This window comes from Podarcis liolepis (assembly GCF_965112155.1).
Source record: "Podarcis liolepis genome assembly, chromosome: 9".
In the NCBI taxonomy this organism is placed as follows: domain Eukaryota; kingdom Metazoa; phylum Chordata; class Lepidosauria; order Squamata; family Lacertidae; genus Podarcis; species Podarcis liolepis.
The window spans coordinates 8,896,683-8,968,771 of NC_139564.1; the positions used below are offsets into that span (position 1 = coordinate 8,896,683).

The window sequence follows — 72,089 nt, forward strand, 5'->3', positions numbered from 1 at the left end:
GCTTACAACATGACAAGATTTACATAATTACAAAAGTTATTAATAATAATCCCAGCCACTCTGGGCAGCTTCCGACAAAGTATTAAAATACAGTGGTCTGTTGCACATTAAAAGCTTCCGTGAACAGGGCTGCCTTCAGATGTCTTCTCAAAATCTGGTAGTTGTTCTTTTCTTTGACATCTGGTGGGAGGGCGTTCCACAGGGTGGGTGCCACCACCGAGAAGGCCCTCTGCCTGGTTCCCTGTAACTAGGCTTCTCTCAGTGAGGGAACCGCCAGAAGGCCCTCAGAGGTGGACCTCAGTGTCCGGGCAGAACGATGGGGATGGAGACACTCCTTCAGGTATGCTGGACCGAGGCCAGTATAACAAGAAACAATAAATAAACCACATCAAAAAAAAAAAAATACACATCAAATGGAGAACAATTTTCACATAAATCAAAATCTAAAACTAAGAATACAGCATTAATATCACAGTTTAAAATGGCATAGGTAAAAAATAGCAGCAATTTAAACAAAAAGCAAAAACAAAATAGAGCCCTCTCTGCCCAGCAGCAGCAGCGGCGGGAGCAGTCCTTTATAGAGCCCATCAGGCCCCGCCCTAGGCCAGCTGGTGAGTGGCAGGACTGGGGCCCTCAGGCGCTGAGCAGGGGAGAGAATGGTGGCATAAGGAGAGAAGGGGGAAGGGGGTGCCACTCTCACTTTTTTCTCTGGCCACACCTCCGCTGGCTGCAGTCCACTCAGCCCCCAAAGGCAGCACCCCACATATTATCCCCAACTGAATGCTTATGGATGATTCACCACTTCCAATTTGGGGCTTATCTTAGGACTGCTGATATCTGCCACTTATATGTGTGTGGTTCCATTTTGGCTATGTTTTTGAACAGGCCTGTAAAGATTTGATTTTGAAGTAGAAGAGATTTTATTTAACAGGTATCCACCATCTGTACTTTCTGGAAACAAATGAAGACACGCTTTTCCCAACAAGTTATTCCAGCTGGTATCTGACATGGATGCCTCCCTTTATTTCATCAATCTGCTGTTACTTTCTGTGCTTTTTTTTTAAAAAAAGTATTTTATTGGGTTTTGTATAATATAAATGGTGCAATAAGGAGTAACCATAACAGCGAAGGAAATACAGGTCTCTCGTGATCTGTTCCATAAACTAAGACAGAAAGAATGAAAATAAAACAAAGAGATATATTGTGTTTAAACAGAGTTTTATCTGTTTTTACTATATTGTGCACATTGCCTTGAGACACAAATGTGGAAGGCAAAATAATAATAATAATAATAATAATAATAATAATAATAATAATAATATGCACTTTTGCATTGCAAAACCTGGTAAAGTGGGTAATCTGACTGGGAGTTCTGCTCTAAGCTGCAAGCAAATTCAGGAATGTCAACTTGCCTAATGACAAAAACGGTCTGTGCACTTGAATTTTCAAATATGGTCAGATGGGGAGCTCTCCGACTGGCCACTGTTTTTGTAATGATCATTTAAGTCTTCACTGAGATGGATTAGATAAGCCTTCACTATACTGACAAATCAGCCCCAGGGGATAGTGATTATGGGGCAATATCCCACTTCACAAGGTGGGCCTTTTCTAGCCCTTTTGAGGACACATCCTGATGTAGTGGAGAATAAATAGATGTATAACTTAAATGAAATGACAGGAGCGCCCATGAAAACATGCTATGAAGCTTAAGATGAAAGCAGCGATATAGGACTAACATCTGTAGCAAAGCAGCCGAACCTGGCTATATATGGAAAAATCTAATTTCCTGGCCCCTTTGGTCTGGCAGAAAAACAACCATCCGGGTTAGATATCGAAAAGTGCAACTTTGGAAGCTTCTTTCTTTTTTTGGTACATGTAAATGTCAGGAAATATCAAGCTGCAAATTGAAATGAAAGCATTTCTCTCTCTTTCTCATCACATGTCTTATCAGTAATGAACAATATTCCCTTTGTTATCTGTTTAATTACACTCACAGGCATCTGCAGGATATTATGGAGAAGGTGGTGGTGGGGAGATGAGCACCACTGGTTGAGGGAGGGGTAGTAATAATGGTTCTTTACAAATTATGATGAATAAAACAGAAGATGAATATTTACAGATAGTGCATCAGCGTATTGGACTGCTCTCCAACAGCCATTTTTTTTACCCGTGTTCAGTGCTCCATCTCACATGAAATTAAATTGCAAACTTGGGAAGGCAAACTCTTTTGCATAAGAATCAATCTGGTTTAGGTTGTCAGGGTGTCATACAAGCACCCATAAGCCTTAGCTTGCTTGGCTATTGGAACTGTTGCTTCAGCCTCCCATAGATTAAATGCTATAGCTCAGTGGCTTTGCATGCATGCATCCCCCTCCCCCCCCAAAAAAACCCCAACCCCACATTCAATCATCTCCAAGTACAGCATCTTCAAGTACAGCTCAGAAATACTTCTGCACGAAATCCTGGAGAGACGCTGCCAGTCTGTGTTGACAATACCACGCTCAATGGACCAATTGGCCAATTGGCCTGACTCAGTATAAGGCAGCTTCCTTTGCTCCCAGGACTGCAGAATGATGCATGTTTTTACAATGTTGTTTCATGTAGAGATAGATGGAGCCTGAAATTGGTATGACCAATTTAGTGGAAAAAAACCACTAAGTTTGGGTCCCTGCTGATGGCTCACTGAAAGCAAGCTAAAGGAACGATATCATTCCTGGGAGTATTTAGGAAAGGGTTAAGAAAACAAATTAAATGATAATGCCCTTTATGGCAGGCTTTATCCACTTGGAAGGAATACCCAAAATTTGCATCCAATTCTGGCCGGGGTTTTTTAGACTGTTCTGTTTTATTCTGTTCTTTTAAAATATAATTTAAAGGTTCGCTGTGTAGATCCTTTACCTGCAAATTTAACCACTCGTGAAAAAGTGGGGGAAAGTTATAGTCATTTTTAGATTCTCCCCATTGTAGTCAATGAGGAGGGGCACAGAGTTTAGAATTTAAGAGATTGGAGTTGGATGCAAATTGGAGTGACAAACCAAACTGGAGTGATTGGAACTGGACCCAGATTGGAGTGGGCAGTTTCCAAATGCTACATACAGTATACAAGGTGAATCTTGTGGTCTGTGCACACCGCTAACACTTAATGGAATGAAATGGTCTTGATAGGCTGCATCAAGGCTTTCAGGACCCTGGACAGATCCCTGTAGCAGGTGGTTAACTGGAACTCATTATATCCTCAGCAGCATGCAGAAGAAGCCAGATGAAAGTGAGCTTGTCTGGCCTTTCTGCAAACTCTCCTAAGAGACTGTTCTTGTCACTGGGGTTGCCCTCTTAGGAATAAAAGGATGAATTAAAGTATTGGGTTGGTACACCTGCCAGTCACTGAAGCCGTTCCTTTGTATTTTACACTGAACCTTGCAATCCCCAAACTTGGATAAATAAATGGATTAATGGTGGGAGCAGGGAGCAAACAGTTTGCAATCCCTTTACCCCCTTCCTTATGTTATTGATCAGTGGAAGCTTAACCTACAAGTACAGCAGAAGCCATTCCTAATGGGCTTATTTTGCAGAGGCTCGATGGTTCCAATATAAGCCTCAGCCATTCACATTTCGAGAACTTCCGCTAAGCCTGTGATGAGATGCATGGGGCTGCCGTGCAAAAAGAGTATCCCTGTGCTGAACTTCTCGACATTCTGTAATCAAGACATTTTATTGCTTCAGGTAAAAGACAGGCTGGTGCTTTCTCTCCTTTCCACATAGCCAACTGGAAGTGGGGCTGTCTATTGCATTTGTTCCAGGAATGGCAATTGATGCAGAATGCTCCAGCACAATGACTGACAGGAATGAGATTGTGGGTGCGTCCCATGGTGGGGAATATTGTGTTAGTTTTCCTGGTTATGTGTGGCAGCACCTGCACTTTGGAACTCCCTGACTCTTGATATCAAGGAAGTGCCTTCACTGTACTATTTTTGGTGCCTGCAAAAAGCATTCTTTATAATAAAAATAATAATTTATTATTTGTACCCCGCCCATCTGGCTGGGTTTCCCCAGCCACTCTGGGCAGCTTCCAATGAAGATTAAAAATACATTAAAATGTCACACATTAAAAACTTCCCTAAACAGGGCTGCCTTCAGATGTCTTCTAAATGTCAAGTAGTTGTTGTGCTCTTTGACATCTGGCGGGAGGGCGTTCCACAGGACAGGTGCCACCACCGAGAAGGCCCTCTGCCTGGTTCCCTGTAGCTTTGCTTTTTGCAGTGAGGGAACTGCCAGAAGGCCCTCGGAACTGGACCTCAGTGTCTGGGCTGAACAGTGGGGGTGGAGACGCTCCTTCAGGTATGTTTTAAAGACAAGTCTACCCATATACTTAGAAAGTTGAAATAATTTTAATCTGTTTCAGTGTTTTAACTTGTATATTTTAAAATATGGTTGTAATTTTGTCTCAATTTTATTGTTTTATCTTTTTGTAAACCGCTTGGAGGGCTTTTTGGAAAATAAAGCAGTGTGGTTTTATGTTTTGATTTTATTCTGTAAACTGCCCTGAGACCTCCAGGTATAGGGCAGTATATATAAAAAATGAAATATAAATAAAATAAGTAAATTATAATGCTAGTGCTTCTTCCATGTTTTCTAGCATTCCTTTCACACTGTAGTACCTGTTGCATTGTGGGACTGTGACTTTTTGACCAATATACCAGCATGTCATGCTAAATTCCATTAACACCAGATGTCGTTGGACAATGTCGCACAATGTCCACCACCCTTACCACACATGCATGCTTCTCTTCCATCATGGTAACAGCAAGAAACAACTGTACTCTGTTATACCACCCCAAATTTCGTCATTTTACTCCCACAATTTTCCAGCTTACCAGGGCTGAAAATAAGCGCTAAATATTAGTTTCCTGGAATTTGTTTTTCTTCACGTGAAAGCTCAGATATAATGCAGAAATTAAGAGTTATGAAAATGTTGAGGAAATTGAATAAACTGCTGTGTGAATGCAACACATACGCATTCCAACATCAAAATAAAAAAATTCCTTCCAGTAGCACCTTAAAGACCAACTAAGTTAGTTCTTGGTATGAGCTTTCGTGTGCATGCACACTTCTTCAGATACAGATACACTTCTTCAGAAGTGTGCATGCACACGAAAGCTCATACCAAGAACTAACTTAGTTGGTCTTTAAGGTGCTACTGGAAGGAATTTTTTTTATTTTGACTATGGCAGACCAACACGGCTACCTATCTGTAACAGCATTCCAACATATAATGGTTCCCTCACTGGGTTTGTAGAGATCACTTGAATGCCATCGCAGTGAATGCTTACAGAGAAAAGGATCAGGATTCTGTGTGTTCCAGCGAAAGATGAGACTGATATTCTTATTTCATGCTCCTCCCCAGTCAGGGCTGTGAGAGAAGTTCTTCACAAAGTATTTGCTTCCACTGGTGTGTGTGTGTGTTTAATCTGATAATATTGGGATAGCACAGAGGCGAATAAATTGAAGAGGCATTAGCTTCTGTAAAGGTAATAAAACCTTGTCTTCTGAAACCATCTCCTGCCATTAATAAGTTCTCAGGTGTTCATTCGGAGGAGATTACTTTCTTAAGGTCATCTAGAAACTGTGTGCGGGTAACCTGAAAGCAAAACTTGTCTGATTTTATCCTGCTACAGCCGAGCATTTCGTAGCCAATATTTGAATACAGGCCACAGTCTGTAGTTTCTGTCAGTTTCTAATGCTGCATGCTTCACTTAAGGAGGACGAAGCAACGTACGGCCCACTAAGCTAGGTGTGGATTCACCGGCCACACAGGATGGTTTATGAAGGCTCAGTACATCTCCCTGTTATACTGCTATTGTTGCTTAAGGTTTGCATTCGGTAGATTTGTATAGCACTTTCAAGTGAGGCAAGTCATCCCCCATGTGCAATGCTTTTAGTGTGTGACAGTTCTCACCACTTTGATTAACCATCTTCTCCTCTCTCTTTTTGTTTGCTGCCCATGACAACCGTTTTGTGCTGGCAGCCACACCACTTCAGTCGAGAAATGTGTACTGGCACCTCACTTTTTACCAAAAAGAAAAAAACACTGCCCACCTCACAGAAGGGAGAAGGGGACTGAAGCTGAGACACTGGTTTTGTTTAGACCAGTCACGGCCAAACTTGGCCCTCCAGATGTTTTGGAGCTACAACTCCCATCATCTCTAGCTAACAGGGATGATGGGAATTGTAGTCCCAAAACATCTGGAGGGCCAAGTTTGGCCATGCCTGGTTTAGACCAATTAGTCAGTTCAGGACAGAGGTGAGATTTGAACCAGAGGCATCCTGATTCCCAGCTCTGTCTCATTAGCCACCATGCTATACTCTCCCTCTCCCTCTCTCAATGTGTGTGTGTGTGTGTGTGCAGTTGCTGACTTGTTTGCATCCTCTTTCAAGAGTGCATGTACCTGTCTGGGTGTGCAAATGTGTCTGTATGTCTGCCTGCCTGCCTGCCTTTAAATCCCCTCCCACCTGCCTGCCTTCTTACTTACAACTGATTCAGGGGGGCTTCTGGAGGAAGGACATTGGTGGACTGAAGGTATTTCTTTGGCGATAGCAGCTGTTGGAAAACTAGCCCCCTCGGGAGAGGCTGGCCTCTCTCCCTGCTCCCGGAGCTGGCTGACATCCCGGACAGTCCAGGAAGATCTTGATAGGCGACATCTCCCAGCGTGGAAGATGCACACCCCCTTTGCCCCTTGCATACCAGCAGGGGAAAGAAGAAGAAGAAGAAGAAGAGTTTGGATTTGATATCCCGCCTTTCACTCCCTTTAAGGAGTCTCAAAGCGGCTAACAATCTCCTTTCCCTTCCTCCCCCACAACAAACACTCTGTGAGGTGAGTGGGGCTGAGAGACTTCAGAGAAGTGTGACTAGCCCAAGGTCACCCAGCAGCTGCATGTGGAGGAGCGGAGACACGAACCCGGTCCCCCAGATTACAAGACTACCGCTCTTAACCACTACACCACACTGGCTCTCAAAGAAGATAGTCAGAAAGTCTTTTTACATCTTGTTTATTTCTGACTGTACAACTCTACAAGAAACATGTCCGATCAGTTCAAACTTCTCCAAGCAAGTGACTCAGACTTCCTTTACATACGCAACAGGAAGGTCTCATATTACACACAGAACAAAGCCTTGTGAATCCCGTGAACTGCCTGGAAGATTCTTTCCCAGGACTAGCCACATCATGTGATGTAAACACTGGTGAGCTGCCAGTTTGCAACTGCATTGTACTCATATCGTAACAGCAGCATGGCTCCTAGTTGCTGAAGAACAAAGAATTGAGGAAGAATTCTTTCCAAAGACGTTAATGTTTATATTACAGCAGTACATATGCAAATCGCTGACTTAGGACACTTCAGGCAATATGTGTGGTTAATTCTAAATACTGCTACAACTGTGGCAGATGCTCTAACTGTCAAAGCTTTAGACATTGATTCAACACTGCCACACCCCCTTGCTATCATATATATAGGAATCAGGTGGGCTAATCTTAGGGCACTAACCATTTCTGCAGTCTCTTACTACACCCAGTAGGAGCAACCCACTGTTGCCTTCTGTTTGGACTCCTCCTGGACCTAGGTGATGGAGGAGAAATCTCTGTAACCTGAGAGGTGGCCAGGACTGGTGAAACATCCCCTTCTGGGTGAACAGAGCTACACCCAGTAACTGACAGTGCTGGGCTAGGCAGTACAACAAGCATGGTGGAAGTGCCAAAGAGAGGCTCTGACAACCCTGGAGATGGAGGGAGTGATGGAGATGGCTCTCCTCACAGGGGTGAAGGGAGCTCCCACCCCCAATGCCAGGATCTTCAGTAGCAGAATTCTCCACTCCTGACAGAGGCCCCCACATCCCACTGGAGCCCTCCCCTGGGTCCTCAGCCAATCCTCCATCTGCATTGTGCTGAACTCAGCCAACCCATGACATCAGCAAAATCTCCCAAATTGCAAAATATTGTTGTTGTTGTTTTTAAGGAAGTGTGGTCTATACATATTAAAATAATAAATAAATAATATTTTTTAAATTTAATCTTAAGGGGGGGGAATGTTTTCCATAATTGCATTCCAGCATCTACATCCAGCAAGTAGCATTGCAACTTCATTGGCTGACAAGTGCTTTGCCAAGTGACTGTTCTGCCTCCACCAACTGCAGATTGAAAGCCTGGCTGCTTGTTCACCCCTTGCCTCCAGATGGGAACTGAAAAGAGCATTGCCGGATTGCGGCTGCCAGCACAAGGCACTCCAACTTAGAAATACATTTTTTATGTTCAAAGCAAATATGGCACCCTTCCATCCCTCCCTGTAATGCCTGATGCACCATCTATCGGGGACCAATTTGTTGCTCCGTAGGCAAGACAATGAAGATGTAGAGCAGCATCAGAGAATGGCAATTCTGTGAGCCAACCACTGCATTCTAGGGATATAAACTCTTGGCATGCTGGGAATATTGCACCCCACACCCCACATGATACCCTGTTTACACAGATTGACATGTGGGTTGAGAATGTTAAATATCCTGGATCTCACAGTACTCCTGGAAGAAGGAAGCAGGGCAGGGGGAGTGACAAGGTGGGGAGATTGTTCCTTAGAATTCACTGGCAGTTAGAAAGACCTGAATGCAGTTCTTCTGTATCACAGATTCTGTAATGTATTTTCTTCCTGCTTGCTTCAGCCACACGCTCTGCTGAGGAGAGTGTGGAGGTAGGAAGCCATCTCCCACCCCTCATTCCCAAACACATTTTTTAAAGTATGTAATTCCACTATGAATCACTTGCCATAAAATATCTCCAAGCAATTCCGTGGTAAAGCCATCTATAAACAACTATTAGAAACAGTTCCATATATAAATACAATCCAAAATGATTCCAAACATAAATACAATTCCATATGCAAAAACCATCTCAGATCCAAGACAGATGCTTCCTTCGATAAAGATCTCCACTTAAACAGCTTGTTGGAAAAGGAAGGTCTTCAACAAACACTGAATAAACAGTGTGGACAGAGCCTGTCTGATATGCAGTGAGAGGGCGTTTCACATGGCTATACGATAAAGATGGTAGACCCACCACTGTGGAGATGGAGTTCCACAATTTAGGGCTACCATAGAGAAAGCCCTCTCCCAGGCCATGATTCACTTCACTTCTGAGGGTGGTAGAACTACCAAGATTACCTGCCCTCCCAGTCATAGGATCATAGACTCTTAAGAGTTGAAAGAGACCTCGAGGGCCCTCTAGCCCAACTCCCTGCAATGCAGGAATCTCAGCTATAGTATCCCTGACAGATGGCCATCCTAGCTCTGCTTAAAAACCTCCAGTGAAGGAGAGTCCACTACCTCCTGAGGGAGACTGTTCCACTGTTAACCAGCTCTTATGGTCAGAAGGTTTTTTCTGAAGTTTTGTCAGAATCGACTTTTTTGTAACTTGAAGCCATTGGTTTGTGCCCTAACCTCCAGAGCAGGAGAAAATAAGCTTGCTCCATGTGACAGCCCTTCAGATATATGAAGGTGGCTATCGTATCTCCTCTCTGTCTCCTCTTTTCCTGGCTAAACATACCCAGCTCCTTCAACTGCTCCATATAAGGCTTCCATTTCCATATGGCCAACCAGAAGGCTACAGGAGCTCAATGAGTAGTACATCAGCACAACAGCCCTCTCCCAACTTGTCATTCCCAGGAGCTGGTATTCAGACAGTGGAGGCAGAACATAGCCACCATGATTAGTAGCCATTGATAGCCTTGTCCTCCTAGAATCTGCCTAGTCACCCAAGTCTTACTTGGATCCTGATTGTGGGGTTTCCCACAGGCATCAGTTTGGCTACTGTGATAACAAGATGCTGGACTAGCTGGGCCATTTACCTGATCCAACAGGTTCTTCTTATACTGTTCTGTGATGTTGAAGTTGGACACCAGGCAGGGTAGGACAAGGTTCAGGCTGCATACAATGCTCTGGGAAACACACAGCTCAGAAGTTGCTCCAGGAGTGAACCAGCTGAAATTGAGCCCTTTTATAGAAGTAGCACCAGGTGCAGCCTAATTATTAACAGATGCTGCTCTATTTACAGGGGTCCAGCCTTCTCTAGGAGCAGAGGATGTTCAGGGCTGCCTAGGCAGTCCTCGGAGTCAGAGGATGGCTTTGCTACATTCTTGGGCTGGAGGAGCACTAGCCACACAGGTTTATCTGGTAGCAGCACCTCTGGGAATTTCATGCCCTCCCCCTTCAATTTTGCAGTGCTCACCTCCTTCACCTGATGAACAAAAATCTGACTCTTGTTCCCAGATACAGGGAGGGATTCAAGTGCTTGCTGGAAATTTAGTTGTACACAATGAAAAATTAATTGAAGAGCTCTGTCACCCTAGCAACAAACTCAGTTTTTTAAAAATAAAGAAATAGATGGTTTTTTATAGTTATGAATTTGATGAGAAAAGGGTACTGAAAAGCGTTGATGAATGAGAAGGCTTGTATGCACCCGGCAAGCAAATCAGGATAAATAATAATGGTTGTATAACTGCCCCATAAACACATCAGAATGAATGCTCAATAAAGGCCAGGCATCATACGTTTTGTGCAAGTGAGTCAGGATGAATGCTTGGAGAACAGGTCATCTGGAGGAACTCTCAGAGAAGAACCAAGCAGATGTCCAACAGTGAAGCAGAAGATGGACCAGCCTCTGATCCCTAACGTCAAATTAATTTCACCCACATCATGCAAATAGTTTGATGAAGGCATTGAAATGTTAGCCAGCTTCTTGCACCTTCCAACCCCAGTCTTTATGGCATATTAATTTCTTTTCACCAGCATGGGTTGCCAAGGAAAGCTGGACCAACAATATCGCCCTAAGTATTGTATAGACATCTGTAGGTTGGGTTAGGAACGTGTGAATGATGCTCTAGGAATAGCACTGATATTGTATGGAATTGTCACTAAACTCCACATGCAATTGAAACTTACCTTGCAGTTCATACGGATGTGCTAAATTAAACAGTACAGCCCACCACAGAGATTTCACGATGGTATTTCAAAATGGCTCGCCTGAGTTGTTGCCTTTTATGTTTGAGCAAAGCCTTGTAATTATTATTAATTTGGAGACGTTTGATCTGCAGCTCCATATTTGATCTAATTAAGGGAAAGCTTTTACAGCCTTTAATTTTAAATTTGTAAATGGCATGAAAACACGATTTAGCTGCCCTCATGGGTATGATGATAAATTATAAAATCAAAAGACTTTATCATGAAAATGATAAGAATGATAATTGTAATAATCTAATTGATGAAGATGAGCAAGGCATTTATCCAGCAGCAAAGCTTATTGAATATCTATTCCATCATTTTTTAAAAATTTCTTTTGCAAAGTTCACAATAAGATAAAGACAATTTCTGTATAAGAATAAGAATAAATAGCATTGATCATTGATATACTGCTTATCTTAATAAAGCAAATATTCTAAATGTTTGAACACTGAGTGCAGAGAGAAGAATGCCACGGTGCATCTGCAGCAGCACAACTGGACGCCTTCATCTGCTCCAGCTGCAACAAAACATGTCTCTCCATGTCTTTATAGCCACAGAAGGGTGCTGCAACCATCCAACAGCTGGACCTCACTTCCAAAAGCTCTCTACTCCATTGTCTCCTGAGACAGACAGATGCCAATAATCTCCTGACATTCGTCACTTCAGAACTTTGCAAAAAGGGAGCATCTTTTTCATATTCAGGTATCTGATATGTTTTGTGATATGCCAACTTTACTGTGGCACATGTTTTCTCAAACTATTCATAAGAACATAAGAAGAACTTTCTGGGATCAAGCCCATCAAGTCCAGAACCGGTTCTCACAATGCCAGGCCAGATGCCTATGGGGACGTGTAAACAGGACCACAGCACAAAAACACTCTCTCCTCCTGTGGCTTCTACACAGCTGGAATTCAGAAGTGTTATTGACTCCAACCTAGAGGGTTATGGTGTCTGCTGGAGCAAGAGCACCATTCCCTTTCCAACCCCTAGCAAGACCCATTATTGAACTTGTTCATACATTTGCTATTATTTCTAGACCTATACCTAATGCTACATGTTTGTGGTAGAATGCAAGCAATATTTTTGGTGCTAAATATAATATATAACCAGTGGTGGCTGGGGGCCACCAAGACTGGTGGGACAGGAGGCAGAGAATCCACGCAGTAGGCGGAGTGGGAGCCAATAACACAGAGAGCTGGTTTGGTCCACACCCTCTTTTCTGCAGAGGTCTACAAGGACAACTGTAATGGCCTGGGAGTCTGATTCAGAAGCTGAACCTGAGGAGTCCCAGCCTGCACACGAGTCCCCGCCTCCAGGGCCGGCTGAGTTGGGGCAGGGGCTTGAATCTGAAGGGCCTGCACCTGTGCCGGATCCTCAGGAGCAGACACCAGATGTATCCACTCTGGCTCCGGAGGTGATTGAGGACCCATTGTCTACAGGTGCGCCTCTCCCAGCCCTGTCAGGGGAAGGTGAAGCTGCTCCTGGGTCCAGTAACCCTCCAGCCTCTCCTGAGCTGCAGAGGCTCAGGGCAGAGAGGCGGAGGGAACTGGTTTCTCCCAGGAGGAGTGCTCGCCTTAAGGCCAGGAGAGGCGGGTCACCTGTGGGCCAGGACCGCCCCTGGCCTCAGAGGAGATAAAGGCCAGTCAGCCCAGTCCCAGGTTGCGGGAGCAACATCGTTGGAAACCTGTTTCTGCCAGCACCCAAACCTGTTCTTCCGGAGTTCCCGACCAAGCCCGGCTTCTCACTTCGGACCCCGCTTCGCCCTTTGTGGACAGTCTCCAGACCCTTGACCCAGAACCAGACTCTGACCACGCCTCACGGTAACCTCCCCCCAGGACCAGCACAACAACACTGAGACTAAGGAGGAAACTGATGGGAAGAGCTACCCCTGGAACACTTATAAGGAAGGAGAAAGGAAGAGGGGCTGAGTGAGTTCAGTGGGGCAGTGCCCCATTCACCTTAGTGGATCAGCCTGCAATGCATTTACGATTTTATTTTATTTTTTTGCTAAGGTGGGGTGTTGCTTCCTCCACATCTAACTTTTTGCATGTAACCCAAAACATTAGTCATTCCTTTTCAGTGAAAAGTGTTTTCTCTTGAAACTCTACCTTGTATAATTATCTGACTTAGTAAGCGCAGAGAAAGCCATGGGTGGTGGGGATGGAAGATTCACAATTTATTCTACCATTCCTCCTTTCCCTGGTTTTGTAGAGTTCTTTGCCTTGATCCAGAATTACACTCCAGGCTAAAAAGCCAGCCAGATTCTGCTCATTAGCACCATTCATCTCTTTAGGTGGCAGGCATGGGGAGAGAAAGGCTAGGCTAGGACCCCTCCCGATTCCATTATCAAGGATTGGTGCTATTGAGGAAACTCTCTCTGGGGCTGTGAATTGAAGGCTCTTGTCCCCAGAAAGGCCCAAATCAACCTAAATAAAGATATAAATTTGTGTACCAAATCACTTATTCCACCCTTCGTTTCTCCAGCCATGTTGTAAAGGGGGGTTTCAACATGAACAATATATCCCTACTGTGCAATTTGTTATTATTACTTTTATTCAATACCTGCCCTTCACCAGCAGGTCCCAGGGCAATTTACAATATCAAAAGCCATTTAAAACAACTTACAATCACGAAGATAGAGTGGTTCCTAAAAAATAAACATCTCACGTGTCAAAGGCCAGGGTAAAAAGGTGGATCTTCCACATTCACTATACCCAAAAAGGTATAGTGAAGTTGCGAAATGTAACCCTGAGAGGAGGGGTTACAACTTATGAGCTGCCACAGAGAACCAGCTATCCTCTAGATTAGAATATCTAGTTGGCCACTGTGATAACAAGTTGCTGGATTTAATGGGCCTTTGGTCTTGTTCAGCACCAAGGAGAGCTCCGAGTGAGCAACTTGCTCCAACTAGGGGTGGATGAGAACTGAAGCCTTTTAAAGCCTCTGCATTCAGCCTATGTCTCCTATGCCCCACATCCTACTGGAGAACTGAAACATCTTAAAAAGCCAACCCTCTGGCCTGAAGACAGCACTTCTACTGCCCTCCATGGCTTCCTACCCAGTACACTCTTTCCCCTGTTGAACTGGCAAGGAACTGAGGGAGGCATTCAGTTCCTAAGGCCCAGAGGAAGGCACCCAGAAGCATCTTGGCTCCAGTTCCAATGCCCTGGTGTTGTGAGATCTGGTTCAGTGGAATCCTGCCTGCCAGTCTCATCTTCACTAGTTCTGTGATCATCCTCATCAGGATCAGAGCCAGGAACCCAGTTTGGCTTCTCAGCTGGTGGCATTGCACTGTCCAGTTATGGGCATTGCTGTACTCTAGGATCATGACATCAGTGATTGTCTTTGCAAATTTGCAAATCTGCAAACATTAGTCTCTAATACCCCCTTTGGGGTACAGCACTTGAGAGGATAGGTGCTCAATGCAGAGACGAGCTTTTTCACCAGCTCTGTGGAACACCCTCTCTTCTGAAATATGAGAGTTTACATCAGTATTGGGATACCGCTGACTCCTGAACATGCACATGTTTAGGTAAGCATTCCCCTGTATTTGAACTTCTGATTTTCTTGTTCTGTTTGTTTTTAACAATTGTAATTGTCATGCTTTTTAGCTGGCTTTGTATTGAATACTTCACTTAAGAATGTTTTGATGTCCTAATCAGATTGTTAATTGTGTGTTTAACTTATGTCCACATTTTTTAATTGATTTTTTAATACCTTTAACCTACTTGGAAGCCAGCTTGGTGTATAAGCGGTATATAAATTAAATAGCAATACAAGTGAAGAGTTTATTATCCTGCCTGGCAGTTACAAAATATGCTCATCCAGATTCACAGCAAGCTGCTCTGAAGTCTCAAGACATGAATCTTGCAGGAGACTATCTGAAGAAATCTCTGCAAACAAGGAGCCTAGGGATGAAGGTTGAAATGAAACTAATTAAGAAAAAGCAGAGAGTGATTTCAGTTAAAGGATTCCTTCAGGGCTGGGTGTAGAACTGGCTAGCAGTGGACACAGACAATTGGTCTACAGCAGCTTTTTGTGTAAGAAAGCATCACTCAAGAGCATTGGCTTGTTCTGTTCTTTTGTCTGCATTCACCATAATTTATATGGCTGTCAAGGCAAGGAAAAACAGGAAAATAGGAAGCTGCTTTCTATCAAGACAGACCACTGGTCACTCTCAGCTCAGTACTGCCTGCACCAACAGGACGTGGTTTTCCCATATTTGAGGCTGGGGATTGAGCATGGGACCTTTTACCTGCAATAAAGGTCCTCTTCTGCTGAGCTATGGCCTTTCCCCAGAGGAAGAGGCTCTACACTGGGGGATCTTTGCCTCTTCATATCATATAATCACAGAATTGTAGAGTTGGGATCCCAAGGGTCATCAAGTCCAACCCCTTGCAATGCAGAAATCTCAGCTAAAACATCCATGACACATGGCCATCCAACCTTTGCTTAAGAACCTCCATGGAAGGAGACCGCAACACCGTTGTCAAACAGCTCTTACTGTCAGAATGTTCATCCTGATGTTTAGTCAGAATCTCATTTTTTGTCACTTGAAGTCATCGGTTTGAGTCCTACCCTCTAGAGCAGGAGAAAACAAGCTTGTTCCCTCTTCCATGTGACAGCCTTTGAGATATTTGAAGATGGCTATCATATCTCCCCTGGGCAAAGGGCTGGGTAACAGGATGCAACCACAGCTCCACATAGCATCCTCTTGCGAGGTCTCCAGCTCATTGTGAGAGGTATCAGTATCTTCAATATGTGGATGACACACAGGTCTACACCCTCCATACCATCTGAACCACAAGTAGCCAGTGCTGAACTTGTGTCTGGAGGCTGTAATGGGTTGGATGAGGGCCAATAAACTGAATCCAAACAAGTTGGAGGCACTATTGATGGGTGGTAATATGCTCTGCATAGGGTTGTCCTTGATGGCCCTGCAACAGCAGCAATTGTAGTGTAGGATGCAGCAGCCAGAGGGCTGCTTGAGGCACCTGCCATTTAAGACCTACACTGAGATTTTGTGTTGGCTGCCCCTATATTACAGGGCTCAATTAAAACATATTAATGTTAGGTATAAAGCCCTGGATTACTTTGGACCCACCCAAGTACTTGATGGAACTCCCCCCCCCCAATAACAGGTCCTGTGATGAGCTTGGTGGTGGCATTTCATTGTCCCACCAGTGACGGTAGCTCACTATGTAATGATACAAGATAGGACCTTCTTTGTAGGCCACTTGATTCAACTTTGTCTTCATCCAATGAGCCAATCACTTCTCCTTCTCTTTCAGCTTCCTAGTCACAGACAAGTAAGCTTCATAGATGTTCCCCTACAGTTGTATCTGCAATGATCAGGCAGATGTGATGTGGATGATGCTTAGGGGACAAACTGAGCTCCACTTCAAAAAATGTCACACGGTTGGTCGAGGAAGTGTTTCCTTGCTTCCGTGTTCCTGTGATAGACAGAGAGAGAGAGAGAGAGAGAGAGAGAGAGAGAGAGAGAGAGAGATTTGTCTACATAATCGTAGATCATCTGTGATTCTTGGCATGCGGGTTGGAGTCTCTTCCATGATAATGACTAGAGGAAAATCTGTTGGAAGATTTAATAAGTGCACTCACTTCTATAACAGCTTTTATATACGCTCAAGCTGCTCTGTCCCGACATAGAAATGCAGGGCTCGTTCGACAGTCTTTGTGCATCTCTTTTAATGACTTCATTAATCAAATCAGGTAGGGGGAAGGAGGGGCTGGGTGGGTGTTTTCTTTCAAGTCCTTTTCAATAGCTGTGGGATAAGAAGAGAATATCGGTTTAGCTGATCCTTGTAGGAGGTTATTGTGCTGTAGACACAAAGTCGATCAATCAAGCATGAATATTTTCTCTCTCCTCTTTCCCCTCTTATAGTTTTCATAAAATCTTTTTTGTTTAAAGGACTGTATAACACAGTTAACTCCCCCCCCCCTCGTTAACTGTTTGAACATCCTAAGCTGGTGTATTGATCCATCTTGACCAATGTCATCTACACTTGTGGATAGTGCTTCTCTGGGGTCTCTTCCATCACCCGCTGCCTCTTTTAAGAGAAGGTGCTAGGGATCGAACCTCAAATGTAGTGCTTGGGAAGCAAATGCCTTGGCAATGAACTATGGGCCCTCTCCATCTTTTTTAAAAATGTAGGGTTTTAGGGGGGGTTGCAGATGAGGTATGTTGCCAGAGTGTGCAGTTCTGTGCAGATTAGTCAAACAGTGGCAACTGAAATCTATCCTGGTGAAGAGAGCCTACAAAAGGGTCTGTGCATGGAGCAGAATAATGAAAGGAAATGCTTAGGGAGCACAAGAGCTAAAGGTGTTCACCCTCAAAAAATCAGTAGTAAAGCTTGCTTCTGATCAGGAAGCACACCTGACCCCTGCTAATTGCTACCCCCTGTAATTTAGAAAAATTCCTTGCAATTCTAGATTATTTCTGGACCACCACCACCCTTTACTATTGAGCATAATCTAGAATCCAGCCATTTTGTGAAGAAAAAGATGCACTCCAAGTTGTCCATGTGTCCTGCTTTACAGAGGACTGTGTTTCATTTGAAGGGCACAGTCCTGTTTGGAGGGCTGTCCAATCGAAACCAAGATTAAAGAGGTTGGGGGGCCTTGGAAGTTGCTCATCAGCACTCAACTCCTGGACAGCAGACTGAGCAGCCACACAGGTCACTGTGCTCCACAACAATTATTTTTGTCTGTCTGTCTGTCTATCTATCTGTCTATCTATCATCTATCTATCTATCTATCTATCTATCTATCTATCTATCTATCATCTATCATCACCTATCTATCCATCTGTCATCTATCTATCTATCTATCTATCTAGATAGATAGATAGATAGAGCCAGTGTGGTGTAGTGGTTAAGAGTGGTGGACTCCTAATCTGGGGAACTGGGTTCGCGTCTCCGCTCCTCCACATACAGCTGCTGGGTAACCTTGGGCTAGTCACACTTCTTTGAAGTCTCTCAGCCCCACTCACCTCACAGAGTGTTTGTTGTGGGGGAGGAAGGGAAAGGAGAATGTTAGCCGCTTTGAAACTCCTTCAGGTAGTAATAAAGTGGGCTATCAAATCCAAACTCTTCTTCATCTATCATCTATCTGTCTGTCTGTCTGTCTGTCTGTCTTTCTATCATCTATATATCTATCTATCATCTATCTATCTATCTATCTGTCATCTATCTATCTACAGTGGTGCCTCGCAAGACGAAATTAATCCGTTCTGCGAGTCTCTTCGTCTTGCGGTTTTTTCGTTTTGCGAAGCACGGCTATTAGCGGCTTAGCGGCTTAGCGGCTATTAGCGGCTTAGCAGCTATTAACGGCTTAGCGGCTTAGCGGCTATTAACAGCTTAGCGGCTTAGCGGCTTTAAGAAAAAAAACTCGCAAGAACTCGCAAGATGTTTCGTCTTGCGAAGCAAGCCCATAGGGAAATTCGTCTTGCGGAACGACTCAAAAAACGGAAAACTCTTTCGTCTAGCGAGTTTTTCGTCTTGCGAGGCATTCGTCTTGCAGGGCACCACTGTATCTATCATCTATCATCTATCATCTATCATCTATCATCTATCATCTATCATCTATCATCTATCATCTATCATCTATCATCTATCATCTATCCTCTATCCTCTATCCTCTATCCTCTATCCTCTATCATCTATCATCTATCATCTATCATCTATCATCTATCTATCGACCATCTAAATCAACATGTGCAATGATTTGGAAATCTGTACCCTCTTCCTTTGGTGTTGGCATTCCCTCTCACTGATTTGGCAAAGTGTAAATGACCACCCTAATGCCCTCCCATCTTTCATGGGGTGGCCTAGCCAACATAAAGGCCAAGCATGGATAAGGATTGATGGCATCATCAGCCCATATTGGCATGCCAAGCTTCATAGCAGGGCATCAGTACAAGGAAGGGATTTTCAGGCTTGCTTCTATCCATAAAGTCACCTTATACAGTGGTACCTCAGTTTTCAAACGTAATCTATTCCGGAAGACTGTTCAAGTTCTGAAACATTCAAAAACTGAAACTCAGTAGCCGACAGCTAGGCTTTAGGGTTTTGCACTCAGTGGAAGTTGTGTTTCCTGTTCGACTTCTGAGGCGCGTTCTGTGTTTACAGTGTTTGAGTTCTGAAATGTTCAGAAAGGAGGCATTCGAAAACCAAGGTACCACTTTATCTGTATATTTTTATGGGGGGGGATGTTATACGTCTCTGAGTTACTGTCTCCTCTACACTTGGATATGTATTTCAGGTTCCAAGCCACTCTATAAAATGAAGATCTGCCTTCCTCATTCACTATAATGTGTAATTAAGAAATAAATAAATCTGTAAACCCCACCCCTCCATTTTGGCCAAAGTGCATGAAATTTATCAGCACAGAAGCCCTTCCAGAGTGGATTAAGCATGCCATGTTTTAATTTTTATAAGGGAAGGCTTTTGGTGGGGGAAGTAAAGAGATTTCATGTTCCTCCGTAATCCTTTATGGAAAGGGAATGTGAGTTTCATCTCTTTCTTACCTTAAAATAATTAAGAGGTGGCCAAGTGGTGTGAATTCTCATTTGTACATTTAAAAAAGAAAATGTTGCAGCTTCACACTGGGAGTGTTTGTGTGTTCCATATTCTTGCAGGCATTCCAGTATGTCTTTACAGGTCTCTGCCAGGCCTTACAACATCCTGAAATGCTCCCTGTGGGGTTCTAAAGAATTATAGAATCATAGTTGGAAGGTACCCCAAGGGTCATCTAGTCCAACGTCCTGCAACGCAGGAATCACAACTAAAGAATCCCTGACAGATAGCCACCTGATCTCTGTTTTAAAAGCTCCCATGATGAAGAGTCCACCACTTTCCAAGCTAGACCTTTCCAATGTCAAACAGCTCTTACTGCCAGGAACTTCTTCCTAATGTTTAGTCAGAATCTCCTTTCTGGAAATTTGAATCCATTGGTTCAGGTCCTACCCTCTGAAGCAGCAGAAAACAAGCTTGCTCCATCATCCATGTGACAGCCCTGGGTTGGGCTGTTCTTTGTTGTTAAAGCAGAGCAACACCAGATTTTTTCATTTGGGGGTTTTTAAACTTAACTTAAGCTCTTAACTTTTTTTCCAAAGAAACTCCTCCGCTGCTGTGCTATAATGAAAACAATCCAGAGCTCTTCAGTTTTCTACAGCGACAACTCTTGCAAGTATATATACAGGGAGATAGAGAAGGAGAAAGAGAGAGGTGCCAGGACGATGTTTTCTAGTCTAGCCTCCTCCCTGATGTATGAGTGTCACAGCCGAACGATGCTAACAGCACTGAGTAGGTGTAGACAAACAGAAAAGTGTTCAGACGTCTTTTGCGTGGGATTCACTGACAATTAGCCAAGGTTAACAGCAGAACGTTTATTTGTCTGAGGAACAATTCAATCACATGCACACAAAACTGAAATCTGAGGCAAATATCATGAGCACTTGTCATCTCCTGACCTCATTCCCATCCTGCTAATTTCCTCTGCCTTCCACCTTCTTCCAACTAGATTATAGCATAACTTTGTGGTGTGTGGGGTTTGTGTGTGTGTGTTCAAGTTTCCATAGAGGAATGTTCAGGCATACAGTCCTTGCAGAATAAAAAATTCCTTCCAGTAGCACCTTAAAGACCAACTAAGTTAGTTCTTGGTATACCAAGAACTAACTTAGTTGGTCTTTAAGGTGCTACTGGAAGGAATTTTTTATTTTGACTATGGCAGACCAACACGGCTACCTATCTACTACTGAGTCCTTGCAGAAGTGGCACTGTGGAGGAACAGTTTTGCTGTGGGTTGTAGCCAACGAGAATGTTAGAGAACAAGAGAGAGCTCTGGTCAAATAAGGAAGCAGCAAGGAGATCTGTCACACCAGATAATAAAGTATGTTGGCACCAATAGGCTAGAACAGGGATAACCTATTCCCTCTAATGTGGTTCCCTCTAGATGTTTTGTCTCATCTGCCCCACACACATGGCCAGGGGTGATGGGAGTTGTAGTCTGACAACACCTTGAGAGCATCTCGTTGGGTATCTTGAGCTACAACATGCTAATCTCCACAAAATTTCCATTTCCAATCACAAGAATATAAGAAGAGATATTGCTTCTGCTACTACACCTCTCAGAACAAGCAACAGGAAAACAATCCATGTTAGCATTCAAAGTGCAGACTTAACCTAGGGATCAAGGGATGCTCTTAATTGGTACATCTTAATTGGTGCAGCTGGTATAGTTTTCTGAGCTGAAGTAAACTGAGTGTACAGGAATATGCTTCTGACATTCGCAAATGATCAGAGGCCGGAGTTCAGAGTCCTTGCATTTTTTTAAGCTGTTTGTCACCTCTGAAGACACAAAGGGCATTTACTTTCATCTTAAGCGCTTGCTTTCCAAAAAGGTTCCTCTAACATCTCCCTATCTCCCCACTCTGTATGTAATTCCTTCCTCAGAGGGCATCATTCAATAAAAAAGGTAGTGGAGATGGGCATTCTGCTTTGGTTCAAGTCTTATGCTATAATTTCTTGTGAGCATTAACATTTCTGGCAATCTCACAGGTTCTAAATATTAAATGATGATAATGATGGTGATGCATTATCTATAAAGTAACAACCATCTATGAAGCTCCATCTAGTATTTGCTGTACTGTGGTACCTCAGGTTACATACACTTCAGGTTGCATACGCTTCAGGTTACAGACTCCGCTAACCCAGAAATAGTGCTTCAGGTTAAGAACTTTGCTTCAAGAGGAGAACAGAAATCGTGTGGTGGTGGCACAGCGGCAGCAGGAGGCCCCATTAGCTATGAAGGAATGGGTTTCCCAAAACCCAAAACTGAATGTGCAGGCAGTTTAAAACTGCACCAAAATCCCTCTTTTCCCTTAGCTAAAATCCATTAACTTGAGCTCTGAGTCAATGTATAAACAAAACCTCAGCTGTGCTCAAAGCTCTCTCCCTTATCAGTCAGTGATGGCAATGAGTGACCTTGCCAAGTTCCAGTAGAGCAGGGATGATGCGTCTGTACCTTATCTTATGTCCTGACCACGAAGACCACAGACCCAGTCCGGGAACAATGCCAAAAGTGTGTTCTCGGAGATGATGACCTCTTCTTCCAAGATAAGAGTAGGAAGAGGAAGATCCTTTTATGGTCAGAAGTACAGGAAGGAATTCCCTTTTGTGGTTAAGAATACCAGAGCAAGAACATATGTAATGTCAACCTGCATACATAGGCTGACGTGGTTGGATTTATATGGGAAGGAGGGAGAGGGTGCCTGGAGGATATATATACTGCATGAAACTTGTCATTTCTTTGGACTTGCTGTGGACTTGATCACGCAAGTGCCTTCTGCTATCCGGATAGCAGAATAAACTCTTTCTTTGAATCAACCTCGGTGTCATTTGACTTCCTTCCTCCTGTCCCGGAGCAATGCAGACCCAATCAGTGAACTCCAATAAGGCTACAGCTAAAGTGGTGCTTCAGGTGAAGAATAGTTTCAGGTTAAGAACAGACCTCCGGTACGAATTAAGTACTTAACCTGAGGTACCACTGTACTGTGATAAGCTATTAAGCCTGACATCCTATACATGTAAAAGCTCCTTCAGTGGAGGTTTTTAAGAAGAAGTTGCATGGCCATGGATGCCTTGGTTGAGATTCCTGAATTACAGGGGGTTGAACTCAGAGTCCCTCAGGGCCATTCAACCTCGGCTTAAAAACCTCCAAGAAAGGAGAGTCCACATCTTTCTGAGGGAGACCGTTCCACTGTCAAATAGCTCTTACTGTCAGAATGTTCATCCTGATGTTTAGTCAGAATCTCCTTTCTTGTCACTTGAAGCCATCAGTTTGAGTCCTACCCACAAAAGCAGGAAAAAAAAACAAGCTTGCTCCATCTTCCATGTGGCAGCCCTTGAGATATTTGAAGATGGTTATCATATCTCCCCTGGGTATAGGGCTGGGTAACAGGATGCAACCAGAACTCCACCTAGTATCCTCTTGCGAGGTCTCCAGCTCATTGTGAGAGGTATCCATATCTTCAATATGTGGATGACACACAGGACTACACCCTCCATACCATCTGAATCACAAGTAGCCATTTCAGCGCTGAACTTGTGTCTGGAGGCTGTAATGGGTTGGATGTGGGCCAATAAACTGAATCCAAAGAGGTTGGAGGCATTATTGATGGGTAGTAATGTGCTCTGCATAGGGTTGTTCTTGATGCCCTGCTACAGTAGCAATTGTACTGTAGGATGCAGCAGCCAAAGGGCTGCTTGAGGCACCTGTCATTTAAGACCTACACTGAGATTTTGTGCTGGCTGCCTCTATATTACAGGACTCAATTAAAACATATTGATGTTAGGTATAAAGCCTTGAATGACTTTGGACCCACCCAAGTGCTTGTTGGAACTCCTCTCCCCACCCCATACCAGGGTCTATGATGAGCTTGGGGATGGCTTTCATTGTTCCACCAGTGATGGCAGCTCACCGTGTAATGATGTAGGATAGGATCTTCTTTGTAGGCGACTTGCTTCAGTTTTGTCTTCATCCAGTGAACCAATCACTTCTTCTCTTTCAGCTTCCTAGTCACCGACAAATAGGCTTCATAGATGTTCCCCTACAGTTGTATCTGCAATAATCAGGCAGATGTGATGTACATGATATTTAGGGGACAATAACAACCTAGAGGACCACACACAGATGTGGCTGACCAGGGGGCATGGGGCTGCTATATTGTGATACCAGCAGGTGGGTCGCTGTTTAGTTCCAAGATGGGTGATACTGCAGGGAGCTGAGCACAATGCAAACACAAGAGCACCGGAATTTCTCTGCTGATTTGTTTGCATCAAGCCAACCTCTCTATCACCTCTTGAAGTGGAAAAGCTGCAAAACCCTTTATTTCTGAGTCCAGCTTCAGGTATCCGACTGGTCATGTTATGCGGGTACTTGATTATCGTCTTCCAAAGCAAAGACTCTATTCTGAACTTTAAAATGGAAAGCGTAATGCTAGTGGTCAACAAAAGAGGCTTAAAGACTCCCTCAAAGCAAATCTTAAAAACTGTAGTATAAACACAAACAACTGGCTTGAGAGTGCTCCAATTGGAGAACAGCCTTTACCAAAGGTGTCATGGGCTTTGAAGACCCTTGAACTCAGGACCAAAGGGAGAAACATGTTAAGAGGAAGGCACACTTGGCAAACCCTCACTGTGATCAACTCCCACCTGGAAACCTATGTCTCAACTGTGAAAGAACGTGTGGATCCAGAATTGGCCTCCACAGTCACTTACAGACTCACTGTTAAGATCGTGTTCATGGAAGACAATCTTACTTGGCTATGACGGATCACCAAAGAAGAAGAAGTAGGAGCCTTAATGCTGACTGGCAGAGTGAAAAACAATTCCAGATAAGTTGCAAGGAGGGTCCAGCACTTAACACAAAGAACTTGGGTTCAATAAGTGTTTTCAATGACTGGAGTGGCAGAAGGTTGAGAACAAACAGCTAATAACAGGTTTTACTGTTGTTATTCTGTCTCTCACAGCTACAATAAACCTACCATTAAAATTATGTACTGGTCACTTCTTCGTCAGAGGGCAAACGGGCAAATTTAGAAGGGGATCAAATACTTTTTTCCCTCACAGTATATATATATATATATATATATGTGTGTGTGTGTGTGTGTGTATACATACATATATATTTTGGTGTCCTCGGGTGTCTTCCCGTGTAAAAGTTGGGGTGTCTAGGCGACGTTTCGACGAGGTCTCACTCGTCATCTTCAGGCTGGTGCTTTCGGCTTCTTGTTACTGGAACAGAGCGGGATCTCAGTGTTTGAGTTCCTATAAATACTGTAGAGGGGTGTGGTGTATTGCCTCAAAAGTTCTGGGCAGAGGGGAAGTTCCCAGGCTAGTGTTCTTTTCTTCTTTTGTTCCTTAATTACTTGAGGGATATCTTGAGTGATTTCTTGAGTGATATTCTGAGTACCACTTAGGTGGGTCATTAGGTGTGGATTAGTTGCTAAAGCCTTCGTGTCTTGACCTCTTGAATTTGTGGAGAGTTTTTCTGGGAAGATGGCTGTACTGCACTTAGTTGTGCTTTGGCTTGGCTTCGTGTATAGGGGCGAGCTGTGGTTTTGTGCCCTGTGCCAGCCAGATCTGTGTAGGGATTGCAGGGGGGTGCAGCATCCGGAGTTGCCACTATGGTTTGGTTACTGGATGGTGTCTGTAATTTATCTGTGGAGAGGGTCTGGGTTTGGGTCTGGTGTGGTTGATTGGTGGTGGCGTTCTGTGTGCCTCTGGATCTGGTGTCGGTTTTTGTGGGGAGGGCTAATTTCCAGATGTCTGGCAGGCGGGACGTGTCGTCACGCTTGTTCATGTTGTGAGGGTGTTTCTCTATCTCGATGGCTTCCATGATTATTCTCTTGTGGTGATGTTCCATGTTAAAGAGCAATTTGGAATCTGCAAAATTAATTTCGTGTCCTGTTTCTTTCATGTGTTGGAAAAGAGAGGAAGATTTTTCTTCTTTTTTGACGAAACACCCCCCAAAAAAGAAACACCCCCCAAAAACCAAGACACGGAAGAAAACAATGGCATGGCCCTCCTTCCTTATATCAAGGGCACTACAGATAAAATTAGCAAAATCCTCCATAAACACAATATCAAAACAGCCTTTTGCACCAACCAAAAAATAGCCAATATCCTCAGAAACCCCAAAGATAAAATCCAGTTGGAAAACCAAGGGGTCTATGAAATACCCTGCAAAGTCTGCCCAGCCACGTACATTGGACAAACAAACAGACGAATAAATGCACGTATCGCAGAACACAAGAATGCCGTCAAAAAAGAAGAAAAATCTTCCTCTCTTTTCCAACACATGAAAGAAACAGGACACGAAATTAATTTTGCAGATTCCAAATTGCTCTTTAACATGGAACATCACCACAAGAGAATAATCATGGAAGCCATCGAGATAGAGAAACACCCTCACAACATGAACAAGCGTGACGACACGTCCCGCCTGCCAGACATCTGGAAATTAGCCCTCCCCACAAAAACCGACACCAGATCCAGAGGCACACAGAACGCCACCACCAATCAACCACACCAGACCCAAACCCAGACCCTCTCCACAGATAAATTACAGACACCATCCAGTAACCAAACCATAGTGGCAACTCCGGATGCTGCACCCCCCTGCAATCCCTACACAGATCTGGCTGGCACAGGGCACAAAACCACAGCTCGCCCCTATACACGAAGCCAAGCCAAAGCACAACTAAGTGCAGTACAGCCATCTTCCCAGAAAAACTCTCCACAAATTCAAGAGGTCAAGACACGAAGGCTTTAGCAACTAATCCACACCTAATGACCCACCTAAGTGGTACTCAGAATATCACTCAAGAAATCACTCAAGATATCCCTCAAGTAATTAAGGAACAAAAGAAGAAAAGAACACTAGCCTGGGAACTTCCCCTCTGCCCAGAACTTTTGAGGCAATACACCACACCCCTCTACAGTATTTATAGGAACTCAAACACTGAGATCCCGCTCTGTTCCAGTAACAAGAAGCCGAAAGCACCAGCCTGAAGATGACGAGTGAGACCTCGTCGAAACGTCGCCTAGACACCCCAACTTTTACACGGGAAGACACCCGAGGACACCAAAACCTGCATTCCTGTACCCGTGAAAATCTACGAAAACAAATACATATATATATATATATATATATATATATATATATATATATGTGTGTGTGTGTGTGTGTGTGTGTGTGTGTGTGTGTGTGTGTGTGTGTATAGCTAAAATATATAATATATAGGTAATATATTGCCTATATAGGGATTGTGCTATCTCACAGACTCTTTTGGACTCTATCCAGTAATACATTGCTGAATAAAGTCTAACTAATTGGAAATCTGGTTTGAACCTCCATATTGAACCCACAAAGGGAATTTTCTCCCTCACTCACCCTTTTTCTTCCTGGCAAACATCAGCACCCCACCTGTCAGCAAGCCAGTGTAGCAACTTTGCCCCACTCATCAAGTTGCTTTGGGCCATGGGTTCCCCACCTCTGCAGCACATGATGGGCAAAACGGCAATGAGAGGGGCACAAATGCATGCTTCTCCGGCACAAACCTGCAGCCCCGGCCCGGAAAGTCTACGAACCAGGCCAGAGGAAGAGAACAAAAGAGTTAATGAATCATTTCTGTTGCCTGACTTTGCTGTAATGTGTGGACGTCTTAATGACAAGATGGCTGTACAAAGAACATAATCCCTTCCCACTGAAGCTCTCGAAAGAATGCTGCATACTCAGAGAAGAACAAAAGCCACAGAGGTTGAGGCACCGAGGCGTGAGGTTATCGTTGCCATGCTTGTAACTTTGTGCTGTCAGGAGCTCCTTTGTGTTCCTCTGTCGTGTGTCTTTGGGGAGCAAGGATATATTAAGTTGTGCAGCAGACTTGTGGCACGTGCTGCTACAAGTGTAATAATAATCGTAATTGCTAGATGATCTGGCAGATGGTTCTTCACACAAGCTTCCAGAATCTCTTTTTCATCTTAATGGGCAATGGTTACCTTTATGCATACCTTTATTTATTAACATGTGAAAAGAGAGAAAAAACAAAGGAGGGGGTCAGTGCAATGTTTATTGCTTACTTGTCTTTCTGGCTCATGTAAAACAGGAGTGGGGAGCATTCGGCCCATTTCAAGGTCTCCCACGGAGCCCTGCCTCCTCCCTCTTTCCCCTTCTCCCCACACTGCAATGACTAATCCTTCCATTTTTTGAAGAACCCATCTTATTTCTATGGTTGCAAGTTGTTTTAGACTGTTTCCAACATTGTGCTTTACTTGTTTTCCCCCCGAGTTTAATTGCTGAAAGCAGGATTATAGGGAGCTGGGCACAGCTGGGAAGCGAAAGGTTAATGCGCCCTGCATGCTGTACTGTAAAGAAGCAGAGGCAGGGGATTAGAGCAATGGGTGCCTGAAGGTGTTGGGCGCAGAGCTTTGTCCTTGCTTGTTTGCCCTGCTTTTCATCTGACATCATAGTGGTCGCAAGTGATTGACAGGCCTGCCTACCTATCAGACTTGGTCCACAGCAGAGTGAGATAGGTTTCTGAGCTACAGGCTGTATGCCCCTTGCTGTACAGTCTGGGATTTTGCCTAAGCAAAAATTGTCTTCCTGGCTCTGGTCTTTGGCTTGGCTTCTGGCTTTATCCCTCAGATCTGACACCCCCACCCAGAGTGCCACAACTTGTGGTTCCCAGCTCCATTTTGACAGTTGCCAATAGGTCAACCCATGACAATGGGATAGCTAAGAAAATGGACAGCTCTTGTCCCATCTAACTTCTCTCTCTCTCTCTCCCTCTCCCTCCCTCCGTCCCTCCGTCCCTCCCTCTCTCTCATCTATCTATCTGGGATTCTTATTCACCCCTTTCATAAGTGAGTGGTTGCAGTCTGTTAAAGATGATCACTATACCCTACTGCATGTCTGAACATCATGGCTCAGGGTGTGCTCATATTTATTCAGGATATAATGATAATATAACTGCCAAATTGTAACTAACAGGTCTCAATGAAGGTCACCCTATAGGTCCCCTCTGTTATTATCATTGGCCTTATTGGTTGTTCCACCACCCTCCAAACCTTGGCAGGATGGGGGTGGGTAACCCAGGAGAAGGAATTCTCTGTGGCAGACCCTAAGTTGTGAAACTCCCTCCCCATATCTAGCAACTTTGTTATACAGCTGTCAGGGAATCCTGAAGACACACCTTTTGACACCTGATATGTTTCTTTTTTAGAACCCATCTTATTTCTATGATTGCAAGTTGTTTTAGACTGTTTCCAACATTGTGGTTTACTTGTGGTAACCTGCACTGGGACCTTAGGGTGAAGGGCAGATATAATAATAATAATAATAATAATAATAATAATAATAATAATAATAATAGGTTCCAGCTGCTCTGCTTTGCCACACACTGTTTTCTCTCTCCCAGCCATACTGACATATCACATCCCTCATAGAGTCTGGACTTTAGTCCAAGAATTCTGTGGCTGTATGCCATTGCCCTAGATTCTGGACCATCTTTGGCGGTTCTTCTGTCCTTTTGTGTCTAGCCTTCTTCCCTTTCTGAGACATGTTCTTAATTACTCTTCATGCAACAGAGCACCATAACTTTCTCCACTGGCCTCCTTTAATCTGTTTCTCTTTCTTTCACAGGGATATCACTCCTTTAAATCTGTTAACACTGCAATCAATAAGCCAAGCATACAAGGGCGTTTAGCATTTGCAGCGTCTGGACTGATGATTTTCTGTTTTTGATCTGAGCATAATTCCCCAGCCAAGCATTCAATTAAAATAAACAAGGGAGCACCTTGGAATGATCAAATGCCTAGCTGGGCGAGGGATTCGTTCAGAGTGAAAATGTTAAAATATTGAAAGTTCTGCACGCACCGGAAGAGCAGACGACGCAATCCAAACTACTCAGAAATCATGCCAAGCAACTTTAAAGGTATGCAAATAAAAGGAAACCAGATGCTTCCAAGACATGAATGGCAACCTGTAACTAACAGGTCTCCATGGAGACATGGCCCAATTAATTGACTGACAGTCTCCAGGCCTACACTGAAGATTTAATAGACCAGTTTAATAGTTGTCCCAAGTTCCCCAGGAAATCCTGGAAAGCTTACATATTTTATATAAAAAAGGAAGAACCCCATAGGCAGCATTCTAGGCAGCCTTGCCATGTAAGGCATATTAGAGATGTGAAAAGGCCTAGGCCTGTAAGGCGTATCAGAGGACACAGAAAAGAGACAAGCTCTGATGCTTTGGGTAATCAGCTGTTTATTAAGCTGGATGAGATTTGGGAAAGGCTCATTTGCTGGGAGCTGTATCAACTGTTCAATTTCTCAAGTCCCAACAAAAGATGGATTTGATAGGTCCAAGCATTAACAGATTCTTCTTGAAGCATCCCTCCAGTTAACTCCTGTCTAGGGTTGATGCTCCCGTCCAGACTTGCAAGGCTGGTGCAGCTTTTTCAGCTTCTAGGAATGATTTAGGTGCTATAGTGATCAGGAAAACACAGAGCTTCATTTTGCACAGAAGAGCTCGGCACCCAAGACACAGAGCGAAGCAGAGAGCACACAGCAAGCAGATCAGAATTGCAAAATATGTGATCTGTAATACAGATGTCTTAAAAAGCAGAGACATCACCTTGCTAACAAAGGTCCGTATAGTTAAAGCTATGGTTTTCTCAGTAGTGATGTATGAAAGTGAGAGCTGGACCATAAAGAAGGCTGATCGCCGAAGAATTGATGCCTTTGAATTATGGCACTGGAGGAGACTCTTGAGAGTCCCATGGACTGCAAGAAGATCAAACCTCTCCATTCTTAAGGAAATCAGCCCTGAGTGCTCACTGGAAGGACAGATTGTGAAGCTGAGGCTCCAATACTTTGGCCACCTCATGAGAAGAGAAGACTCCCTGGAAAAGACCCTGATGTTGGGAAAGATGGAGGGCACAATGAGAAGGGGACGACAGAGGACAAGATGGTTGAATAGTGTTATTGAAGCTACCAGCATGAGTTTGACCAAACTGTGGGAGGCAGTGGAAGACAAGAGTGCCTGGCGTGCTCTGGTCCATGGGGTCACGAAGAGTCGGACACGACTAAATGACTAAACAACAACAATACAGATGTGAGACAAATCTTGGGGCTCTCACACACCCCTAATTAAAAGAGAAGTAGACACAACTGAGCTTTAATTAGGGGTGCACACAGATCTCAAGATTTGCCTTAAACTGGGAAAGTTTGCACCTATCGACTTATCTCTTTGAGCTTCCTCGGAATATTTAGGAAGTTTTTTATTAAGACCAGCTCAGGTTAGATTTCAAAGTACTGCCACAAAGACAAGGGAGAAATGGGCAATCTGCTTAATTCTGGCCTCTTTTTCTTATGAAGAAATTATGCATTTTTATTGGATTTTCAGCCTTGTAGTAATTGCTGCCTCCTATATTAAACATTAATTATGAATCACTAATGAAACAATGGGGATTCCAAAATAATTCTAGACTTTCAAGGTCACTCACGTGGGAGGCATGGCAATATTGAGAACCTAGGAAGAGCCCTCCTGGATCAGGCCAAAGACCCATGCTGCTCAGATTCCTGTTTCCAACCACAGACAAAAAGGTAGGAAGGCAGGACTACTGTCTATGTATGCATCACTGTCAGGGCTAGGCAGCATCACCTGGAAACTGGCCAGTGATCACACTATTGCAGGAGTCCAGTGTCAACCCCTGAGACATCCTGGCCCTGCTCCTCTTCCATCTTGCTGTGACAACTTATTCACTTGAGAAAAGCATCCATTGCTTTCATTAGTGTCTCCACTGGCAGAGGAAGAGGAGTGCGGGGGAAGCAGCATGATTCCCAAGGTGAGTCCCAAAGTGAAGAGGAAGTGGAGACACTCAGAGAGGGCCTCCGTAGTGTGTGTCTTGCCCCAGTGTGCTTTAAAAGATGAAGCCATCACTGCATGAAGGTAACAGCTCTCTTTCCTTGTTCGTTCCCCAGAAACTAGAGGTTCGCTGCCTTGAAATATTGAGGTTCTACTTAGCTGGCTTAGCTTCGGAGTGGAGCACAGGAAGCTGCCGAATCAGACCATTGAACCATGCAGCTCAGTATTTTCTCCAGCTGTTTTTGAACTACAATTTGCATCATCCCTGACCACTGGTCCTGCTAGCTAGGGATGACGGGAGTTGTAGTCCAAAAACAGATGGAGACCCAAGATTGGGGAACCCTGGTCTACACAAATCGGTGGCAGCAATCCAGAGTTTCAGACAGGAGTTTCCCTGAATCTAGAACCTTCTGAATGCAAAGCAGATGGTCTACCACAGAGTGACAGCTCGTTCCCTAATCATAGACCACTCTTTCACAAAATTGTTCCAATCCCTTTTCAAAGCCATCTGCATTGGTGGTCATCGCCATGCCTTGCAGCAGCAAATTTCATAATTGCACACTACGTAGAGGAGCACTGAAATTGTGGCAGTGTATCCAGCAATTCATATGCTACCTGTGGCAAGTGCAACTTATGAGAGAATCAGCTTTCCACTTTGTCCTTGCCTTCCTTTCCTTCCTCTTTCCATTCGGCACCAGTCAAATGATTGAGCAATCTAAGGCTCTTTAAGTAAAAAAAAGAAAGGTGAATATAGATTTTGCAGAGCTAATGCCGGTCCACTTAGAGCACTGGTAGGACCTGTACACGAATGCTCTTTTAAGCTAAAGAACCCAGCAGATTTAACAGCCTTGCGTTCCCTCCGTGCTGCATAGAGACTGTCACCTACCTTAACCTCAACATAATGCAGCCTTCTGCCCATTAAGCGTGAGTCAGCTCCCTCTAAGCAAAGAGAGACTGCAATCTCCCAGGTTATTAAGATAACAGAGGACAGTATTTTCCCATGGCAAACTTAAGAATAAGTGTTCCAGTCAGCAGAACATGGACATTTCTTTCCTCGCCTGGAATCACAAGCACAGATTCAGACAGCCTTTAGGAGGGAGGGAGAGGAGAGACACAGCCTGCAGAACACAATGCTACAAAACCAGCAAGATGTCCTAGCTAATTATGTGTACTTGTTCAACATTCAGATAGCTGTCTTGAACCAATATGAGGAATTTGGGGTTTCCCATCTTTCCAAACTCCCCCCCCCCCGCAACAACACTGTTTCCTGGCTCAATATTGAGAAACTCCGCCCCATCTCCGCCCAGACTTAACTAGTTTCATCTGTGCTTAGCAATCCATAACTGCCCATTCCAACTTCTTCAGTCAGAATGTTTATGCATATTCCATTGTTAAGTATAATTGGTGTAATTGACACAGAAATGGAAAATGCCGGTGTATTAATGAAGGTTCAGCACTGGTTTTTCCCCCACAGTAGTTTTCTAAGAGACTCTCAGCTTCTTAATGAGTTGATCATTATCTAATTGTTGTTTTCTGCCAGCTAACATGTGAGTGTTGTAACCCTAGATCAGGTGACAAAGGTATTGAATCGCAGGTTGCCATTTTGAAGGGAGTTGCCTGTTCAGTCTTTCTCTGAATGCCACAGAGAACAAAAGGATATGATAATGGGTCTCCAAGAAGCTGCATAGCCTTAGGCTGGGATGGAGGAGAGAGACACTGTTTCGATTTTTGGAGTTATCTTTTATTTCCAAGATGCTGAGCCTGTGCTGGACAGGATAAGACATTGTACGGATGTTTTGGAAGCATCATTTGATGTATTATGTTATTGTTTGGAAGAGTTCTGCAAGTAAACTTTGAATAATATTTTTATGGGTCTGGACAATGATTTAGTCCAAAAGGAGTCAGTTCTTATGCTTCCAGTTGCTTCAAGCTATGCAATTGCTTGCTTCAAGCTATGCAATGTTAATATCTGCAACATCCATGACCACATAGGAACTTGCCTTATACTGAGTCTGACAATTGGTTCATTTTTTAGCTCAATATTATCCTGGCAGCAGCTTTCTGGGGTTTTAGGCAAGAACTTTTGCCAATTCTATCTGTGGACGCCAGGGATTGAACCTAGGAGGCAGATTCTCTTCCACTAAGCTATGGTCGTCCCCACAGAAGCTGTCCCCATTGTGAGAACTTCAATGAACACAAGTGATGGGGAATGGCAAGTTCATGAGGCAGAGAATTGTGGGAGGAAGGGATTATAATCACCGGGAGAAAAGTTGCTGTACTTCTTCCAGCTAACTTTGTGTTACTATCTTCTCCTTTAACCTCCCTACCTTCCTTGTGTCAGGGAAAAACTGATGGGAAACACAAAGCTCGATAATAAACTCACTGAGGCAAGGGCCCATTTCTATTTTTATTGTTTATGCAGTATTTTGCACAAATGAGGCCTTGGTCTATGATTTGGGGTTTTAAGCACTCCCCTGTAGCCAACTATTAATTATCGGCTTAACATTCATTTTATTGCACATCTGTTTCAAAACAGCAGCTCCAATCATAGAAGGAGGCCTTATAATGGGTAGGGGTAACGAACTTAAAAAACAGCAGCTATTCCATGCAAAAGTATGTTCCATGAAATGAGAAAAAGTAAGGCACAATGCAAAAGCAAAAGGAACTGCAGGCATCCCGTGGTGCAATACAGTGAGATTGTGTGAAGCATAATGAGAGATAGTGTCGTGGACTGGCTAAGAACCTGAGCTATAAGTCAGGAAGTCCTTTGTGTGAATCTCACATCTTTACTGTATTTCTTGGGCCGAGGGTCACAAACGTAGCACCCAGAGATGCCTGTGTGGTTCTCATCACCTCTGATGGCAAATATCTCTTTAAAAATCTACAGTGCATTAGAGATTTCTGCTCTTCCTGTGGAGTTCCTGTTTGCACCGACTCAACCTCTACTGCATCGAATGCAGCTTCTTCAATATCCACCATGTATATTGGATTAGCCATTGGATGTCTACCCTCCTATCTGTTCTGAATGGAGGAGAGGAGCCACTCTCTGTGAACAAGCGTAGTGCAGACTGATGTCCATGCCCTTTCCTCCACTGATGGAGCAACAGATGGAAGCAGGGGTGCCAACTTAAATAAAATAGGGGGGGGCCATGTAAGCCCCACCCTGCATAATTGATCACATGACATGGTGCATGCACACCATTTGAAGGGTGATGCACATCAACTTTGGGGGGGGTGGCTCCCTCAAATATTTTATGGGGGGCAAAAGGGAGCTCGGCCCCTAGAAGTTGGCTCCTGTTGGTGTAGGAGCATGCCTGCATCATTTAGTGGGCAAAGCAACTTGATATCATTTAGTGGTCCTGTCTCTCACACCCTCCAACACTTTGAAGCCAAAATCCAGGACGTCATCTTCCCGGATCCCATCTTTCCGTTTATCGTAAGAGCATGGCAGCCATCTGAGTTTCTGTAACGTGTGGGATTTCACAACATGGTTTCCCTGCCCCCCAAAAAGAACACTTTTTGGGTACTGCAACCCAAAACATGTGTTTTGGGGCACCACACGATATTGCAGCGCCCGAAGTGAGGGGGGAGTTTCATCAGGGAGAAATCATGCTACGAAATCATGTGAGACCACAGCAACCAAAATGGCCACCACTCTCTTATGATAATAAATGGGATGTCCCAGTTTTTCTGAGACACTTGTGGGACATGGTCTCTTTTCCTGCTGCCTTTGTCCCTTGTCCATTGGCTGGAATGGGACTGGTCGTGCTCAGCTCTCCCACAGTTTACTCATGGGATTCTGCAGGGTTCCAGCTTATCCTTCTTTGGCCTATCTAACATCTACATGAAAGCACTAGGAGACGTTATCTGATATTTAGGACTGGGTACCATAAATCAGCTGAACACATCTAGCTTTATCTTTCCTGGATGAGATAACTTGATCCACAATGTACCAACACTGGTGTCTTCTGGGAGAAAAATAATGGAGGACGCTGGCCAGTAGTTGGCTATTCCAATGAGCTTTCTCTCCCACTGAGGGAGAGAAGGGAGGAGGAGAGGGAGAAGAAGAGAAGACTTTGGATTTGATATCCCGCTTTATCACTACCCGAAGGAGTCTCAAAGCAGCTAACATTCTCCTTTCCCTTCCTCCCCCACAACAAACACTCTGTGAGGTGAGCGGGGCTGAGAGACTTCAGAGAAGTGTCACTGGCCCAAGGTCACCCAGCAGCTGCATGTGGAGGAGCAGAGACGTGAACCCGGTTCACCAGATTACAAGACTACTGCTCTTAACCACTACACCACACTGGCTCTCCACACTGGAGAGACTGAATTAGGCCACATTCACAACATACATAAAAAGCACTATGATCACACTTTAAACATTTAAACATTCTTGGCTTCCCCCAAAGCATTCTGGGAGGTGTGGTTTGCTAAAGATGCAGAGAGTTGTTACAAAATCTCCCTTCACTTCCCAGAGGTACAATTCCCAGAGTTCCTTTTGAAAAGGGTTTGACTGTTAAACCACTCTGGAAATTGGATCTATGAGAGGGAAACAGGGATTTCATAACATCTCTCAGCACCCTTAAAAAACTGCAACTCCCAGAATTCTTTAGAGGACTGTTTAAAGTGTGATCATAGTGTGAATAGACAGAGGGGGTGAATGGGAGACAGAGAGAAATCCGGACTGTTTTTTCATGCCCTCCCACATTTCTCTGATGAACATGGGGGTGCCCCATTCCATAATGATAATTTTACTATTTATACTGCACACATCTTACTGGGTTGCCCCAGCCACTCTAGGTGGCTTCAAACATATATAAAAACATAATAAACATAATAAAGCATTAAACATTAAAAAATAACTTCCCTATACAGGATTGCCTTCAGACGGCTATGGGGACAGATGACTCCATATCCTCCAACATTTCTTCAATGAAAATAGGGACATCCTAAGGAAAAGAAGAAGAAGAAGAAGAGTTTGGATTTGATATCCCACCTTTCACTCCCTTTAAGGAGTCTCAAAGCGGCTAACATTCTCCTTTCCCTTCCTCCCCACAACAAACACTCTGTGAGGTGAGTGGGGCTGAGAGACTTCAAAGAAGTGTGACTGGCCCAAGGTCACCCAGCAGCTGCATGTGGAGGAGCGGAGACGCGAACCTGGTTCCCCAGATTATGAGACTACCGCTCTTAACCACTACACCACACTGGCAGGACATTCTGGGATCAAATCAGAAACCAGGATGGCTTCTCTAAATCAGGGACGTCCCTGGAAAATAGGGACACTTGGAGAATCTGTTTCTTTAAAGTATAGAGGGTAAAGATAAGCTATCCAGAAACATTTCAGGACAGTTCTCCAAACACCTTTAAAACAGCTGATTTCACCCCATTACTCTGCCTCCTAACAGAGGGGCAAAACTTGGTGGGCTATTTTGGTGCATCCTTCAGAAAGAGAAATAGAGGTGTCTGCTCTGCAAAGCAGAAGTGAACATAGAAGGCGCTTTGAGCCAGCTTCGCCAACACTTTTGCCTTCGCAATCAAGGGCAATGAAGGCAATTCTCCAGTATGCATTAAGTTGCCCGCTTGAAACAGACAGCTCTGCACTTTGTCGTTAACCTGCTTCAACTTAGCAGATGTTTTATAAGCAGAAGGGGCCTGCGTTGACCTCTGCTTTATTGCAAGAGCAGCTGGAGAGGCCGCAAGTGGCAAAAGACTTTTTTAAAAAACAAAAAACAAAACCTTTAAATGTTCAAACCCTGCTTTATGATCAAGCAACGTGCCCTTAGTCACTGCGGCACTTAAGCGAGCCTTCTGTCGTTGCTAATGCAAGTCCATGGCTTCATCCAAGCCACTTTTCAGTGCCAACATCAAAACCTGTGGAGGAGCTCAACCATACATTTCCACTGGCTAGGCTTGCTTTGGAAGGACATCCTCTCTCTCCCCCCCCCCCACTCCACCTCCAAGTGAAATGCCTTGAAACAGGGACAGGGAACCTGTGGATTAGTAGGGTTGCCACCTGTGCTGTATAATACAGGGTTGTCCCATGTTTCATTGTAAAATGCTGCATCCTGTATTGATAAACATTTTGTCCTGTACTTCAGGTCCTCTCTTTCTCATTCTCTTTCTTTCTCTTTCTGTGAAGTTTGGGGTCCTTGCATAATGGATGTACTTGAAAGGGTGTGTGAAAGGTCATGTATTTAAGCTCAGGGGAGCAGTGGCATAGGTAGCCAGGCTGAGACCCTACCTGCCCGTGGACTGTCTCGCCAGAGTGGTGCATGCTCTAGTTATCTCTCGCTTGGACTACTGCAATGCGCTCTGTGTGGGGCTACCTTTGAAGGTGACCCAGAAACTACAACTAATCCAGAATGCGGCAGCTAGACTGGTGATTGGGACAGCCCCCAAGACCATATAACACCGGTCTTGAAAGACCTACACTGGGTCCCAGTATGTTTCTGAACACAATTCAAAGTGTTGGTGCTGACCTTTAAAGCCCTAAACGGCCTCGGTCCAACATACCTGAAGGAGTGTCTCCACCCCCATCGTTATACCTGGACACTGAGGTCTAGTGCCGAGGGCCTTCTGGAGGTTCCCTTGATGAGAGAAGCCAAGTTACAGGGAACCAGGCAGAGGGCCTTCTCGGTAGTGGCACCAACCCTGTGGAACACCCTCCCACCAGATGTCAAAGAGAAAAACAACTACCAGACTTTTAGGAGACATCTGAAGGCAGTCCTGTTTAGGGAAGCTTTTAATGTTTTGCAGGTTATTGTATTTTAATATTCTGTTGGAAGCCGCCCAGAGTGGCTGAAGAAACTCAGCCAGATGGGTGGGGTATAAATAATAAATTATTATTATTATTATTATTATTATTATTATTATTATTATTATTATTATTATTATTATATAGCCAACCAGGGAAAAGCACCAATGCATGCAAGGCAAGCATCAGTAAGTAACAGACATAGTGCAAACAAAGCTGTAAAGCAAAGGAACCGGCTAGTCAATTGAATGAAAGCCAGCAGGGAAGACAAGCAAGAAAGACAATTTTGTCTCCTTCTTCCATCGCTTGCGGTGGAACTGTCCCTTTTCTGCCTTATTGTCTTGTTATTTAGGGTACCTGTTTGGCAATGAATATTCTCAGTGTTCTTGTAGGAGCTGCTGCTGTGAAAGTTATTTTGTCTTATTCCCCTTTTCTTTTCTTTTTTTTTACTCTTTGTCAAAGCTCTGACTAATGTGCCAGCAGAGAGGGAGAGGGAGAGACTTTGGCTGCAGTTCAGGCATAATCAGACACTGATTTGAGATGGGGAGGGAAACAAAGTTATTCTGGGGGCAGGCGATTGTTCTGTTGTCATACTTGTTGGTTCTGGTTGCCTTTGGCGGTTACTTTGACAGTGTTCCTTCCCTGTGAACTCGTTCCAGCAAACATCTAAAATGCCTCCATAAGCCTGCTGTGTTGGACTCAATCTGCACTCCGCAAATTGGCCTAATTGCTGAGGAAGCAGAAGCAGATCACAGCATTCTTGTAGTCCCTTGCAAATCTGGCTTCTTCCCTTAACTATTCAAAAAGCAGCGACTATGCCAGGCAACAGGTGATGGCCTTGCATGTTTAAATGAGCTGTTGCAGATTAAACACTGCATTGGAAACTGTCCTGAGACTTCAGGATACAGCAGAATAAAACAGGCAATCATAGCAACAGTGGGGATAAAGACTGAGCTGGCTCACTGGTGTTTTGTGAATATTTTCAACCACTTTTCGCCATCCTTTGCAAAAATATTGGCCTGCACATTTCATTTGTCCTCACTTTCCAATGCCATCACTTGTCTTAAGTGATGGCCGCTTACAGCCACATCTTATTGGTTGTGTAGCATGATGACATGCATACAATCAGGGTAATAGTTCAGAGGCAAAGAACCTTGCATGTAGAAAGTCTATAATTCAAGCCAGTATCTCCATTTAACACCTGCACCCCTGGTGTTATCAGCACTAGGGGAGCTGTTGTTGTTTAGTTGTTTAGGTGTGTCCGCCTCTTCGTGACCCCATGGACCAGAGCACGCCAGGCACTTCTGTCTTCCACTGCCTCCCGCAGTTTGGTCAAACTCATGCTGGTAGCTTCACGAACACTATCCAACCATCTCGTCCTCTTTCGTCCCCTTCTCCTTGTGCCCTCCATCTTTCCCAACATCAGGGTCTTTTCTAGGGAGTCTTCTCTTCTCATGAGGTGACAAATGTATTGGAGCCTCAGCTTCATGATCTGTCCTTCCAGTGAGCACTCAGGGCTGATTTCCTTCAGAATGGAGAGCTCTGATCTTCTTGCAGTCCATGGGACTCTCAAGAGACTCTTCCAGCATCATAATTCCAAAGCATCAATTCTTCAGCGATCAGCCTTCTTTATAGTCCAGCTTTCACTTCCATACATCACTACTGGGAAAACCATAAAGGTAAAGGTAAAGGTACCCCTGCCCATATGGGCCAGTCGTGTCTGACTCTAGGGTTGTGCGCCCATCTCACTTAAGAGGCCGGGGGCCAGCGCTGTCCGGAGACACTTCCGGGTCACGTGGCCAGCGTGACGAAGCTGCTCTGGCGAGCTGGCACCAGCACAGCACACGGAAATGCCGTTTACCTTCCCACTATAAAGCGGTACCTATTTATCTACTTGCACTTAGGGGTGCTTTCGAACTGCTAGGTGGGCAGGAGCTGGGACCGAAGACGGGAGCTCACCACCACCCCGCGGGGATTCGAACCGCTGACAATGCGATCGGCAAGTCCTAGGCGCTGAGGCTTTACCCACAGCGCCACCCGCGTCCCATATGGAAAACCATAGCTTTTACTATATGGACCTTTGTTGGCAAGGTGATGTCTCTACTTTTTAAGATGCTGTCTAGGTTTGTCCAGGGGAGCTATAGTCTGAATACATGTAGAGTTGCTATCAGTCAGTGTGCACCAGAGATGGGGAACTCCAGATACTGGACTCCAACTCCCATCAGCCCCAGCCTTCATGGCCAATGGTCAGGGATGATGGAAGCTCCAGAACTCTTCAATTCAGTCTGGATCATGTGGCTTGAGGTACCAAATGGAGCCTGGCTGGCTAGATATAACTCCACTTCTAAGTTGTGTTGCATGGACGTATCTGATAGCACAACAGCAAATGATGCCTTGCTTTGCCATCTTTGACTATGTTCCTGTCTCTGGCACTTGATCTGGAAACACAGAAACATAGGAAGGTGCCTTGTACTTAGCTCAGTAGTGTCTACACCAGCCTTTCTCAAACTTAGGTCCCCAGAAGTTGTTGGACTACAACTCCAATACTCTCTGGTCCTGGTAGCTAGGGATGGTGGGAGTTGTAGTCCAAGAACATCAAGGGACCAAAGTTTGAGAAAGGCTGACCTACACTGGCTGGCAGCAGTTCTTCTTGAGCTGGTGATGCTGGGGACAGAACCTGCTCTACCCACTGAGCTCAAGGACACATGCCAGGAAGGCAAAAACACACAAGGAAGGGTGCAGAGCAGGGCAGAGGAAGGGCATAGGTCAGGAGAGCGTCTCACCTTCAGAGAGCCCCAAAGATAATATAGAGAGGCATAGGAAGGGAAGGGCCGTCATCCATTCTCTGCTCTTTAGGTTATCCATCTCTACAACAGGAGCTTGATACCGTAACATTACAGCTGGAAAGGAACTGTCTTGCAAAGTAAGTTTTAAAACATAGCAAGAAAGTTACATTTTTTAAAAATACTCTGCTAAGTTTGGAGCCATCTCTATCCCCCAAAAAAAAATTTTTTAGAGGAATTTTAGACCTCACCTCCCATTATTTATGGTGTCTGGGCAAATAAAATATATTCAGCATTAATCCCGTCTGGAAATGCAGGGCCTTCCTATGCTTGACACTTCTTAAAGCTTATAATACAAACTGGAACTGCAGAGAAATATACAGAGAAACATAAATATGGCCTCTGATGCATCTCTGCAGCATCTGTGTGTCTATAAATTTGTATTATAGCTCTACTGCCATCCAGTGATAGAATGATTTTATTTTTAAAAAATTTACTGAAAATGTGGCAAGTAACCACAACAAAAATCTGAAGAGGCTCTATTTAAAAATTAAAATGCACAAAGTTCTTCTCCATCACTCTCATTTGAATTTCAGGATGGGGAACCCGTGGCTTTCATATGTTTCTGAACTACAACTCCCAACATTGCTGACCATTGGCCATGGTGGATGAAGATGACGGGATCTGGAGTCCAACCACATTTGGAGGGTCACTGGTTCTCTATCCCTGATTTAAATGGCTGTATGGTCCACTTCCCAGGACGCGGGTGGCACTGTGGGTTAAACCACAGAGCCTAGGACTTGCTGATCAGAAGGTCGGCGGTTCGAATCCCCACAACGGGGTGAGTTCCTGTTGTTCGGTCCCTGCTCCTGCCAACCTAGCAGTGCAAAAGCACGTCAAAGTGCAAGTAGATAAATAGGTACCACTCCATCGGGAAGGTAAACGGTGTTTCCGTGTGCTGCTCTGGTTCGCCAGAGGCTTAGTCATGCTGGCCACATGACTCGGAAGCTGTCTGCAGACAAACGCCAGCTCCTTTGGCCTATAGAGCGAGATGAGCGCACAACCCCATAGCCACGACTAGACCTCATGGTCAGGGGTCCCTTTACCTTTACCTTTATGATCCACTTATGGGGGTATAGTTTATTGAGGGGTCCAAAAACCCCTTCACCCTTAGGAGTTTGTGTGCCTGCTGCCAAGGAACAAAGGTCAGATATGTAATGTTACAAATCCACGTGGTTTTGGTGAGAAAAATAGGAGGTGAGTTTGGATGGGGACTCACATTTAAGGATGCAAGAACTGCTGTGGTGAATCCAGGTGTGAGGGCTGTGGAGGCTTGGAGTGTAAGGATGAGGATCAAGGAAGCAGGATGTAGTCACATGGAGCCTAGAGACATGAGTTGTTAATGTACTTCTGTCAGGAAAGCATATGATGGGCTAAAGGCAGCTGGACTTCACTCACTGAATAAATGAATGAAAATGCAACCCTTTGATGGAGGACCCTAATATGCAACAATCCTGCAATTGCTAGAACATGTCTTCTTTGAACATAGATAAGTTAATGCAAAGCCTCTGGAATGCCTCTGCATAAGAGACCATCATTTCAGCAGCTCTTGCATGGTCCAAGGAAAGTCACAGAATAAAGCTACAGGGGAATTGTAAAACAAGAAAGGATATTATATCTAAAGAGCAAAATCTGCCCTATGAAAACACTCCCGGTGGATCTGACAGAACGAAAGGAGAATAATTATGATGATCCCTCAGAGCTGGGAATGCGAAACATAGAAGAGAGCATAAAGGCCTAATATATTCAGAGTTAAAGGTGATATGCAGCAGGACAATTTAAAATATGTCTTTGATCTTAAAACATTCTTAAAATTCACATAAAAGTTGATCTAATGCCAATCCAAACAACTTGTGACCCATCAAACTGTGAGATAAACAGTCTCATATAAACAGCATGCTTAAGTCTAATTAATGCATGAAGGGGTTAAGACCATAGAATAAGCTGTCCTGCCAGACTTAGTTCACATTGGGAGGAACTAGGTAATCAAGGCTTCTTTCCCTTTCAATCTTCCTGAGAATTTCAGCATGTGAAAAGGCTAAGCCACATGGCTCTCAAAAGCCACTTTTGAGTTCCTATAACAATAATTTAGGAACTTTCACCACTGTAACTAAGCCAGGTTTTACTTTCTGTGCAACCTTTCTGATTGATGTATGTAAAAGCACATGAACCTGACCTTTGAAGAGTTTGTAAGTAAACCATTTTTAGCTTGTCAAATGTGTGGTCTTATTCTATGCTAGGGGAAGAGGGAAATGTTTGGAGCTCACAAGAGCATATTTTAACAGTCTATCAGCCTATATTTCTATGCTTTAACTTACTGCATATTTTGTGATTTTAAATGTCTGCAGAGGTTCTCTCACAATAACCTGGATGCCCCAAACCTGGATCTTGGGATCCAGGGAATTCTCTTTTTATACCTACTTTTTCCTTGCAGCAACACAAACCAAATATGATGGCCCAGCAGGGGCTTAATAATTCTTTAGCTTTGCTGCAAGCAGGGGAGGAGGTTTATCAAGCACATCATTTGAAGACAATGTTTTTTGTGCTGAAGGACTGATCCCTCAGTCTTAGATCACTGACAGGCACCCTGTGCTAGATTCATCTGCAACCTTACTGCACATTTCTATGTATGTTTCCTCAGAGGTAATTTTAGATAGCCTGGATGCAGTCTACACTGCTCCTTGACATCCTAGTTTTCCATGTGCAAGGAATTTTTGCATGGAGAAACACTTAACCATGTGAGTTTCCACAAGCAGTATGAAGTGGTTTACAGAGCTTTACATTTCAATCAGAACATAAGAAGAGCCCTGCTGGATCAGAGAAAATATGTTATCTAGTCTCACATTCTGTTCCCAAGGAGACCCAAAGGATGCAGGGGAATATCTCTAGCTCTGCCAGGGACCGTGCTGAGGAGGGCAGCATTGAGGAAGAATGGTCCTGATCCTGAATCTTCCCATGAGCAGGAGGACAGTATTTGGAACAGTGGTTTGTAGAGGAATATAGTTCAAAAGACAAAAGCTGGGAAATACTGGATGAAGAAGAAAAACTGGGAGAGAGTTAACAGACTCACAGTCGCTGGATAGCCCAAGGTCAAGAAAAGCAGATAAGAGCACAGAAAGCTCAGGTTACAGGATGCTGTAGTGACATGGATGACTAGGGAGGAAGTGGGTGGAACCCTTAATTGGGAGCACCTTCATTCCTATGAAATGAAATGGATTCTTTGCTCTCTCGCTGTGATCATTAAAGTTTCTAACTGGGAAGAAGACTCATTTTCCTTTGTTCTGCTTATCTATGGCCAAAGGGGGGGGGAGTCAATTTCCTGAAGCCTGACAAGCTCACTGGCAGAGCTTCTGCATCACAAGCTCCCTGGTTCAATCCCCATCATCTCCAGGTAGGGCAGGTAAAGGTAGAGGACCTCTGGACAGTTAAGTCTAGTCAAAGGTGACTATGGGGTTGCAGCACTCATCTCACTTTCAGGCCAAGGGAGCTGCCGTTTGTCCACAAACAGCTTTCCAGGTCATGTGGCCAGCATGACTAAATCACTTCTGACACAACGGGACACCATGATGAGTGCCAGAGCACACGGAAACGCCGTTCACTTTCCCGCTGCAGTGGTACCTATTTATCTACTTGCACTGGCATGCTTTCAAACTGCTAGGTTGGCAGGAGCTGGGACAGAGCAATGGCAACTCACCCCGTCGAAGGGATTCGAACCGCCAACCTTCTGATTGGCAAGCCCAAGAGGCTCAGTGGTTTAGACCACAGCGCCACTCACGTCCTTGTCTGAAACACTAGAGAGTGCTATCAATCTGTATAGACAACACTGAACTAGACAGACCAATAGTCTGAATCAGAATAAGACAGCTTCATATATTCTTAATCTGATGAAGTAAACCTCACAATTCAATGGGGTTTACTCTAAGGAAAGTGTGCATAGGATTGCATCTTTATTACCATATCACAACCATTGAAGATGCAAAAAAAAAGCCCATGTTGGCTCAGATCAGAACTATTTTCATAAGGTTGGCAGGCTCAATAAATCCACTACATTTGGATAGTGAGATTTAAAAGCAAAACAAACCATATAAATTCTAATGAAGCAAAGAACAAATATTTGATCTGCAGTATTGGGAAAGAAACTGTAGCTTTGCTGAAAGAGACATTTACATGTTAGGGGTCAGCACTGGAGAGTTCTCTCCTCCTGGCAGTGGTGGTGCCAACAGACGGCTACTGTGGGAAACTGTGGGGCCGGGTGCCTACCTATGGCAGCCTTTGCCAACCTGGTGCCCTCCAGATGTTTAGGAATGCAACAGCTTTGCTGGATGTGATTGGTGGGGCATGTAGTCTGAAACTTGGTAGGTGTCAACCTAAGCTGTCACTAGCAGATACCAGTGACCATGGGCCAATCCAGAAGCTGATAAGGAGAATGGGAGGAGCTGGCAGGTGGGAATGAAAAAAGGAGATGTTTTCCTTTGCTAAGCCATTAAATTTCAAGAAGAAGGAAGAAGAGGAGGAAAGAAATAACAGGGCTGGAGGAGAGGGAGAGGGAAAGGGGGGTTCTGGTGATAGATGGGAACAGATGGCAGCAAAGCAAACTTCAAGGCTGACAGTGATAGCAGGAAAGACAGAGGGAGGGAATCAGTAAGAAAGACAGAAGCAGTAGAGAGAGAGAAGGAAGCTACAGGTCCTAAATGGACAGGCAGAAGGATCCAGGAACATAGGGAGATCACAATTTAGGAAGGATGTTGACAAGCTGGAACATGTGCAGAGGAAGGCAGCTAAGATGATCAAGGGTCTAGAAGCCAAGTCTTATGAGGAATGGTTGAAGGAGCTGTGTATGTTTAGCCTGGAAAAGAGGAGACTGAGAGGGGATAGGATAGCTGCACTTAATGAAAAATAGTCAATAAGTGAGAAATTTACGTTGAGACTTTGAGACAACAGGGAATGGCCACTTCCCCTGGCTGATAAACACACACAGGAGTATAAGATGGCTAGCAGGGATACTTCGTTTCCCATCCTGAGATGCAGAAGAATTATACAGGGCAGTGTTTGATTTGTTTTGTTCCTGAGCATTATGAACTGGGCAGATTCATTCCTGAAACAGGTAGTTTTGACAACTCGCGGCTAACACTATTCATAGCACATCAGAAAACAACAGAATCAAACAGATCTAGCTGAACAGCATTGTTTTTTTCCCCCATCACCTTTCATCTCAAACACCCAGTATTACTGAACGTTGCTTAATCCTGCCGAGAATGTTGGCTTGCCTGAAATGACAAAGAGGTCTAATAATAGCCAAAAGATGAGAGCAAATGTCACGCTCCCTCTCCAGCCCCCAAGTGCCTCAATCAAGAGCCATGAAATCAGGATGCTTTGATTTCCTGCCGCATTGTATATAGGTGGATCAATCTGGCTTTGCAAAAATTGCCGCCTAGGCATTGCACCAATTGCCTGGATAATCAGAGGACGCCCAATGGAAAGATACCTTAACCAAGAAGAACAGACTCAAAAGCTGTTAGGAAGGCAATAAAAGAAGAAGAAGAAGATGCGTCCCTCCTCCCCGAGTGAAGTCAATACTCAATTTGTGTTGGTGTTCAGTATAAGGTATGTTACAAATGGGGAGGGGGTAGGATTTGCTATCTCCGAAAGAGCCATGGCCCAGCAAAGCTGTTGGCTTTATAACCGAGCTAAGCTGGACATCTCATCCATCAGGTCAAGATGGGGCTGTCAGTCTCAGATGCTTCCTTTCCTGACTCTGAGCTATTAATCTTAGAGCTTGTGCAGTGCACACACATCAGCCACAATCCAATACTGAGATGTCTCTCTCTCTCACACCCCCCTCCTATATCCACCGCTGTTGTGTTGTCAACTTTGAAACAGGACAGAGCTAAGAGCCCTCCTGATGCCCGGACTGTTCCAGGGCAAAGTGGGAGGCACTGGAGAGAAATATGGGGTCAGTGGTAGACCCTGGCACCTCAAAAGTTCAGCAGCACCAAAATAAGCCCCCCTCCGCTTCTCACCTTCAATTGGATGTCATAGTTGCAGCGTCTGCTGCAGCACCCCAGAAGATCTGCGCCCAGCATCAGTGCTCCCCAAGATCCAACTTTGATGGGGCTGAGGGTTCTTCCACATAGGGCCGTCTTAAGTATATCCGGTGCCGTGGTGCAAAGTTCCCTCCAGTGCCGCCTGCCCCCCCCAATTTCCCAGAGTTGCCGACCTGTGGGCTGTGGCGGGGTATTCAGAAACTAGCCTACTCTACAAAGGCAAAATTTGCATGTATTGTTCCACACGCTTTTACCTGTGGCCCTCCCTGCCCATTTCTGGCATGTGGCCCTTGGAATGTTGTCCAGAAGGGAATGTGGCCCTCGCTCTGGAAAAGACCTTCCAACCCAGGACTAGATGGATCCTAGATCTAGTCTAGTGAAACCTCATCCTTTCTTAGGGGTTCTCTTTATGATTTTCAACAGCTGCTCCTTTTATGCAGTCAACCACTGGAGCTGTTGACGGTTTCTTCTCCAGAGGGTTTTATCAGAGCAAGACAGGCTTTCTCGTGATCCCCAGCCAAGAGAAATGGTCATTCTGGAAGCATGTGAAAACAATGAGGTTTTGCTGTCTCTTTAAGCCATCTGTGAAGAGGCCATCTTGGCATTTATTTCTTTATTTTCTTCCTGAGCTGCTGCTGCTGCTGCCTGCCAGGCATGGTTTCGAAGCGAAGTCTGCAAATGTCAAAGCCATTACCGGTCACAATGAGAGAGGCACATAATGAAGGCCTCTGTGAAAGTGGCTCTTTGCTTCTTCCTCTAAGGCTTCTTGCACTCAGAAGAAAAGGCTGCCATGATGTCAACACAGAAGTGCCCCCCTTTTAAAAGCCTCGGCCTTCGGTGACACGATACAAGAAACTGTTTGGAAGATCAGATTGAGCTTTTGGATCGTCATTCTCCCACAAACCAGCTTTCCAGTGCAGTTTCATACAAGATCTTGCCCCCCCCCCCATGTGTCACCAGCAAATCCAAGTGATGCCGCAGAAGGAGGAGGAGGAGCTGCTGTATTCCTGGTATTGTGCGCTATAGCGTCGTATCCAGGCATCCCATACGACATCATGACATCAAAAGTGATGCCCAGATGATCATTATGGGTGCTCTGCCCAGTGACAAATATTGGGAGGGCTCAAAGGGGGGGTTCAGCCCAGAGGAGTCATTACCCCTGCATGGGACTATCCAGTTTAAAGGAACACTACGTAGCAGCTAGTGAAAACAATGCTTCCGAAAGTTCTCAGTTGGGATGTGCTAGTGCCATGACAGTGACTTAAACTGCTGGTGAGGCTCCACTATTACTCTCTCACCTAGCATAAAACATAGAGCAGATATAAGACACTGTCATATGCCAAGTCCTTATTCTCCTTCTTCTTTGGTGACCACTCATAGCCGAATAAGATTGTCTTCCATGAACACGGTCTTAACAGCGAGTCTGTAAATGACTCTGAAGGCCAATTCTGGATCCACACACTGTCCCACAATGGGGACATAGGTTTCCAGGCGGGAGTTGATCATGGTGAGGGTTTGCCAAGTGTGCTTTCCTCTTAGCACATTTCTCTCTTTCATCCTGAGTTTGAGCGTCTTCAAAGCCCACAACACCTTTGGTAAAGGCTGTTCTCCAACTGGATCGCTCACAGGCCAGTGTTGTTGGTATTTATACTACATTTTTAAAGATTTGCTTTAAGAGAGTCTTTAAACCTCTTTTGTTGACCACCAGCATTACGCTTTCCATTTTTAAGTTCGGAATAGAGCAGTTGCTTAGGAAGACGATAACGAGGCATCTGCACAACATGACCAATCCAACCAAGTTGATGTTGAAGAATCATCGCTTTGACACTGGTGATCTTTGCTTCTTCCAGTACACTGGCATCAGTCCACCTGTCTTCCCAAGTGATGTGTAAATTTTTTTGGAAACACCCAGCATTGTCTACACAGACTGACAGTGGCTCTCCAAGGATTCAGGCAGACATCTTCCGTGGAAGATGATCTGGAGAAGGACTCTTGGACCTTCTGCATCCAAAGCATGTGCTGTACTGCTGAGATGCAACATTTGCACATAGGATTCTCACTTACTGGAACTGCTGGTGAGGCTCTACTATTACTGTCTCACCTAGCATAAAACATAAAGTGGATATAATAGTGGAGCCTTACCAGCAGTTTAGGTGGGAATCCTAACTACACATATACATTCATGCCCCGTAAAAAGAAGTCCACTGCCTTTATTACTGTCCTCTCTCATGCTGTGGTCTTGCCAAAAGCCTTTTCTCATGACATGATACACTCCTACATGCAATTGACTCCTGAAAGGGTGTAGCCTAGAAGGATCCAAATATTAGCTAAGCCATTTCAGGTCTGTATTCAGGATCTTCTCAAAACATGTACATGTCCATTCACCTCTCGGTTGTGGTGGGTGGATATCCTGCCCCTCCTCTGAGTTAGGGCATCTGACTTCTCCGAGGTGAGTTGCATCTGTGGTGATGTGCAATGACAGCCCTGAAGGGTCAAAATGGAGCCGGCAAATGAGTAAATTTCTCCTTTGCTGGCATGTTTCACCTTATTTCCTGTCACTGCCATCCCTCCGGCATCCATTTCATCGTGGATATGACAGGGGCAAGAGCTGAGAACACATCTCCTTCCCGGGTGGGTCTGATATGAAATCAGAGTAATTGAAGCAATTGCTCTATCCCATGTCCATCATTCATCTCCTTCGTTGCATGGCTTCACTTGCTTTTGCTGGAAAATCAATTAGGTCACGATTGACTCCAGGAGTCCTCCGTGCGATTGTCAGATGTCCAGAACTTGAAAAAGGAGATCAGAGATCAGCTGGCTTGACATCATGATTGTGGCTTCTCTCTCTCTCTCTCTCTCTGTCTCTGTCTCCATCTATCTATCATCTATCTATCATCTATCTATATCTATCTATATCTATCTATCTATCATCTATCTATCTATCTATCTATCTATCTATCTATCTATCTCTATCTATCTATCTATCTATCTATCTATCTATCTATCTATCATCTACCATCTATCTGTCTATCATCTACTGTATCTATCTATCTCTATCAACTATCTATCATCTATCTATCTATCTATCTATCTATCTATCTATCTATCATCTATCTATCTATCTATCTATCTATCTATCTATCTATCTATCATCTATCATCTATCTATCTATCTATCTATCTATCTATCTATCTATCATCTATCTATCTATCTATCTATCTATCTATCTATCTATCTATCTCTCCGGTATCAGCTCTAGCATAGAGTTCCTCCGATTTGTTCCCCACAAGCAGATCCTGTAATTAATGGAGGGTATGCCACCGGCCCACTTCCTGCGCACATATAAACCTCAATGTCGAAAGGAGCCTCTGGCTGGTTGTCGCAGTGATCACTTCTGACAGCTGCTATAGAAAGATAGAAAGCCCTGTTCTCCCTCTTTCTTCCCTTTCAGTCCACTAGGGGTTCTTCACGCAAGATGGGAGAAGAATAGGAAAGTCACTGCGATATGGATTTCTCCCTCCCAGAAATACTGAATTGTGCACTCTCGCAACATGGCTGCAGAAATACAGACTGGGACAGAGTGGAATCCAAAGCTCCTTTCTGCTGGGCTGGGGGCGGGATTGGGTGGAGGTGTCTGTCTGCACACACTTTCCCGCATTCTCCTGAGGAGTGGTGCCTGCTCCCCCTTCCACCTGCCCAAAGTGGGCCAGTTGAAGTGGTCCCATCTGAATCTCCAACACTGGCAGTGACCAAAGATGCCCTGAAACAGGATGATAATGATAATGATAATTTATTAGTTATACCCCGCCCATCTGGCTGAGTTTCCCCAGCCACTCTGGGCAGCTCCCAATAACATATTAAAAACATGATAAATACAATAAACATTAAAAACTTCCCTAAACAGGGCTGTCTTCAGGTGTCTTCTAAAAGTCGGAGAGTTGTTTATTTCCTTGACATCTGATGGGAAGGCATTCCATAGGGCGCGCGCCACTACCGAGAAGGCCCTCTGCCTGGTTCCCTCTAACCTCACTTCTTGCAATGAGAGAACCGCTAGAAAGCACTCGGAGCTGAACAATGGGGGTGGAGATGCTCCTTCAGGTATACTGGGCCGAGGCCGTTTAGCGCTTTAACGGTCAGTCCCTTTGAATCGTGCTTGGAAATGTACTGGGAGCCAATGTAGGTCTTTCACGACCAGTGTTATGTGGTCTCGGCAGCCATTCCCAGTCACCAGTCTAGCTGCCGCATTCTGGATTAGTTGTAGTTTCTGGGTCACCTTCAAAGGTAGTTCTGGTGGCATTGGGCTTGAGCTGGACCCCATTGCAGCATCCCCTCCCGGCTGCTGCAGAGATTTATTTGCTCACCTTCCACTACTATCGATGTGTTGAGCAAGGCTGCAGATGCGGCAGTGGCCCCACTGGTCCATTAAGCCCTACTGAGCAGCATCTGAAGTTTGGATGGTACCCACATTTAGGAAAAGTACATTAAAATTAAGACACTTTTACAGAATTTTTTTTTCCACCTCCAGTTGAGCTAGCTCCAGTTGAGCTTGCTGAGGCCTGTCTGAGCTGGGATGAGGTTTTATGCCTCTCACAATCTGGTCATCTACTGGAAAGCTAGATCCAGGAGTTTCTGTAAATTGTGGTACTGATTATTATAATTTGGGGAGGGAGGGGTATTTTTATTGACTTTTTCAAGATAGGCAAAAAGAAGGTTATTTGCTCAAAAACACACCACAACGATGCAATGATGTAACAAACAACAGCATGAGCATATGTCATGATTTATAAATACGAAATCAACTATTTCGCCTGTTCTTCCATAGACCTGTCACACTAAAGGCTTGGGGTTGCGTCCAACATAAGTCCTACTTAGAGTAAATCTATCAAAATGAATGAATTTGAATAAATAAAAGTTACTACCTTAGGCCCATTGCTTCCAGTGGGTCTTCCCTGAGTAGCACTCACCGTTGGTCTTCAGTAAACCAAAAATCAGTGGTGTGTGCAGGGAAACCAAAAGTTCTCCATCAGAAAATCTCCATGGAGCATAAGGAATCAGGCACACCTTAAGGCTGAATTATGAATTAACAAAAGATCCTTGAACCTGTCCTGTTAGTAAATCAGCAACTAGTGTATCTCTTTCCGCAACGTAGTAACATTTTGCCAATAAGCTACAGTAGTTATAGCTTTTGGACCAGGTACAAGGGCAGCCTCAGGTACAGTGCATTACAGTAGTCAAGTCTCAAGGTTTCCTAATAGACTGCTTATTTTTCAACAAAATTAAGGATGGGAGTTGGAGGAAACAGCAACCCAAAAACTCATGTCTTTGAAAACTATTATCCCATAATAGCAATGAAGTCCTCCGACCAAACCATTTCCTGGGAAATTAATGACCATCTTGCTTAACAGCCCGAAGCTCTGCTTCAGGCCATCAACTCCCCCAGCCAATCATCAATCCCCAGGAAATCTCAAGGCCTTGAATATTATCGCTTCAATTTTTTCTTTTTAAAAAAGCTAATATGCTACTTTGCAATGTCACTCTCAGGATGGGGTGACACGTTCACATTTGGCAACTGCTCTTTTTTGTCACGACAAGGCTGTCAGAAATTAAAAGCCGTTGCAATCCCCACTCTGCCAGATCATTTGCTGGAGAGTCTTGTCACATGGACTGAGAAGAAGGAGAAGGAAGGTTTCACGTTTCAATAAACTCCCCATGACATGTAAGAGATTTGCTGCTGCTGTAGCAGGCAGCCAAGCTAAACGTTCAAAGAAATCGCTTGGTGGAGTCCTGTGCATGTAAAAGAAATAACCTCTCTGAATGGGGACAATTAGAAGCTCAAGGAGAAAGTTTGCAGCAGCAGCATCCCCCTGAGGTGCTATTTTTCTGCATCACGATGGTGGTGGTGATGATTATTTCAGGTGGGAGAAAAGGCAGCCTGCCACAGTCTGAAGTGATGCTCTCTAGGTGGGACTCTACCATGACAACTTTTCAAATGCCTTGATCAAGTCTTCAGGTACGTAGTTACATTTTGGTACAAACCCATCACTGGCGGGATTTTGTTCTTCTTAGAAAGACAAAAACAAGCATCAACAGGACCAACTGTGTAGATAAAAGGGGGGTATTTAATATCCAAAGTATTTCAAACAATTGTCTTCTGAAGGGGGTTGGACTAGATGACGCTTTGGGTCTGTTTCGACACTGCAATTCTATGATTCTATGGTTCTTCACAAATCCACACACACTAACATTTAAAAAATATATATTTTATTAAACGTCAATATTTTTAGCATATGAAATCAAAATACAATTATGTCTTTTTTTCTTATCGTTGTTGACTTCCCACCCTGTTTTCCATGGAGTTTTTGTTTCTCCCCTTCTGCCTCACCCTATATTCTATCTATTAAATCATAACCACAGTATTATAATCTAAGCACACCAACATGTCATACATACACAAAACAGAAATCACAGCGCATTTGCAACATCCCTGTTTGTTTGCAAAGCGCATTTGCAACATCCCTGTTTGTTTGCCAACCTAAGGTCTCTGGCCAAGATCTTCTGCTAAGGCCTCTATTCCATCTTCTCTAAACTAATGTTCTCAAGCAATAACCTGCCCTGTTTTGAAATCCAAGAGTGTGGCTACTCTTTAAATATATTATAGTGCATCACAGATCGTAGAATTGGAAGGGACCACAAGGGGCATCTAGTTTAACCGCCTACACTGCAGCAAACAACGTGGGGCTTGAACCCACAACCTTGAGATTAAGAGTCTCATGATCTACTAACTGAACTAATTTTATGATATACTAGAAGCGGGATAGGTGACCCAAGGGCCACATTACTTTCTGGGCCAGTGTGGTGTAGTGGTTAAGATCACGTAATCTGGGAAACCGGGTTCGTGTCTCCGCTCCTCCACATGCAGCTGCTGGGTGACCTTGGGCCAGTCACACTTCTGTGAAGTCTCTCAGCCCCACTCACCTCACAGAGTGTTTGTTGTGGGGGAGGAAGGGAAAGGAGAATGTTAGCTACTTTGAGACTCCTGAAGAGGAGTGAAAGGCGGGATATCAAATCCAAACTCTTCTTCTTCTTCTTCTTCTTCTTCTTCTTCTTCTTCTTCTTCTTCTTCTTCTTCTTCTTCTTCTTCTTCTTCTGGGCAATCTCCGGGCAGGGCCAGAGGCAAAAGCAATGCATGTAAAGTTTACATCTGGACAGCAGGAGAGCTTCTACACATGAGCACCTCTATCTTCACCCCAGCAACCAAGAGGCATCATTGGAGTTCAGGGAGACATTTCAGACAGGGGAAAGTAAAGTACGAAGTAGGGCTGGTGAAGGAGGGTGGCCCAGGGGAGGGGTGTGGCCTGAGGAGAGTCTCAAGAGTCCTAGAGATGGATGCATCTGGCTCCTGGTTCCCCATCCCTGGTATAGAATATCATTATATACTAGAGCACAGATGAGCAACCTGAGGTCCCCAGATTAATTTCAAAAGCCCGCTGCAAATGATCTGTTCAGACCTCTGGCAAGTGCAATTTGTTCCTTCGCTCCTGCAGCTCTGGGGAGGAAGGGAGAAAGGGGACCATTTTCGAATGGGAAAGGTCTACAACGTAATTGGCATCTTCTGGGATGAGATTCATGGAGTACTGGGTGCAAGTGGCCCAAACGGAACATTATATGGGAAATAAAGGTAAAGGGTAAAGGGACCCCTGACCATTAGGTCCAGTCGTGGACGACTCTGGGGTTGCGGCGCTCATCTCGCTTTAGTAGCCTAAAGGAGCCGGCGTACAGCTTCCGGGTCATGTGGCCAGCATGAATAAGCCACTTTTGGCGAACCAGAGCAGCACACGGATATGCCGTTTACCTTCCCGCCAGAGCAGTACCTATTTATCTGCTTGCACTTTGACGTGCTTTTGAACTGCTGGAATATGGGAAGTAGCTGGTCTCTAAACCGAGCCAACGGTCCTGCAATCCCACCTCTCATCTTCTCCTATAGACTGAACATCCATCCCCATTTTTTTTCTGCTGGAAGATGCCTGGATATTTAGAACTCAATTTCGGATTTTAATACTCATGTTTTGAGAAAACCAAATTCCAACTTCTGTAAGTTTTTTATGTTTCTTGGGTTGGTAGGGGGATTGTTTGTGAATCTTTGCAGTTAGCAACAAAAATCTTGGTGAGATTCTTAAAATGATTCTCACAGGATCACTTTTCAGGTGGGGAAGAGAAAGTGCTTTCTTTATAGTATATACATTATGGGAAAAGTTATATGTTGGCTGTAAAGGCATTTTATTACCCTACATAGCATAGGAAACACAGAACAGATTCTCGGACAGAGTGATTCACATGGAGTGGCCAAATTCCCACCTGCTACCCTGGTAAGCTTCTCCTTGATGGAAATAAAAATTGGAAAGTTTGGAGACACTAAATCTGCCCTTGCTTTAAGAAGAATAAAATGGTTGTACCTAATCTAATGAACAACCTGACAGCACCTCTTTGGGGACCTGATTTATGGCACCATAGCTGCCTTGTTACAATTGTATTTGAAATTGTGGCTCCTTTGTGGCTATTTCTTTCTTGTCATGAGTATGAATTATTATTTCTGGTTCCCTGTAAAAGGATTGCCCAGAGGAACGGTTATTTTGCAACTTGGCCTGGTGAATTAAAAGAACACGAGCATGGAGTGCATTGCTTCATAACTTTGTAAACCCAGTCCAGGGCCCAACTACATGTTACACTCACTTTCTTAAAAGCAGCCAAATGTAAGCAAAGCTCTGACCAAGGAGAATTCTGAAGGCCCCTCTGTAGAGCAGCAGAGGAAGCTGGAGAGGATCACTGGCAAGCTCCTAGCCAAGGAGCAGACGCCAAATGCCTATCTCTGTACATTGTCCATCTCTTCTTAGATCTTTCATTCAGGATAGGGGTCTGGAACCTAAGAACATAAGAAGAGCCTGCTGTATCAGGCCAATGATCCACCTAATCTCATTTTTCCAATCTTATATTTTATTCTTCCTCCATATTTCTGCAGCAATAGGCTCTCTCTCTCTCTCTCTCTCTCTCTCTCTCTCTCTCTCTCTCTCTCCATATATTTAATATGCAGACCAAGTTTGGAGACATGAGAAACTGTGAGAACCAAAATTGACTGATCCATTCATCTCTAATCATGAGTGGACAGAAAGTAGCACTGATCCACTAAATCAGCTATTGCATGGTGGCGATATTCACAGGAGAGGAAAACAAAATTTAAACACACACACACACAACTGGAGGGAGGAGAAATGTATGGCTGTGCTAAGGTCCAGCTCCCTGCTCCCTCTGCTTTTTAGGGTTTCAGTGCCAATCTGACCCCGACACACGTTTGTTGCTGCCAAATCATGTTTGTCCCCAAACAAGACTTTATATAACGCAATGGGATGACTATACCTGGGAGCTGCTCCAAAGGAATGCATTATGGTAATGTCAACAGGCATCCAGTGGTGAAAAGCCGATTGCTCACGGCACGGTTGGCGTCTTCTGCAAGCCCTTTTCAACATGCCTTACAGTGTGCAAATCGGTGTTTGCTGGCCCCAGTTCCCTGCTGTGTGATCTATTAAGCTCAGTGTACCTTGCCCTAGCTATGGCATGGTGTATTACATTCACCCGCACTATCATTCCCAAACACTCTGTGTACATAAAGCCTCATTCTCTCTGCCAAATTTACTTAAATGGCCCAGACATTTTTTAAAAAAGACCTCCTTTCCTTATGTGTTTGTGTTTTTCTGTAGTTATATTCTCCATTGGGCTTTTACAAAACAGCTGAACTGTCCAGCTGAATATCTCAGCAGATGAACAAAATGTTCAAAGTTTGATTGGCTGACCACTGGCACATGATATGGCCATGTCACCCTACCTCATTTCCATACTACCCATATGCACAAAGCGCTTTTAACAGCCATGGCTTACCCCAAAGAACCCTGGAAACAGTAGTTTACCCCTCACAGAACTACAATTCCCAGAACCTTTGACAAACCACAGTTCCTATGATTCTCCATGACTGTTAGAGATATGAAAGTGCTTAAAATGTATGGTGCAAATCATAGGAGCCAACTCCTAGCAGCTGAGGTCCCTTTGCCCCCACCCCATAAAATATTTGAGGGGGCCTGGTCTCCCCAAAATTGATGGACATTGCCATTCAAATGATGTGCTTGTGCTGTGTCGTATGATCAATTTGGCTTGGTGGAGCTTACCTGCCCCCCCAATATTTTATTCAAGTTGGCACTCCTGGTGCAAATGTGATTGAAGAACAGGCACCCAGGAAGGCTGCAAAGTGCAGGCCACTGGTGAGATGCTTTGCAGCATGAAAGAAAGGACATTTATGAATACCCTTCAGCCACCTCAAAAGTAAGGTAATCACAACTGAAACCACTGTACCCAACCGATGTGAATTTTAGTGTGTGTGTATGTGTTTTCCTCCCCTTTGATAATTTTCAAATGCAATTTCTTTTCTCATTAATTGATGGAGAGCGGCCAATAATAATAATAATATGCAGGATAAATGTTCAACACAGTGCTAATCTTTTCTTTGAGGGACTCCTGATAAGCTTCTGAGGAACTTCTGAGGCAATGCGGAACATTCAATAGGAGCAGACCATGAGAATGAACTGGATGAAAGTTTTGCCTTTCCAGCAGAACCATGAATGACTGGTTGGGACTGGCAGATCCTTCTCTGCCATGTATTTTTCAGCCTAAGGGCCACTTTCCCTCACATGGAACATTCTGGGGGCCATATTCCATTCTCTATGCACAGACATAGATACCTTAGGACAGTGCATGGCTGGAATGTAGCCTACCATTCAAAGGCCATGCACAATCCTAAGGTTTCTATGCACAGACATAGATAAATATAGAAACACACGCACACATCTCTCCATCCTCCTAAAGTCACAAGTATCTACACACATTCACAAACCCCTCTCTGTTCTCCATCTGGGCAAATAAAAGGCACTATAGGATCATAGAAATATAGAGTTGGAAGGGACCCCCGAGGGTCATCTAGTCCAACCCCCTGCAATGCAGGAATCTCAGCTAAAGCATCAATGACATATGGCCATCCAACCTCTTCCAAGGCAGGAGAGTCCACAACCTCCCAAGGGAAACCGTTCCACTGCTGAATAGCTCTGTCAAAAAGTTTTTCCAGATGTTTAGTTGGAATCTCCTATCTTGTAACATGAAGCCATTAATTCGGGTCCTACCCTCAAAAATAATTCCCAGCGAACCAAAAGCACTCAAGGAGGATGTGGTTCAGGACCAGTGAGAACAATGGCCTGGGGAGGGGATGTGACCTTGGTAGAGTCCCAAGGGCCAGATAAAGAGGCGTGGGGAAGCCAGGATTGGCCCCCAGGCCTGACGTTCCCCACCCCTGAAATACACAGTAGAGTGTCCCCAAAATACATCATGAAAACTACAGGCCTAGAATGTTTCTGCCTTATGCCAGATGCTGTCAGGAGTGCCTGCAGGAGCCGGGCCCTGTGACCAGTGGGGCTTCTGGAGAGGCAAGGCACGGCCGCACAGGTGAGGCTGCTTGGTAGCTCACTGCACCTGGTGGCTAGATCCGGGAACGGATATAAGGTCAGCATTTCCCTTCAGCTCTTTGCCACAGCAACATGTTCCCTGCCTTGCTGTGTCTGGCTTCTTGCTTCCTGATCCTCGGACCTCGGCTTCTTGACTCCTTGCTTCTCGACCCTCGGACCCTTGACTTTGTGACTCCTTGCTTCTCGACCCTCAGACCCATGACTTCATGCCTCCTTGCTTCTTGACCCTTGGACGCTTGACTTTGTGGCTCCCTGCTTCCTGACCCTCAGACCCATGGCTTCTGGACTCTTGTTCCTGCTTCCACCCCACCATCTTGCCCCCGGTCCTGACATCCTCAGCCGGGACTTTGATCGCCCATAGACCAGACTGTGACAGATGCCCTGAAGGTATATTTTCCGTGTCTCATTGAGCTTGCTCCAAGATGGCCAGACATCGATGTGTGAATTCATGCCAATATTTTGCCCATAATTGTTCTTCTGAGAAGCAAGCTTTGGGTGCAGCTCCCTCATCGGACTTTGGCAACATTTTCAAACAATCGTCCCAGATCTGTTGCCCACTGGTACCCATTACAAGCATCATTTCCCCATGACAAACAGAGACTGTTTGGGGAAGTAAATCTAGGAGTCTTCATAACCCTGCACCATCGACAGCAATAAATATGATATGAGGCCAGACTCTCGCTGTCCCTCCCTTCTTGGAATTACTGATTGAGTAGCCCGAGTTTTGAAGCCAGCTCTGAAGTATGGATTTTTTCCTCTCATCACCATCTCTCATCCAGCAGAATCAGTCATTAAGCTGTCCTGAAGATCTGTTGCCCAGGCCCGACTGCTAGGTATATATCAGAACCTAGGGTGAGTTGTGCTGGAGCATAAATTGGTAGTGCAGGCCATGCCTTTGGAAGCCCAAATGAATGGACGGTGGCTGTTATTGGCTACAGCCACACAAACATAAATAGGCCAGATCAGAGCTTGCTTAAATCTGTTGCGGAAAGAAATATTCCCTTTAAATGGAGTGTCAGGGACTGGGCAAAGGAAGAAGAATGGTGGAGACCGCCTCCCCATCCTGACCCTTCCAGGGAGGAGGAAGAGGAAGACAGCATAGATTTACAACAGTGTTTGCGGGAGGTCACAGCTCAGAGGCAGATGTGGGGAAAAGTTGGGAAATAATGGGAGAAGAGGAGCAGGCAGAACCAGAGCAGCAGCTGGCTGACCTGTTATCAGAAAGCATTCCAGACCCACCATCTCCCAGAACCTGGCGAGTCTTAAAAGTAGGAGAGCAAAGAGCTCAAAGACAGAGGGCATGTCGCAGCACCTGTAGTGGAGGTGGTGATGATGATGACGAATGAGGAGAGAAGGGGGGGTGGGGTGGAAATTCACTTGAGAAAATGTCATTTTCCAAGAGGCTGGGTTCCATAACTTCTCTCTGTAAAGTCTGAAATAAAAAAGACTGTAAGAAACTTCTCCTTGTCTTTATACTTTCTTGGGCAACCAACCGCAAGCCGCTGACAACATCCTGACATGGAGAGAGGTACACAAAGCAAACAAAAAGTTTCTATTTTATGAAAAAGAAATATTCTGTTGTAATTGCCATTTAGGCCAGGATGGGGAACCCAAGACCCCGGGGCCGATGGCTCATCTGGTCCAGAATTCTGTTCTCTCTGTGACCAACCGTGTGCCTGCGAGAAGCCTGCAAGCTATACCTGAGCTATACCTCTCCCCTCCTGTGGTTTCTACAGTGGTACCTCTGGTTAAGAACTTAATTCGTTCCGGAGGTCCATTCTTAACCTGAAACTGTTCTTAACCTGAGGTACCACTTTAGCTAATGGGGCCTCCCGCTGCCGCCACACCGCCGCCGTACAATTTCTGTTCTTTTATTTCCCATTCTAGCAGAATACTATATGTGTCCAATACTCTTTTAAAGCCATCCACATTGGTGGCGATCACTGTCTCCTGAGGGGGCCAAGTTCCAGCGTTTATACACCACATGGATAAATACTTTTATCTTTTCTGAATCTTCCAACGTTCAGCTTCACTGAATGCTCATCAGTTACGAGAGAATGAGAGAATCTTTTCTCTATCCACTTTCTCCATGCCATGAATATTTGTATCAACTCTTATCATGTCACTTCTTCCTTGCCTTCTTCACTGAGGGACTGAAGTTTTGCTTTTCTCTGGGTGGGGCAGTGACCAGCAGTTCCCGGTGCTTCACTGGGAAGTTGCAGTTATGCACTTACTGCCATGAGGCAGTTCCTGACATCAAAAGCTATACATTGTTGGTATGCAGGTGTCTCTCATTTTAATGTCCCAGGCTGGCAGTTGAAAGAGGAGAATTATCAAGCCCCTGTCTTGCTGCCATTCATGGGCACTTTTCCTAGCTATCTTCCTTCCCTGCACCTTCTGCAAGTGATCACAACCAATCAGGGATCATGTAATGGCAAATCCAATTCAGAGTGAGGGCAGGAAGTCCTTTATCCCTGATAGGTATTAGTGAGGAAATATTTTCGCCCCTGTTTTCAGCTCTGTCTCCCAAACACGGCTGAAATGGAAAGGAGTGATTTATTCTTTTAATCCAGTGGAAATGTTTGCATTTGTTTCAGCTCAACTGCAAAGTGACATAATCTATGGTATTTGGTAATGCAATGACATCACTTGGATTAACTAAGGGTAATTTGCAATGACAGTAATTTAAAATGAATGAGCAAACATTTCTGAAAGGACTGCTGAGGGGAGGTGTTTTTCAGCATCGCCGAGAACATTTGCAGAAAAACAATGGGATTTTTTTCTTTTCCTTTTTTTTTTTTTTGCTCAGCTCTAATTTTTATACATCCTTTAAAACTTCTGATCATTAAACAGCAGAGACAGATTATTTTTAACCTAATGAGCAGGCTCATTATGTCCATGACAAAGAAATAATACGAAAATGTAGAATAATGATAAATACGTTTGACTCAATTGATAAGATCTTTCTGTGGGATGGGTGAGTGGGTCTCTGCAGGCATAGACATGTAATGGAATTCCCGGAGGAAGAACCTTGTCAGCTCAAAATGTGTTACAGGATACTGCCTGGCTAATTGTTATGAAAGACTTTCTTCCAGCCACCTTTAGGATAACTCTTTCTGTTATCTGATGCTAAAGGTTTTAGAGAAGAATGTCAGGAGGTATCAGTGCTAGGAGCAGAAAATGTTACGTTTTCATTGGGTGGTACAGTTGGGAAAGTACCCATGGCTATGATATTATCTCTTTCAGCTACTGCACATGGGATGGCTCGGTTGGAAGAGCATGACAGCATTCATCTCAGGGTCTTGAGTTCCAGCCCTACATTGGGGAAAATATTTGACTAGATGACCCTCGGGTCCCTTCCAACTCTACAATTCTATGATTCTATGAAGCCCCAAACAACTCAGGACCAGGTTATCTGAAAGACCGCCTGCCCATGTATAAACCTATAAGCACACTAAGATGATCTGGGGACAGAAGCAGTGTTACATTACAGCCATGCCAAAGTCAGAGATTCACCCCACTACCCTCCTGGGACACAGGTGGCACTGTGGTCCCACTGAGTCTCTTGGGCTTGCCGATCGAATCCGCGTGATGGGTTGAGCTCCCGTTGCTCTTTTCCAGCTTCTGCCCACCTAGCAGTTTGAAAGCACACCAGTGCAAGTAGATAAATAGGTACCGCTGCGGCAGGAAAGTAAATGGCTTTTCCGTGTGCTCTGGCTTCCGTCACAGTGTTCTCTTGTGCCAGAAGTGGTTTAGTCATGCTGGCTACATGACCAGGAAAGCTGTCTGTGGACAAACACCGGCTCCCTCAGCCTGAAAGCAAGATAAGCGCCTCAACCCCATAGTCTCCTTTGACTGAACTTAATCGTCCAGGGGTCCTTTACCTTTTACTGCCCTCTTTACAGACAAGGAAAGAGACATTCTTGTGTATCTAGTTACTTCCTGGGTCAGGGGAAAGTACTTGAAGATGGAACGTCCTGTAGAAGTGAGTGGGAGGAGGAAGCCAGTATGGAAACCTTGGCATAAGCAGGACTCCCTGTCTGTCATACTTAAAGAAATCTGTCCATGGTGGATGTTAACTGACGTGCCCAGAGTCTAAGTAAGTCAGCCCTGCTGGACAACAACACAATTATCACAAGTTCAGGAACACATTCCAGAAAGACAAAAGCACCAAGGAGGTTGTGGCCTGAGGATGGGTGTACTTGGAATGAGTCCTGAGGGCCTCATTCCAATAAAAAGGCCTTGAGGGCCACACTTGCCCCTTGGGCCTGATGTCCCCCATCCCTGCTCTGCAGTGAAGCACCATTTGCATAACCCCCAACATTTCTCCAATGAAAATAAGGACATCCTATTCCATCATCAACAACACAATCAATCTTATTATTATTTATACCCTACCCATATGATTGGGTTGCCCCAGCCACTCTGGGAGACTTCCAATATATATATAAACATAATTAAACACTTTAAAGAAGCCTTCCCTATATAGGGCTGCCTTCAGCTGTCTTCTAAAGGTTGCATGGTTACTTATCTCCTTGGCTCGGGGGTCACATAACTCTATACCTTCCAACATTTCTCCAATGAAAATAGGGATATCCTAAGAAAAAGGAGGACATTCTGGGATCTCACCACTCCCCCTTTTTCTTTTTCTTTTCCCCCTTCTTATTCCTAATTGTTTAAATCATTTCATAAACCAAGAACTTATAGCTTGACCACTAATAATGAAACATCTATTGTAGATCTTTTTCCACATTAATTGTGATATTTTTGTGATATACAAATGACACGAGGAAACTTGGTTTGTATAACATTATTCTTGTTTATAAAACTCAATTTAAAAAAAATAAATCAGAAACCGGGACGGCTTCTGTTAATCCAGGACTGTTCCTGGAAATTAGGGACACTTGGAGGGTCTGCGTTTATGGCAAAAGGAAAGCTCATTCACTTCTCTGGAAATGGAAGACGTCTGTATTTAAAACTGGTCAGCTTTCTTCTTCCCTCCAGGATAATGTTGAAACTTATCCCCGGTATCTAAATGAGTTCTCAAATTCCACATGAGACCCGTTCTCCCCTTTCCCTTTTGTATTTCCGTAATGTTAATTCCTACAGCGCATCGCTCATTGGGTCACTAACGGCTTTCCTCCTTCACTTCTTCCATTGCCACCTCTGAGTTTCTTCCTGAAGAGGGTCATGAGGTGTTGCCTTGATCTTCTTCTTCCCCCCTCCCATTCCCTTTCTCCCCAATTCATTCAAGAGACAGAAGAAGGAGAAGTGGTGCATATGAAGCTAATGAGGCAGAGGCACAGAACTGTCTTAGATGGCTGACCCCAAGGGACAAGCGTGAAGATGGTGAGAAAAGTGAGAGAGAGGGAATCTTCCATTGGGGGGGGTGGATAATAATTGTGTCGCTTGTTGAACTCTGGATGGGGCAGGTGCCAAAAGCTCCAGAAGTTTTAATCTCGAACTCCTAACTTTTTATCTCCTGGCATGTGGCAGAGCATGGAAAGTTGGAAGCAAGGGGGGGGGGAGTATGAAAATGCTGCTTGAATCAGCACCTTTGGAGTTTATCCAAAGTGGCGGTAATTGATTTCAAGTCAGTGCTTAATAAGGGAGCAAACACCATGTCACGGCCACCTGAGAGACAACCTTGGAGTTTGCATAAAGTTGAAAGGAGAAAGACCAGGCGACTTTGCTTATTTCCCAGCCCTGGAGAATATTAATAATTATAACCCAAGAGCAAACCCCATGGAAAGAAAAACGATGGTTCCTTTTATTTGCATATTTTATCATTTTACAGATTTATAAGCAGCCAAAGCTATTGAAGCAGTGTAGACCAAGATAAGATAAAATACAAAAGATACAGATTATTTAAGGGGGGGGGGGACTTTAAAAAGGGCATTACTGCAATTGTACAGTAAATATTCCATCAGATGTCTGGGACACACTTCAAGGAAACACTGATGTTCAAAGCAGAGATGGGGAGAATTTTGTTTGATCTGCATTTTTAAATAAACTCATCTAATTTGCACCTCCCAGACTAATGCACGACTTGGAACATAATTATCCTTCTAATTTTTACTTCTCTGAATTTTGCGATATAGTTCTCAGTTCAAATAGCATGTGAAAAGCAAATTGAAGAAATTTGTGTTCTGTGTAGTAGGGAGAATTTTAGCTCTTGTAGCTTTTCTCAACCTTGGATTTGCATTCATTCATGCCCATAACATGTCGGCCCACACAGCACCAGAGAAAAATGCCATGCGAGCTCAGAAGTGGAAGTTGGGAAAGTGTGAAACCTCTAGGGAAGATGTTCTGGCAGCTGGAGATATATTACAAAGAGGCTTCGTCTCCCCTAGAAGTCTAGGCCATGTGGGAATCCAGGAGAACACCCAAGGCATCTTGTGGCTGGGGAGAAAGAACACAAACCAGAGAAAAAAGAAACAGTGTGGAGCAGGACAGGGAGTAGGAGGACAAATGCAACTTCTCCACATGCCCTCAAGTGTGGTGGTGGATGCTGTCCCATTACTGTTGTTGTTGAGTCGTTTAGTCGTGTCCGACTCTTCGTGACCCCCTGGACCAGAGCACGCCAGGCACTCCTGTCTTCCACTGCCTCCCACAGTTTGGTCAAACTCATGCTGGTAGCTTCAAGAACACTATCCAACCATCTCGTCCTCTGTCGTCCCCTTCTCCTTGTGCCCTCCATCTTTCCCAACATCAGGGTCTTTTCCAGGGAGTCTTCTTTTCTCATGAGGTGGCCAAAGTACTGGAGCCTCAGCTTCAGGATCTGTCCTTTCAGTGAGCACCCAGGGCTGATTTCCTTAAGAATGGATTGATTTGATCTTCTTGCAGTCCATGGGACTCTCAAGAGTCTCCTCCAGCACCATAATTCAAAAGCATCAATTCTTCGGCGATCAGTCTTCTTTATGGTCCGGCTCTCACTTCCATACATCACTACTGGGAAAACCATAGCTTTAACTATATGGACCTTTGTCAGCAAGGTGATGTCTCTACTTTTTAAGATGCTGTCTAGGTTTGTCATTGCTTTTCTCCCAAGAAGCAGGCGTCTTTTAATTTTGTGGCTGCTGTCACCATCTGCAGTGATCATGGAGCCCAAAAAAGTAAAATCTCTCACTGCCTCCATTTCTTCCCCTTCTATTTGCCAGGAGGTGATGGGACCAGTGGCCATTATCTTCATTTTTTTGATGCTGAGCTTCAAACCATATTTTGCGCTCTCCCCCCAGCATTGAATTAAGATTCAACACCCGTTCACCACTGGAAAGCTCCAAGTAGGCTAGGGCGCCATCTTGTTTGCACCTCAGGCAGCAAAATATCTTGGGCCTTCTGTGCATCTACCTCTAAACATGCTGTATGTCACCAGCTTAGCTGAGGGTTGAAGGTTGGTATGGCCAGATGGTACAGTTTGGGTAGGATCCCAGAGCAGTGTGGTAGGGAAACCTTTTCAGTCACCATAGGTGCCAACTCCCTGGGGCCCTGGGTGCCCAAGCACCCACAATGTCAGGGACAGGGCTCCCCAGAGTGACGAGGAGGAGGAGGAGAGGAGCAGAGAGTCAGAGGAGGAAGAAGTAGTTTTGCTTCCTTCTCAGCAGTTTGAAATCAGTCACCAGCAACCCCTCTCCTCCTTAGTAGGAAAAGAAGAGATAAATTCTCATGACAGCGAAAGGAGGCTGGAGATAGGCCAAGTCACTGATAAGCGGTCTCTAACAATAACATGGGGGGGGTGATTCGTCAGAGGTAGTATGACAGCCAAAATCTCCCTGTGCTCATAGGTTAACAAGGGCCAGAGAAAGGCGTCAATCAAGGAAGTGAAAGGGGGGGTTCTGGTGAACATCCTGTTGGCGTTGGAATCGGAGCTCAGATGCCTCAACATCCTGAAAGAGGCAGGAGCCATGGGAGTTGCTCTGAGTGTAATTACTGTGTATAATAAATCTGCTTGAAAACTAAAGATGTCTACTTGCTGTTTGCATTAAGCCTGGGAGTTGGATCATGAGAAACAAAATTCCCCATGAAGGGGCTGGGCACCCACAAATTTTGGTGCCAGGGCCATGCACGCTGCATGGCACCCACAGCCTTGGTCACCCACGGTCGAAGGCCAGCTTGGCACTCCTGTCAGTCGCATCCCATTCTAGACAACCCTTGGTGGAGCGGGGGCCATGATAGTGGTAGCCAGGGCCAGAGGGGGAAATGGGCACAGCAATGAATGCAAACCTTACCATTATCAGAGTCCAAGGACAATGGGTAAAAACACTCAAGGAGGGTGCAAAGCCGAGGCAGTAAAGTATGTGGTCTAGGGAGGGTACCTGTTTCCTGGGGAGAGTCCTGAGGGCCAGATGGAGAGGTCTGGTCTGTTGCATTTGGCCCCCAGGCCTCTATCTATATTGCTTGCCTCACAACAGCAGGGTTCCAGAAAGTCCGCACCCACACGTCCCCTTCTTTGCCTCCCTGCCCCATAAAATAAATGACTGTAGGCCCAGCTGCCCCCATAAAGAGCTGCAAAGACCACAATGTCCTTTCCTACCCCACAATTAAAGGCACAGCAGTAGCTTTGCCCCTCTGTTGCTTCTGGACGCCCTAGAAAGGGTTACATTTAATCATTCCATTATTGTCCTATTTCTCTGCTGTGGCCTCCAGAGTTATTTTAGCAACCTCTGTGGACTTTTAGAGCGATGCAGGTAATTGATTGCCTTATATAATGAGAGTGCTATTAAAGATAATAAACCTCTGGAGAGGAATACCTTGCTAAGCAGTGATCAGCAGAAAAGTGGTAATTTTTTTTTAGTGCTAATTCGACATCCTTTTTAAAACAAAAAACAAAAAAAAATAGAGGTGAGCAAAAGTCAGGATGTAATTATATTATGCGTATGATAAAAGCAGAGTGGGGAAATTCATCCACCTACCATACCAATCATCTTCTGTTGACACTTGGGGAGGGGGAGCGCTCCCCAATTTTAATTAGCTGAGCTGCTCTTCAGTAAGCCCAGCCATGATCTTTGATCGTACCTCCAGTTGCACTGCTCATGTTCAAATGGAAATGTTATTCATCGCTGCACATTAACAATACCTGAAACTCTGTTTCTACCAAATTAATTGTAAAGGACTCTAGGGGGACCAGGGCCATAATAGATCTCAGATCTGGCTTTTTAATCTCTAACCTTCAAGGATCAGATGTCTGCAAAAACGAATTCCTTTCACTTGCAAATGTCAACCTCTAAGGTATGCACTTGTGCACATTCCTATTTTTAGTAAAGTTGTTGTTGCTATTCATCATCATCAAAATAATCTATGCACTACCTTTCACTTTGAGTAGAAATGCCAAGGTGGTATTTGAAGAATTATGACTCGATTTATTGATTGCGTTATACTCCACCTTTACCTCAATGTGGCCTCCCCTTCCTTGTTTACTCCTCACAACAACCCTGTGAGGTGTCAGGAAAAAGCAGCAATGCGAGAGCGAGCTGCAGGTGGCTTGAATGCAAAACAGGATGTTGATGTTTGGGACTGTACCATGGGAACAAAGGGACAGTCTATTCACTGTACTGAGCACCGGATGTTAGCTCAGAGTGTCATCTGACCTGTACTGGAAGTACAGGGGTGGAGTTTATCTCTCTACTGTTGGAGTCTGGAGAGTGCAGACGTGTTTCTCTGTACTGCTGCAATGACAGAAATAAAGACATGTAAATAGATTTCTGTCTGTCTCTTTCCCATCCCTGAGGGAAGCAGGGAGGAGGGAGGAGAGGTGTGTCCCTCTCACGCTGAGTGGGATTGCCGATAGTGACCTCGCCTGTATCCTGCCGGGAGATGCAGACGGGGAGGTCAACAGGATCTCAAGCCAAGTGCCTGGAGAATGGCCAGTTCCCTCTGACTGAGGCTGAGAATCCACCTTTACCTCAATGTGGCCTCCCCTTCCTTGTTTACTCCTCACAAAACCTGTGTGGTAGGTTAGGCTGAGAGGCAGTGACTGGTTCAAGGTAGCCCAGTGAGCTTCATAGCTGAGCAGGGATTTGAACCCTGTTCTCCCAGCTCCTAGTCTAACACTCTAACCACTACACCACACTGGCTCTGAAGTAATATGTACTGAAGAAATAGAGAGCTTAGCAATGATGACAAACTTGTGTGAAGCACAATAGAAGAAGAAGAAAACTATTTTCTTTTTCAGCTGTTTCCCTGTTCCTGAGCAGTAGATTGCCTGAGGAAATGACAAATTTGATTCTGTGGCACTGTGGCAGGCTAAGTCAGGCTCTGTGACTAGGGCTGAACAGAAACATTTTCACTCTTCACAACGCATGCTCCCTGCTGCAGCGATTCCTCAAGGTGCTGCCAACAGGAGCAAAAAATATCTGAAGCTCTGCTCTCTCCACAACACCCATTCCGAACAAAGTCCCCCGCTCTGAACTGGCTTTCATGAAAGACGCCATTTAGCCAACTGGATTTGGCTCTGTGGCATCGTCATACTCAAATCTGATTTGCTGTGTGTTGCTGTGACATCATGGCATTTAATGCATAGCACTTGATTGGCTGGCAGAGCCGTCTTTCCCATAGGGCTTAGTGGTGCGTTGTTCCAGGGCGCCAGCCTCTCAGGGGCACCCCAGCGAGTGGGGGAGCTATGTGGCTTTGCTGGCGGCTTCCCCTTTCCCTGCATGCCCACCAGCTGCGCCCCGTCAACCATATGGCTGGCGGGCATACAGCTTGCCTCCCAAGCCTCCGCAGGAGGAGAGTGATATTGGTGTTTTGCAACTTTGACCTGTTACACGACCTTAGCCAGACCTTAGCAGAGCATACGCAGAGTTCCAGAAAGCAATCAGTTGCAGGCAGGATGGACAAAGCAGGAACAAGACACTGCTACTAGTAACTTGGTTACTTAGATGTGTTTATTATTTACAGCAGACGCTACTAGTTACTATATACAAGAACAGAAACGGATCTTAACTAGCTCTCTCTCAACAAACTCCAAATGACTCTCAGAACTCAGAACACCGCACTGACCAACACACACTCCAGTCAGTGAGGTCATAAGTCATCATGCCTGTGTGAGACCTCAACCAATGGTAGAGCTGTATCCAAGGTCTCATATCTCCAAGCAGATAACTCCTCTCTGCTCAGTCATCTTGGCTTTTGGCCAACACTTAACTGACTCCGTGTGAAGCTGCACAGAATGACATGTAGTCAAAAATCCCAGCAAGTGATCCCTACAGAGGCTTAGGATCATAGCTGTCAACTTTTCCCTTTTCTTGCAAAGAATCCTATTTGGAATAAGGGAATTTCCCTTTTAAAAAGGGAAATGTTGTTCTTATTGCAAAGCACTGGAAGACACAAGAGTTACCCACCCTGGAAGAATGGCAAATGCAACTAATAGACTACATGGAAATGGCAGAAATGACTGGCAGAATTCAAGACCAGGGAGAAGAGCGTGTGGAAGAAGATTGGAGGAAAATTAAAATTTATTTACAGAAATATTGTAAGATTTTTGAATGCTGATGACGTTGAAATGAACTGAAGGGGTTCTAGCAACAAGGTAAAATGTAAGATGGAATTGATAATAGATAAGCTAAATTGGATATGAATTTGCTGAACCAGTTCTTAAAAGGGATACAAAAAAGGGAGGCGTGACGAAGTAAAGAAAATAAGTTAACTAAAGATGAGAAATTAAAAAGAGGGAGTTTTGTTTTCTTTTATATGTGTTTTTTCTCTTTCTTTTTTGTGTTTAATGTTTGTATTTTTGTATTTTGTAATTTTGTATTTTTCTGTTTTTGTATTTTTCTGAACTTTTCTGTTGATAAAACTTAATAAAATATTATAAAAAAATAAAATAAAAAGGGAAATGTTGACAGCTATGCTTAGGATGGAAGCTGCACCCCGCCAACTATATGGCAGGCGGGCATGCAGCTTCCTTCCCAAGCCTCCGTGGGAGGAGAGCGATCCCCACAGAGGCTTAGGATAGAAGCTGCGCCCCGCCAACAATATGACTGGTGGGTGCACAGCTTGCCTCCCAAGCCTCTGCGGGGATTGCTCTCCCGCAGAGGCATGGGGTAGAGTTGTGCGCGTCCCCGTCCCCCCCCCCCATGGCTGACAGTGTGCAGCTTCACCGTCCCCACAATCCATGGTAATTTGGGGGTGCTGGGCAGATATTTGCACCCCAGTGCTGCATCTGCTAAAGACGGCCCTGTTGCCTGGGATCACAGGGAAGGAAACAGGCATAATATGTGAAAGCAAAGGATCAATAGCCCTGCTTACTCTCCCCATATTTTGATGTGTAGATAGTTGGTGTGGTCCTTTCTTAGACATGCATTAGAAAGCTTAGAGCATGGGTAGACAAACTAAGGCCCAGGGGCTGGATCCAGCCCAATCGCCTTCTAAATCCAGCCCGCGGATGGTCTGGGAATCAGCGTATTTTTACATGAGTAGAATGTGTCCTTTTATTTAAAATGCATCTCTGGGTTATTTGTGGGGCATAGGAATTCATTCATTTTTTTTTTCTTTCAAAATATAGTCTGGCCCCCCCACAAGGTCTGAGGGACAGTGGACCAGCCTCCTGCTGAAAAAGTTTGCTGACCCCTGGCTTAGAGGCACACCTTTCTACCAGCGCTCTCTCTCTCTCTCTCTCTCTCTCTCTCTCTCTCTCTCTCTCTCTCTCCCATTAATATGTGAAAAGAAAGTTAAGGCAACTGCATGATGCTAGTAATGATGATGGATGCTTTTCAGTTGCACCTATGAATAGCTGGCCTCTGTTTCCATAGGCTATCTGTAACAGCTTCTCCCCTTAGGGATTTACAGCTTGGCAGGCATTCATTTATTGCTTAAGATATCCATCCAAGGGAATTGAATTTAAAGCCCAACTACAGCCATAGTTTACTGAGTTACCGTAATTCCTGGTAATTGCTGTGAATTTTGGGGTACTTCATACTTTCCGTTCATGAACAATCTAAAGGGTGGAATTGCCCTCAATTACAATAAATGACCTAGACAGCCGAGTTAGATTAAAGTTTCACGTAGCCTGTCTCTAGGCTCAGCATTCAGAGATATATACTTTAATTAATTGATTGTGATTATCAGTTATGATTATCACCTGAAGCATCATCCTTATTATCAGTCTTATTTAAAAATGTGCTTATATGCTGTTTTTCAGACACACCTCGCAAAGAAGTGCCAAAAATATGACATAGAAATGTTAAAACAAGAAGCACCAATTAAAACGATATAATAAAACAGCTGAGATAAGGACTGGGGAAGTTTGAAAACTACACCTCTGTCCCCCTCAGTCAAGGGTGAGACACCTTTGGCCCTCCAGAAATTGCTGAACTACAGCTCCCATCAACCCCAGCCAGCAAACCAACAGTCAAGACTGCGGGGAGTTGTAGTCTGACAACATCTGGAGAGTCAGAGGTTCCCCC

At 44.6% G+C, this 72,089-nt stretch overlaps 1 long non-coding RNA gene across 2 annotated transcripts; it reads right to left on the bottom strand.

Moving 5' to 3' along the window:
- Positions 1-13,965: 13,965 nt before the first annotated feature.
- Positions 13,966-56,685, bottom strand: LOC310686027. Of its 2 annotated transcripts, XR_014515656.1 has the most exons (5): positions 56,540-56,685; positions 27,015-27,203; positions 23,539-23,679; positions 16,659-16,822; positions 13,967-16,492 (listed from the first exon to the last, which is right to left on the bottom strand). It is a non-coding gene; the product is annotated as an uncharacterized lncRNA (long non-coding RNA). The 2 variants fall into 2 exon arrangements; XR_014515655.1 differs by lacking the exons at positions 23,539-23,679; positions 27,015-27,203 and having other exon boundaries at positions 13,966-16,492.
- Positions 56,686-72,089: the final 15,404 nt, after the last annotated feature.